General features: G+C 48.8%; 6 protein-coding genes and 1 non-coding gene across 10 annotated transcripts in view; 5 read left to right on the top strand and 2 right to left on the bottom strand.

Moving 5' to 3' along the window:
• Positions 1–6,813: 6,813 nt before the first annotated feature.
• LOC116858061 (CCAAT/enhancer-binding protein beta) lies at positions 6,814–8,177 on the bottom strand. The gene is given in 3 exon segments (XM_032842611.1): positions 6,814–7,050; positions 7,263–7,311; positions 7,314–8,177. Coding segments are annotated over 3 exon segments (747 nt in total). The 5' UTR covers positions 7,813–8,177; the 3' UTR covers positions 6,814–6,851.
• On the top strand, positions 7,510–39,838 carry SRCAP (Snf2 related CREBBP activator protein). The gene is given in 35 exon segments (XM_032842610.1): positions 7,510–7,590; positions 9,913–10,175; positions 11,336–11,587; positions 13,056–13,241; positions 13,491–13,631; positions 14,651–14,873; positions 14,989–15,266; positions 15,901–15,991; positions 16,132–16,221; positions 16,728–16,916; positions 17,002–17,348; positions 17,452–17,629; positions 18,170–18,306; positions 18,552–18,721; positions 18,837–19,029; positions 20,658–20,794; positions 20,884–21,070; positions 22,521–22,690; positions 23,078–23,343; positions 23,551–23,561; positions 23,563–23,839; positions 24,337–24,501; positions 24,779–24,964; positions 25,183–25,449; positions 25,795–26,018; positions 26,020–27,303; positions 30,802–31,067; positions 31,204–31,406; positions 33,896–34,065; positions 34,214–34,410; positions 34,506–34,620; positions 35,069–35,188; positions 36,289–36,483; positions 36,639–36,722; positions 36,835–39,838. Coding segments are annotated over 34 exon segments (9,744 nt in total). The 5' UTR covers positions 7,510–7,590; positions 9,913–10,121; the 3' UTR covers positions 39,526–39,838.
• LOC116858149 lies at positions 15,680–15,808 on the top strand. The gene has a single exon (XR_004380868.1). It is a non-coding gene; the product is annotated as a small nucleolar RNA SNORA30/SNORA37 family (small nucleolar RNA).
• Positions 39,839–39,957: 119 nt separating the features above from the next.
• TMEM265 (transmembrane protein 265) lies at positions 39,958–43,911 on the top strand. Of its 2 annotated transcripts, XM_032842612.1 has the most exons (3): positions 39,958–40,502; positions 41,567–41,737; positions 43,422–43,911. In XM_032842612.1, exons 2-3 carry the CDS (start codon positions 41,570–41,572, stop codon positions 43,581–43,583), a joined length of 330 nt encoding a protein of 109 aa, XP_032698503.1. In that variant the 5' UTR covers positions 39,958–40,502; positions 41,567–41,569; the 3' UTR covers positions 43,584–43,911. The 2 variants fall into 2 exon arrangements, with proteins under 2 accessions (XP_032698503.1, XP_032698504.1); XM_032842613.1 differs by lacking the exon at positions 39,958–40,502 and having other exon boundaries at positions 40,517–41,737.
• A 4,088-nt stretch (positions 43,912–47,999) lies between these two features.
• Positions 48,000–58,096, top strand: PHKG2 (phosphorylase kinase catalytic subunit gamma 2). 2 transcript variants are annotated; one of them, XM_032842566.1, is made up of 10 exons: positions 48,000–48,018; positions 48,421–48,533; positions 53,242–53,417; positions 53,693–53,747; positions 54,758–54,823; positions 54,910–55,073; positions 56,879–56,969; positions 57,068–57,221; positions 57,294–57,419; positions 57,527–58,096. In XM_032842566.1, the coding sequence occupies exons 2-10, from the start codon at positions 48,439–48,441 to the stop codon at positions 57,818–57,820; spliced, it is 1,221 nt and encodes a 406-aa protein (XP_032698457.1). In that variant the 5' UTR covers positions 48,000–48,018; positions 48,421–48,438; the 3' UTR covers positions 57,821–58,096. The 2 variants fall into 2 exon arrangements, with proteins under 2 accessions (XP_032698457.1, XP_032698456.1); XM_032842565.1 differs by lacking the exon at positions 48,000–48,018 and adding an exon at positions 48,039–48,091.
• Positions 58,097–58,179: 83 nt separating this feature from the next.
• Positions 58,180–61,525, bottom strand: CCDC189 (coiled-coil domain containing 189). Its single transcript, XM_032842567.1, is given in 10 exon segments — positions 58,180–58,390; positions 58,729–58,815; positions 58,889–58,919; positions 58,921–58,959; positions 59,039–59,155; positions 59,356–59,426; positions 60,031–60,200; positions 60,361–60,426; positions 60,942–60,973; positions 61,300–61,525. Coding segments are annotated over 10 exon segments (996 nt in total). The 5' UTR covers positions 61,504–61,525; the 3' UTR covers positions 58,180–58,211.
• Positions 61,526–61,974: 449 nt separating this feature from the next.
• The window catches only part of RNF40 (ring finger protein 40), an 11,841-nt gene continuing 7,443 nt past the window's right edge, over positions 61,975–66,372 (top strand). The window contains exons 1-10 of one of the 2 annotated variants that reach the window (XM_032842548.1): positions 61,975–62,076; positions 62,185–62,388; positions 62,808–62,975; positions 63,110–63,251; positions 63,928–64,134; positions 64,673–64,794; positions 64,896–65,042; positions 65,136–65,210; positions 66,131–66,250; positions 66,346–66,372. The exon at positions 66,346–66,372 is cut by the window's right edge and continues 153 nt beyond it. In XM_032842548.1, the coding sequence (XP_032698439.1) occupies positions 62,257–62,388; positions 62,808–62,975; positions 63,110–63,251; positions 63,928–64,134; positions 64,673–64,794; positions 64,896–65,042; positions 65,136–65,210; positions 66,131–66,250; positions 66,346–66,372 (1,140 nt within the window). In that variant the 5' untranslated portion in view covers positions 61,975–62,076; positions 62,185–62,256. The other variant, XM_032842549.1, reaches the window with a different exon arrangement.

The following is a 66,372-nucleotide window of genomic DNA, read 5'->3' as shown; positions in this document are numbered from 1 at the left end:
TGTCTTCGTTTCTAGTTTAAGCAACTGGGGGGATGGTGGTGCCATCTCCTCAGAGCAGATTCTGTGGTTCAGCTGGGAGGCCTGGAGGAATCCAGGAGTTATACAGATGGGAACACAAATTCTGAGCTGGGGGAAATGTCTGGCTTAAGAGATGGTAATTGGAATGCACAATGAAATCATGACAAAAATGCCTTTTTCTTCTGAGACCTCTTTAGGCTTACATGTAAATGTAAGTCACTACCAGAAAAGCTTACATGTAAATGTTTTCTGGTTGCAGACGGGCTTCTCCACTTCATCTAGACTTTCTATAGCCCCCAGATACTTCTAGCAATGGAGGGCCCCTGTAAAGAAGGGGTCCAGAAGCTTAAACTTCTTAGCTTCAGGGTATCTGCCTCTGCCCTTGTGGATGTATTGGATAAGAGAAAGCATTGGAGGGCAGAATCTTGAGGAACGCCTACAATTGATGGACGGGTCCAGAAGAAGCAGCCTTTGAGGGAGACTGAGAAGGGGCGTCCTGGGAGGTAGGAGGTAGGAGGTAGGAGGAGACTGGGAAGGGCTTCACAGAAGACAAGAAGAATGGCTGTTTAGAGGATCGTTATCACTAGCAATCAACCGTGTGCCAAGTTCTGCTAAGACAGCCTCTGCAATGTCTCACCCTCTAACTCCACTGCCACCTCCTGGTCAATAGCCCCCATTACAACTGGGTGACTGCTCTGGTATCTCTATTTCCAGCCTCTAGTGGAGCCTGGACCATGCCCATCCCACCTCCACGAATTTCACTAGCTCCCTGTCACCTCCAAACTAATCCCACTACCTAGCCTAGAATGCTGGACCTTTGGCCGCCTGGTTCCAGGTGACTTGTCTATCTCAATCTGCTCCCTCATAAAGAAGATAAGCTGATCTATTCGCCATCCCCACATCCCTCAGCCTTGTTGCAGCTGTGTCATCTTCTTGAATTGCCCACCCTTCGTGCCTAAATTTTTCAAGGTCAGTCTCCAATGACATCTTATCTAGAAAACCCTCCCTGATACCGACTTGATGTGATCTGACCCTTGACCACCTTCTCTTGTGACTGCAAAACACTGCCCTGATTTTCACCAAGCTCAAAGATCACCCCCAATGAGACTAAGTTCTTGGGAGTAGAGACTGTGTCATGATCTCTCCTGTCTCTCCCATTTAACCCAGTATAGGCCCTGACACTCAGTGGGCAGAGAAAATGCTGGTCAGGAGAGCACACCCACTACCACCCAACTGTAGAACAAGAAGTTGCAGATTCAACTACCCTCAGGAGCCAGACAGATAAGATAAGTGCATGAAGTTACCCAGAGCAAGACAATTAGGAATGGCGGGGTATGTGGCAAGTAGGAGCTTTCATTCTTCTGCCTAAAGTATTAATAACACTTGGAACATTAAAACACCTTGTAAATCATATCTTAAAGCTAACTTGACCTGAAGAGTCATGAGTTTGAGACTCTGAAATATGGATCCAAAGTATACCCCTCTCTTTGGAGCTTTCAAAGCAATTTTACATCAGTAACTCTATCTCCCTTACACGTGTGAGAGAAGTGAGGCTCAGAGACCTGAGATGCTTCTTAAGATGACATAGCAAGGAATTAGTAGCACAAGGCTAGGTCCAACCCTTTTGGACTCTGGCCTGGCTTCCTGTCTTCTGAAGGTGATGGGAAGTGGGCACCATTTCATTTTTTAAAATTAAGGCTATTTTAGGGGGCACCTGGGTGGCTCAGTCGTTAAGCATCTGCCTTTGGCTCAGGTCATGATCCCAGGGTCGTGGGATCAAGCCCCGCACTGGGCTCTCTGCTCAGCAAAGAGCCTGCTTCTCCCACTCGCACTCCCCTTGCTTGTATTCTCTCTCTTGCCTGTATTCTCTCTCTTGTCTTTCTCTGTCAAATAAATAAAATCTTTTAAAATAAAAAATAAATAAAAATTAAGGCTAACTTTTAGAACAATATTACATTGATAACATTGAGGGAAAGGCACAGAGACTTCTTAGATACACCCGGTCCCTACACATACAGAGTCTCTCTATTACCAACATCCTTCATGATAGTGGGACATTTGTTACAACTGATGAACCGACATTGACACAGTCTAATCACCCAAAGTCCATGATTTACCTTAGAGTTAACTGTTGGTGTTGTACATTTTATGAGTTTAAACAAATATATGACGGCATGTATCCACCATTACAGTATCATAGAGAGTATTTTCTTCCCTAAAAATCCTCTGTTCTTGCCTCCTATACATCCCTCCCCCACTGACCCCTGGCAATCACTGATTATTTTAGTCTCCATAGTTCTGGCTTTTCCAGAATGTCATACAGTTGGAATGATACAGTATGTAGCCTTTTCAGATTGGCTTCTTTCACTTGATAACATGCATTTAAGTTTCCTCCATGTTTCTCTTTCTCTCTCTCTTTCTTTAAATTTTAGAGAGGGAATTATGGGGGAGAAGGGGCAGAAGGAGAGGGGAAGAAAGAATCTTAGGCAGGCTCCATGCCCAGGGCAGAGCCCAATGCAGGGCTTGATCTCATAACCCTGAGATCATGACCTGAGCCAGCTCAAGAGTTGGATGCTTAACTGGCTGAGCCAACCAGGCACCCCTCTTCCATGTTTCTATGTGTCTCAATAGCTCACTTCCTTTTCGTGTTGAATAATATTCCACTGTCTGGATGTATCACGGTTTATCCATTCATCTACTGAAAGCCACTTTGGTTGCTCCCAAGTTCTGGCAATTATGAATAACACTATAAACATCCATTTGCAGTTTTTTGTGTGGATATAGGTTTTTAAAAAAATTCCTTTGGAAATTAAAAGGAGTTTGATTGCTGGATTGTATGGTTAGAGTATGTTTACTTTTGTAAGAAACCACCAAACCATCTTCCAAACTGGCTATACCATTCCCAAAAGCAATGAATGAGAGTTCCCATTGTTCCACATTCTTGTTGGCATTTGGTGTTGTCAATATTCCGGATTTGGGTCATTCTGATAGATGTGTAGTGGTATCTCACTGTTGTTTTAGTTGGCATTTCCCTGATGCCACATGATGTGGAACATCTTTTCATACATTCATTTGCTGTCTGTATGTCTTCTTTGCTAAGGTCTTTGGCCCATTTTTAATGTTTTCTTATTGAGTTTTAAGAGTTCTTTGAATATTTTGAGTAACAGTCCTTTATCAGATGTCTTTTGTAAATACTCTCTCCCAATCTGTGGCTTGTCTTCTCATTCTCTTCACATTGACTTTCACAGGGACATTTTTAGTATACGTGCTGCCGAAGCGAGCACTCACAGGGACATTTTTAATTTTAATGAAGTCCAGATTACCAATTATTTCTTATATGGATCATCCTTTTCTTATTGTTTCTAAAAGGCATCAATACCACAGTCAAGGTCATCTAGATTTTCTATGTTATCTTCTAGATGTTTCACAGTTTTGCTCTGTACATTTAAGTCTGCAATCCATTTTGAGTTCATCTTTGTGACGGGTGTAAGGTCTGTGTCTAGATTAATATTTTTGCTTATGCACGTTCAGCTGTTCTGGCTTCACTTGCTGAAAAGAGTATTTTGGCTCCATTGTATTACCTTTACTCCTTTATCAAGATCAGTTGCCCATATCAGTGTGGGTCTACTTCTGGGCTCTCTATTGATCTATTTGTTCTTTTGATCTATTTGTCTATACTTTTGCCAATATCATGCTTTCTTGATTACTGCAGCTTTACAGTAAGTCTTGAAGTCTTTCAACTTTGTTCTCCTTCAATAATATCTTGGCTATTCTGGCTCTTCTGCCTCTAAAGTTTAAGGTATAAACTTTTAAAATCAGTTTGTTGATATTCACAAAATAACTTGCTGGGATTTTTATAGGGATTGCCCCAAATCTATAGATCAAGTTGGGAAGAATGGACATCTTGACAATATTCGGTCTTCAACACGGACTTCCCATTCAACTGAAATTTCATTTGTCAAATGGAATAATCTCCTTTTTATAGGGTTGTCTGAAATGTTATCCAGAGTACTGTAATCCCTAGCACAATGTCCCTGCTCTCAGGAAGCTTCTCTTTTAGATGGGAGGGGGGGCAGACAATATACAAGCATCAGATAAATTAGTAATTTCCAAGTAAGTGTTGTGAAGAAAGCATGGAATAGGGAGTGACTGGCAGTGAAAGGGCTGTTCCAATGTCAGGGAACTTCTCTAAGGAGGCAACATTTAAATTGAGACTTTCATGAAAAGGGAGAGCTAGCCATGAAGAAAAACTTCCAGACAGAAGAAACAACAAAAATGAAGGCTCTGGAAGCAGAAATGAACTTGATGGTTTAGAGGAGGACATGGTGGCTTCAGTGTAGTGAACAAGGCATAAATGAAGTTTTAAAAAATAAGTAGACAGGGGTCATATCCTGTAGGATATTTATTCTTAAAATTAAAGTATAAAATACATGCTTTGAGGTACACAAAATATACAAATGTCAAGTACACAGTTCAATGAATGTTCGCATCTATCTCGATCTGGAAATGACCTCTTCCAGATCAAGATAGAGAACAGAGGTCAGCAGACATTTTTGGTAAAGCACCAGACAGAAAATTGCTTAGGCTTTGTGGGCCAAGGGCCTTTCTTGCAACTACTCAGCTATAGTACCGTAATAGGAAAGCAGATATAGATGCCATGTTAGTCAGTGGGTATGGTGGGATTCCAAGAAATCTTTAGTTACAGTGAAATTTGATTTACATTTGCTTTTCATGTGTCACAAGAGTTTTCTTCCTTTGACTGTTCCTCAACCATCTGTAAATGTAAGACTTGTCACTTAGACTTGTTAACACTCTTAGCTTGCAGGCCGTATGAAACCTGGGGCTGTACAAGACTTGCCCTCTGGGCCATTAATTTACCAGCTCCTAATACACATTTCTAGTATCCTCCTTGTGTCTCTTCCCAGGTAAAAGTTCTCTCTCTCAATGGGTATTATTTTTATCATCATCAGTTACTTTTTTTAAAGATTTTTATTTATTTATTTATTTGACAGAGAGAGACACAGTGAGAGGAGGGGCGGGGTGGGATAGGGAGAAGCAGGCCTCCCACCGAGTAGGGAGCCCAATGCAGAGCTCGATCCCAGGACCCCGGGAACATGACTCAAGCCATAGGTAGAAGCTTAACAACTGGGCTACCCAGGCGCCCCACCATCAGTTAGTTTTGTCTGCTCTTGAACTTTATATAAATGGGATCATATGTCAATTCTCTTGCGTCTGGCTTCTTCAACTCAACATAATGTCTGTCCTATGGAGATTTTAAGATACATAATTTAAGTGAATTAAGATGCCACTCGGGGGTCATAAGTATGAGAGTAAAGAGAAACAGGAGTGGATGTAGGAAAGCCAGTCAGGAGTAATCCAACCAAGAGATAATAGTGGCTGGCTCTAGGGTGATAGTCATAGAAACAGAAGAGAGATTATTTTCAGTTTGAGCTCATGAATCCAATACCAGTTATTTTTGTTTTTAACCAAGTATTATAATACAAGTAGTTCACACTAATAAGTTTCCTGAATAACCTTTCTGAGACTGGCTTCGCGGATTTTCATGTATAAACCATGTTCCTATCCTCAAGGGGTTAAAACTTTTTGGCGTGGGATGGACAGACACGAATCCAGATATAATGCAATCAGTGCTTTAAGAAACCCAGGAGGGGGGCTCCTGGGTGGCTCAGTGGGTTAAAGCCTCTGCCTTCGGCTCATGTCGTGGTCTCAGGGTCCTGGGATCGAGCCCCGCATCGGGCTCTCTGCTCAGCGGGGTGCCTGCTTCCCCCGCTCTCTGCCTGCCTCTCTGCCTGCTTGTGGTCTCTGTCAAATAAACAAATAAATAAAATCTTAAAAAAAAAAAAAAAAAAAGGAAAAGAAACCCAGGAGGCTATGGGAGCCAACAGTAAGGACAGCAGCCTAGGTGTGGTCAAATGGGATCAACTGGCGGTTGTCGCCCTTGAGCTGAATTTTGAAGGAAGAATAGCTGAAAAAGGATGAAATGGTTTATGAGAAGTCCAAGAAATGTGAGATCTCTTGGGAGCTCAGTGTGGTTCTATGATGGGGTCTCAGAAATATGTAAGCTTGGTATGGGAAAAAAAAAAAAACAAAACAAACACACCGACCTGGGACTAAATGGATGGACATTCATCCACTTTTTCAGTCAAATAATCTCTCCTGGGTCCTTCTGTATGCCTTGAGGCTCCAGCATAGGCCAGAGGTAGCAAATGGGCAACCTGTGGCTGAATTTGACCCTTAGATGTATTTTGGCCTGCTGGGTGACCACTGGAAAATAGTGGTTTGAATAGTGGCTATTCTTGTGAAACAGAGCATATAGTCTCCAGTCCCTCACATTCCTTACCTGACCCTCTTCACTTATATTACTTTCGTGGCTCTTTTAGGTATTTTAGCTTTCTTTCTTTTTTTCACATTTATTTTCTTATTGAAGTATAATTAGCATACAATGTTATGCTAGCTTCACGGGCATACGTTTTTCAGTTTTCAACCCCTGATCTTTCCTGTAAGAAAAACAGATCTTCAAGTAAGTGACACAGAGAGAGGATCAACTCTGAGTAAAATAGGTAAGAACTAAACTGAGTGAAGAGTTTTTGAACGAGAACTTCATCAGGGCTCCCTAATCTGGCTCCCAAGGTGGGCTTTAATAGGTAAATTTTGTATGTGGATCCTTGTGATTTAGACTGCTTGGCTATGAATCCTGGCTTTGGGCTCTGTCACTGGTTAATCTATGAGCTTCAGTTCATTTGTAAAATGGAGTTTGTTGGGATTAAGAGAGAATCAGTGCACAAAGTGGTCTCAGTAGAAGGTAACTGTTGTTATTCTATTCTGGGGTGAGGGCATCTCAAAGGAGTTCTTAACCTAGAAAGTTGGCCAACAAATGGCATGAAGGTGATTGGGAGCTACCGGGAATAATACCCTTGCGTAAAACGAAGCCGTTCTCTGTTAAAGTGGACTGCGGTGGGGAATCCAGAGGCCCAGGCTCTACTATTAACTTGCTGACAAACAGCTTCAGCTCTCTGGGTGATCTATTAAAAAACGGGGGACTGGTCCGAATTGGCAGCCGCAATGCAGCTTCACTGGCACTTTCTCTGGTGGAGGATAAAGACGCTTTGCCGCGGGGCAAGCGCGGAGTCTCCAGGACGACTACATCACCCAGCCTGCTTTGCGCTTCAGGCAGCGCCCTACGCTAGCACGCGAACCTCCCCGTTCCCCCAACCTCCAGTTACTGTCTCTCGCGAGAGGACGGGCCGCGCCGGCGGTAGCGATAGCGAGCTGTGGTGGTGGTGCTGGTGGTGGTGGTGGCGGCCGAGACGGCGGCGGCCATTTTGGTGGGGCCTCGGAAGCGGCGGCGGCGGTTCGCTGAGAGTAGCGTCTTCCATTTTTCCCACCCACCGCCCGCATCTCTGTGCCGCGAGAGGAGACAGTGGAAGCAAGGCGGTGAAAGTAGCCGCGGGCCCCAGGGGAATTTAAAGGCCGCGAAGGCGGCAGCCAAGAGGGGGCCCTCCCCCCTCCTCGGCGGGAGGGGGGGTGGAGCGCACGCCCCCGAGGACGCAGGTAAGGAGAGGGAGACAAGATGGCGGACGCTCCACAATTCTCCCTCCCCTGACGGGTGACTGCGCGCGCATCTTTCCGCCACCGCCTCTCCTCCCACCTTCCCGGGGTGCTGCGCGCGCACCTTCGGCCGGGGCCCCGGGGCCGGTGCGCGAGGCTGTCGGCGCGCGCCCATAGAGACAGGCTGAGGGGGGCCAGGCCGGCCAGCACAGGGCCCGGGCGCATCTCCTCTCCCCTCCCGCCCGTCTGCGCACGCGTGCCTGAGCGAGCGAGCGAGCCCTGAGAGGACGGACCCAGGTGCGCTCCTGCCCGCCCACCAACCCCAGCCCCCCCCCCAGGGGCGCGCGGGAAGAGGAAGGGGGGCGTGGGACGAGGAGTCGGGGCGCGCGCCCACCATATCCAGTCAGTAACCAGGACCTGGCGGCACGAACCCTCCCTTATGTCAGCCCTTCGCGGTCAGGTGGTGGGGGGCTCCCTGACGGGTAGGGATGAGAGACTTCCCAGCCTGCGACCCTTGTGTGCGTGGGTTTGGGCTCTGGCGGGAGCCCCCGGGCGGTGCGCGCAGCCGGCTCTCTCCACCTCCAGGCGCGCACGCGCGGGCCCCTCCCCCAGTCTGTCGCGCACGTTGGGTGGGGTGGGAGTCTAGGAGGGGGCGGGGCTAGCTTAGGGTTAGTGGCAACTGGGGGCAGAGGTCAGGGGTCACGCCGGGTCAGTCTGTTGGAAGGAGTTGGGAGAGAGCAGTGAAGCCGGGGGTCAAGAGTTCAGGCGTCTTGGATTCTGGTTAGCTCGGGTCCTGCGAATCTGTTGTGGAGGAAGGAGTGAATCAAAGGCTGCACCCTGGTGAAGGAATTTCCTTAAACACTGGGGAAACACTTCCGGGCCTTCGGTGGGTTTACCCCACCTGTTTCCGGGGCATGGTTCTTTGCCGAGCGGTCTTTCTCGCTTCTGACTTCTCCTGTTTCCTGCTGCAGTTCTTGTGTTTGGGGAAGTGTCTCATGCTGCAGGTAGAGGAGTTACAGGGCCCTGTCCCGAGGAACGGTGGCTTCTCCTGTGATTCTGTTCTACACTCACTGCAGAGGAGAGCCAACATCTTTTTGAGCTTCTGGATGTGACAGCTCTTTTTGCTTTGTTATATGCTCCCCATTCAGTGCTTGGAGCCTTTTGCACTTAAGCTTTTTAAACTTTTTTTTTTTTTTTTTTTTGCTTCACTTGAGGGCTTCTTCTCCAGCCAGAATCTTTGGTCTTTAGGGAATTACTTTTTCGCAAAACATGATTTGCTTTTATTTTTCTGAAATGTGAGCTTTTCTTACTATCATAACTCTCTTTTCAGCCTTTGATTTGGGTATATTTAAAAACCTCAAAAGTTGTTGGAAAAAAGGCTTTGATAGATGTTGGTAAATGTGGATTGGTTACTCACTGTTGTTTTCCATCCCTTCTGTTTGTTTCAGGCGTGATTCCCCTCAGTACGGCGGCACCGTGGAAGTACAGACTTTCACAGGGGGTGTGGTCTCAGCTCACACAGGTGAGGGTTCAGATACCGTTTTCTGTACTGATGCTAATGGGAGAGATGTTTGAGATAATTAATGAGAAAAATTATAAGTCAGTGTTTTCGGTTTGATGATAGTGGTACAAGAACAAACTGGACATGTGGTTAGAGAAAGGTTTGATCATCCTTGTTTTCCCAAGGCAAGTAGCACATTCTCCATGGTTTTGGCATGAAACTACCTCAGTTTCAGTCTTCCTGTCAATTCCATTTATGTCTCTGTGTGTGATGACTTTCTAACAAAATAGGGAAAGCATTAGAATGCATGCTTCATTTAGGTCAGGGATATTCTCTCTGTGTCTCTATCTTTAGTACATAGAAGGAACTAAACTTTTACTAAGGTGTGAAAGGTACCTGGCTTGCAAGGTAGGTGTGAGGATTATAGAACATATCAAGTTGGTGCTTAGTAAAGTATGACACATAGTGGAAGCTCGGAAAACATGGGCTATAATCATTGTTCACTATCTTTATTCTTCTTCTTTTTTTTCAAAAGATACTTATTTATTTATTTGACAGGGAGAGAGGTCACAAGTAAGCAGAGCAGCAGGCAGAAAGAGAGGGGGAAGCAGGCTCCCCGCTGAGCAGAGAGCCCAATGTGGGGCTCGAGTCCAGGACCCTGAGATCATGACCTGGCTTGAAGGCAGAGGCTTAACCCACTGAGCCACCCAGGCGCCCCCATTATCTTTATTCTTTAACGTTGTTCTTGGTTTTTGTTTGTGTTTGTTTTTTTAAGATTCATTAATGTTTTTAACCCCATTTTTACTCTTTTTACCCTATTTTAGGTGCTCCAGAGGCCGGTGGACCTGAGCGGAGGCTGGGACGCCCTAGTGGGCCCCGGGCCCTGGAAGGCGGGTCCCGGTGGCCGGTGGCCCAGAATGAGGCCAGCTCCCAGCATGCCCTGCAGCCGGACGCCAGCCCCTCGGCCAGCAGCAGTGGTGATAACGACCCAGTCATTCTTCAGGCGTCCAAAGAGGAGCCTGGGAGTGGGACCATGCAGAGCAGCCCCTCCCCTGCTCACCCTCAGCTCCCAATCCTGCAGACACAGGTTTGAATGTGGGGAGGGTTCCTTCTCTGGTTCTGCTTTGTGGGCTGTTGGATCTGAGGCAGAAAAAATGTAGCAAGTTTTAGCCACATTTCCATGATCCTAGCTATCTGTATTTGGAAAATTTTTGGTGCTCAGTTTGACCATCAATGTGATTAGATATTCACACACTTTTTGACAATAATATGATATTGATTGCTAAGAGTGTAGAAACTCATTGTTACCTGAAAAGGGTGGAATTAGGCCAGGTTTGAAATGGAGGTTGGGACAACATGCTTCCTAAGACAGAGCTTTGAGAATAGCTCAGTTTCCTTAGGAACTGGAAAAACACAAGTATTATGGATGGTGTGTAGTGTTTATACTTTTCTCATGCTAAGGAAATGTAAGAGTAGGAAAAATGTGGCTTTTGAGAGTAGACATACATAGGTTTGCATAGAGTAGGCTTTTGATGGGTATTGATTTGATACTTAAAATTTTCCTGAGCAGCTGGGGAATTTTGTGATACACAGTCTTTTGTCATTTAACTGAGGTAGGAATTTCAGTGGCACACTTGTTAAGCTGGTGTGTTGGAGTGATTTGTTTGCTCACATCCACATTTAAGTAAGACTTTGGTCTCTACTTACTATTTTTTGTGCACTACTTTATGAAGTAGTAGGTGAGTGTGTGAGAACAGTGACCAGCCCCCCTCGCCTTCCCTTCCACCTTCCTAGTAAAGGAAACTACCAGATTGATGAAGAACATAAAGAAGTTCAAGTAATCTGGGAGGTGGTCATTGTTGTTTTTTGAATTTGGTGGTAACTCAGATTTATTCTTATAGGTGAATCTGCCATTCTGTGTAAAGGAAGAAAAAATAGGGAGTTGTGTATGTAAATGAAATTCTTTAGGTTCTGAAAGGATCATTAGCATTTGAAATTATATGCTATGGTATTATTCTTGAATTTGGGAACTGTAAATGTCTGGCTATAACTCCTTTTGCATGCCAGGCATCTATAAACTTGGGTCTGCTATCTTGAACACCTTACCAAAACATTATCTTGTATATTTATGTTTATAAAAACGAGGTTGGTTATTTACTCAAGTTTTTTCTTGTAAGATAGAATGATGAGAACTTCCAACATCTTGCTAAGCATTCATTTTATCTATTATTTTCTGTTTATTTCTAGATGGTGTCGGACGGCATGACAGGCAGCAATCCTGTGTCCCCTGCCTCATCCAGTTCCCCAGCCTCTAGTGGGGCAGGCGGCATCTCCCCCCAGCATATAGCTCAAGATTCCTCTCTGGATGGACCTCCAGGGCCCCCAGATGGAGCCACAGTGCCCCTGGAGGGGCTTAACTTACCCCAGGCTGCTGACCTGGCTAACAAGGGCCCAAAGTGGGAGAAGAGCCATGCTGAGATTGCAGAGCAGGCCAAGCATGTACGTATTGGGAAGGCCCATGAGGATTCTTCTTTCCTCAACTTCTGTGTCCCATGAACATTTTACATTTCTTTCCTTATGGATTTAGAGTGTGGGCTCTGCCTTAAATTGCAAATCTTGAGCACGTTGCTTGGTCTCTGAACCTCCTTTTCTGTAAGTTAGAGGTGGTGTAGTAGTCTATAAACTGTTGTGAGTTCCAAGTTAAAGGAGGAAATAGATCTGGAATGCTTTTTAAACTGTGAGGTTCTTAAGATTTACTGGTTTCTACTGCTCATTTCTATCCTCTAGCCTCTGCTGCTTTACCCAGTGGTAAGTGTGGTCCCTGGACCAGCGGCATTGGCATCACCTGGCAGATTTGTTAGAAATTCAAGTTTGTTGGTACTCCTCTTACATCTATCCATTTAAAGCTCGAGGGTGGGGACCCAGCAGTCTGTCTTAAAAAGCACTCCACGTGATTCTGATGCATGCTTAAATACAAGAGCTATGGTCTAATAATGCCCTTGTCTTTCTTGATTTTTTTCTTCACCATCAGGCCATTTAGTTCCCTGTCCTCTCTGGCTTTTATTTCCTATGATTTAGTTTTTGTCAGGAGAAGACAAGAATAATGAAAGCAGTTGTCTTGAGTTTGTTTTTAAAGATTTATTTCTTTATTTTAGAGAGTAAGTTGTTCAGGGGGAGGCAGAAGGATAGGAACAGGGAGAGAAGCTGAGAGGGGAGTCTGACAGGGTTGCTGGATCCTACAAACCTGAGATCATGACCTGAGCTGAAATCAGTAGTCCAGTGCTCAGCTGACTGAGCCACTAGGGCTCCCAGTTGTCTTGAGTTTTTAAGTCACTTTTGTAGATTTCAAATGCTTTCACTTTTTTGGGTGTGAAATTTAACCATTGTAGAAACATGTTACCTTTTTATCATACTATTGTTTAATCTTTTACATATAATTTTTCAGTATTTTCACCAAAATGTATATTTTTACAAAAACAAATCAGATTGTGTATGTTAGGCTTTATATATTTAAGCATGAACATACTCTTAAGTGGAATTCGACAGCGATGAAGATTCTTTGTATCCAATCTGTAAGGGAGGGTACACCCTCTGCTTCCCTGGAGGCTTCCTTTGAAATCTGTTTTCTTCAGTCTTTCCTATGTTCGTGGGGCATGGAGATTGAGTGAAATAATGGAAAGAACATGAAATCTGTGTCTGGAGTCATTAGACCTATTTTTAATTCCCAGCTCTTACCACTTCCTGGTTGTGTGATCTCAAGTAAATCACTTAATCTCTCATTTTTCCCCCCCTCACTTGAAAAGGTTATAATACTTTATTACCTGCAGGATTGGTATGCGGACTTTAAGACACATAAAACATTCAGTCCAGACAGTGCCTATATTTAATCAGTGCCCAGGAATTCAGTTGTCTTCATGAGGTAGCATGTGTGTGCAGTAACTTGACTGACCTAGCTCTTCCTTGTTAGGAGGCTGAGATTGAGACTCGGATTGCTGAGCTGCGGAAGGAGGGTTTCTGGTCATTGAAGAGGCTGCCTAAGGTGCCTGAGCCTCCCCGCCCCAAAGGGCACTGGGACTATCTTTGTGAGGAGATGCAGTGGCTCTCTGCTGACTTTGCTCAGGAGCGTCGTTGGAAACGGGGTGTGGCCCGTAAGGTAGGTCATCAGCTGGGCGTACCTTCCATTATTTCTTTTCCAGATTTCCTTTTCCTTGATAAGTGGGTTGGTTTGAAGGGAACCAAACAGAATAAACAGTATAGGGTGCTTATTAATGCCCATAGTTTCAGGAGGCAGGCTCTGACTTCCCAGATTTCTTGGCCTTGATTATTCTCATTGCTGTTGGTTTGAGGAGGGAATAGGAGACTGGCCTTGGAGTGTTTTCACTCTGGTTCCTTATTCCCACAGGTTGTGCGCATGGTCATCCGGCACCACGAGGAGCAACGGCAGAAAGAGGAACGGGCTCGGAGAGAAGAGCAAGCCAAGCTACGCCGAATTGCCTCCACCATGGCTAAGGACGTCAGGCAGTTCTGGAGCAATGTGGAGAAGGTAGGCAATAGGGATTAGCAAAGGGAAATGCCGGAGGTTTGCTTAGTGGTAGCATGGTAGCAGGAATGATCAAAACTTCTTGAGAGAGGGGCGCCTGGGTGGCTCAGCGGGTTAAGCCTCTGCCTTCAGCTCGAGTCATGATCTCGGGATCCTGGGATCGAACCCCGCATTGGGCTCTCTGCACAGCGGGGAGCCTGCTTCCCCATCTCTCTCTCTGCCTGGCTCTCTGCCTACTTGTGATCTCTGTCTGTTAAATAAATAAAAATCTTTAAAAAAAAAAAAAACTTCTTGAGAGAGTGAATATTCTAACTTCAGGCAACTCTGGTGACGTTTCTGTTGTGCACTGGATCTCTCTAGCATTGAGTGCTGTGAGGAAGAAAGAAATAATGTGGAAAAATATGGTCCTGCCTTTGGGGATTGTTAATAAGATTCCTGGATCCCTCTAGGCCATCTGTCCATTGCAGGGCATTCAGCATGCTTTTCCTAAAACCTCTTAATGCCATTTACCTGTTTAAACATCATTGAAGTTCTCAGTAATCCAATTGTTCTCATATATGAAGTTTTGTTTTTCAAGTACTGCCTGGTTTCCGTCTGTATATTCAGTCTTGTCTCCTGCCAGTTCCTTTTCTTTTCTACTTCAAATATTCTTTTTTTGCACATCTCTGGTAACTTACCCATGTTCTTTTTGCTGCCAGGAATGCCTTTCTTCTCATGCCCACTTAGGGAACACCTACTTAGTCTTTAAGATTCAGCCCCAGATACATTTGTAAATCTTTCTCTGCTGCCTGAAGTTAAATTGGCTTTACTCTTTCCTGTGCTCCCTTTGTGCTTTTTTCAAAAGCACTTTTTTGTTTTGTTTTGTTTTGTTTTCATCAAAAGCACTTTTAAGGACATTTAGTTTTTCCCTCTTGAAAAGCAAGTCCAAAGACTAGCACAGAGGAAGTTTCCCTAAATGTTGGGTTAAAGATTACATGAATAAAAGATTATATTAGTGACCTGTCCATTTCATGCTGTGGCAGGTGGTACAATTCAAGCAACAGTCCCGGCTTGAGGAAAAACGTAAAAAAGCTCTGGATCTGCACCTGGACTTCATTGTGGGGCAAACTGAAAAATACTCAGACCTTTTATCTCAGAGCCTCAACCAGCCACTAGCATCCAGCAAAGCTGGCTCTTCCCCTTGCCTTGGCTCTTCCTCAGCTGCCTCTAGTCCTCCACCCCCGGTTTCCCGGCTGGATGATGAAGGTGTGTGTCCTCTTTGGCTCTGTTACTCTTCCTCATGTACCCTTTCCAGAGCTGAAAACCCACCCTGTGGCTTGCAGGGCCCCGTGGACTTTGTGACCTTGTTCTCCTGCTATAGATGGGGACTTCCAACCCCAAGAGGAGGAGGAAGAGGATGATGAGGAGACGATTGAGGTTGAAGAACAACAGGAAGGCAATGATGCAGAGACCCAGAGGCGTGAGATTGAGCTGCTTCGACGTGAGGGAGAATTGCCATTGGAAGAGCTGCTCCGTTCCCTCCCCCCTCAGCTGCTAGGAGGGCCTTCCAGCCCCTCAAGAACCCCCTCATCTCGTGACAGTGACACCCGCGATGGGCCTGAAGAAGGTGGTGAAGAAGAGCCCTCTCGGGTGTTACAGGTATGGGGAGAATGGGTAGAGGGAGGACTCAGTGGGAGCAGAGCTAGAGATTCAAGGACTAAGTTCTGGTTTATAAGGTCGTTGTGGTTTTCAGGAGTTCTCCCTGGTTAAGGGCATTTGGCTCTCATTGAGGGATGGATAGGGAAGAATCTGGGTTTGGGGCAAGTTGCATTCTGAGATGGGAAGTTTCCAATGCTGTAGTGGAAGAGTACTGTACTCTACAACTGTTATGTGACCTTGAAAAAAAATACTTAATCTAGTTCTTCCCACTTTTGTGAAATGGTCCTAATACTCCCTATTGGTTTGTAGGTTTGGAGCTAGGATGATAATCCTGAAGTCTTTCTGGACCTAAGCTATCTCTTTCTTATAAGCCTGAGCGTGTGGGGTTGGTGCTGGGGGCCTGTGTTTCTTATCTAGCACTTTCACAGATCCTCCTCTGGACAGTGGGGCCAGGATTTGGTAGCTGGTGCTGAAAGAAAACCCTTGATTGCATCCTTGCTCTGGGACTGTGCCAGTGGCAGCTGTCACTCAGTGGGACAGAGAGAGACTGTTCTGTGACATCATATTCAACATTGCACCTTTCTCCTGCTGTTCTAACCTTAGGTCTTGTCCCTTTTCATGCTTTGCCATTCAGGTGAAGCCCCCACCCTCTGTCACACAGCGCAACAAACAGCCTTGGCATCCAGATGAGGATGATGAAGAGTTTACTGCCAATGAGGATGAAGGTCAGGCATGTTCTCTTTATCTTATTGCCCCTTGCCCTTTGAATTATCTGGACCTAACATTTCATGCTTTCTCCTCTCTTCAACTTGGACTGGGTCCTGTGATTCTGTTCCCATTGATTTTGGTTCATTCTCTCTCTCAGCGGAGGATGAAGAGGATACCATAGCAGCTGAGGAGCAGTTGGAAGGGGATGTGGACCATGCCATGGAGCTGAGCGAGTTGGCTCGAGAAGGTGACATTCACCAGACATTTCATGAGCATCTGCTTGGTGTCTCTTCTGTGTAGAATGCGAGGGATAAAGAGATGAATAAGAAAGACGCTTTTTATCCCCCTTGGAGGAGCTACGGGTCTAATGACAAAGAGAGATGGAAACAAATAATTATAAATAGCGTACGACGACCGGTTATGATGGAAGTTTGAACAAAGTGACATGACCACTTAGTGGAGCTAATAATGTAAGAGCATGTTGGCCACATTTGACCTGAACCTTAAAGAGAGGTTTAGTTTGATGCTGTCCTTCCCAGTGGAAGGCAGCAGCATCTATAGTTCTAGCCCAGTTGTGGGGCTTGGCTTTGTAGCTGGTGCTGAAAGCACACTCTTCTGTCTCCCTTCAGACCTGAGCCCAGTAGTGTGTGTAGAAACCCAGATAAAATGAATGGGCACCACTCAGACCTCTCTTTTGTCTTTACCCCTTTTCCCTCAAAGCACCCGGAAGCTTAGCTGTTGTTTCTTTACCAGGTGAGCTCTCAATGGAGGAGCTATTGCAGCAGTACGCAGGAGCCTATGCTTCTGACGCCTCTGTCCCAGGCTCTGGGAGTAGTGAAGAGGAAGACGAAGATGAGGTTGAGGCTAACAGCTCTGACTGTGAACCAGAGGGGGCCACAGAAGCCGAAGAGGTTCCTCAAGAGGATAGTAGCAGTCAGTCAGGTGACTGTGTGGCCACTGGCACCCTGGAGGGGAGATACTAGAGGACTAGGTATGGTGAGCACTAAGCCTTGGTTTTGTGCTTTAGAATCCGCTGAGGAGCAGAGCGAGGAAGAGGAAGATGAGCATTCAGAGGAGGAAGAAACGAGCAGCAGTTCCGAATCAGAGGAATCTGAGTCTGAGGAGTCTGAGGAGTCTCCATCACAGAGCCAGGCAGATGAGGAGGAGGAGGAGGAGGAGGAGGAGGAGGAGGATGACGACTTTGGGGTGGAGTACTTGCTTGCCAGGGATGAGGAGCAGAGTGAGGCAGATGGGGGGAGCGGACCTCCCACCCCAGGACCTGCCACTACTCTAGGCCCTAAGAAGGAAATTACTGATATCGCTGCGGCAGCTGAAAGTCTTCAGCCCAAGGGTTATACCTTGGCCACCACGCAGGTAACCCCAAAGCCCAGCCTCTACTTTCTCATATCTTGACTTTTCTGTTTCCCAGTGACTCGTGCCTCATTTCTACTGTGCTACCTCTCTTTTTCCCTACCAGGTGAAGACGCCCATCCCCCTGCTCCTGCGGGGCCAGCTCCGGGAGTACCAACACATTGGGCTGGACTGGCTGGTTACTATGTATGAGAAGAAACTTAATGGTATTCTTGCTGATGAAATGGGGCTAGGCAAGACAATCCAGACCATCTCCCTGCTTGCTCACTTGGCCTGTGAAAAAGGTAATGAGGCAGGGCCCTCCCATTTGGGTCTCCTTGGCCAGTCCCCTGCAAAGACTGTTTAATGGGGACTAACCGCGGGATGGTGAACCACTCCCTGTTTTGTGCTGTCTTGGTAGCTTTATTGACTCTGGTCAGTAACTGGAGATGCCAGCGTAGGATTCTTAGGAAGGGCCATTAGGTAGAGTGATCAAGGTTATACCTGAGGAACCAGAACAGAGCCCTAAAGTTTGTATTTCCTTACTATCTCTTTTTTTAATTCTGCTTATAATCTTTCTATTTTGTTTTTTTAAGTTGAGATGTAGTTGGTATATAACATTATACGACTTTTAGGTGTCTAGTATAATGTTCTGATACTAGTATGTGTTGCGAAATGATTGGCACAGCAGGTTTAATTAACGTCCACTACCACACAGTTGCAAAAACTTTTTTTCTATTGTACTGAGAATTTTTAACATCTCTTTTAATGGCTTTTGAATATGCAGCCCAGTATTAATAACTATAGTCATCATGCTGTACACGTCTCATTCTTTTGCTAAACAGGTAACTGGGGTCCCCATTTGATCATTGTCCCCACCAGTGTGATGCTGAACTGGGAGATGGAGCTGAAGCGGTGGTGTCCCAGCTTTAAAATCCTCACTTACTATGGAGCCCAGAAAGAGAGGAAGCTCAAGCGGCAGGTTCGCTCTCTGTGTGATTGATCACTCCCGCGCCTCCTTTGCCCCACACTGATGCCTCTTTTACTCTTAGGCCCTTTTCTCAAAGAAGTTCCTTTTCCTCCCCTTTCTGTTGCTGCCTTCTTCTTCTGGGACTTGGCTGTTTTCTTCAGACCTGACTTATGTCCTTTGAGGACCTTAGCATACCTTTTCTTTATCCTTTCTTTTCTTTTCACCCCACCATCTGCTGCTTTCTCCTGATTCCTCAGGGCTGGACCAAGCCCAATGCCTTCCACGTGTGTATCACGTCTTACAAGCTGGTGCTGCAGGACCACCAGGCCTTCCGTCGCAAGAACTGGCGTTATCTCATTCTGGATGAGGCTCAGAACATCAAGAACTTCAAGTCCCAGCGCTGGCAGTCCCTGCTCAACTTCAACAGGTGGGGATGCAAATGGGCATTTGGAGGAGGGTTGACTTGACTTGAAGAGTGGGATGCTCAGAAGGTTGGGACCCTGCTGATCATCCTTCTTCCAATTCCCTCTGTTTCTTTGCAGCCAGAGACGCCTGCTCCTCACAGGAACTCCATTGCAGAACAGCCTCATGGAGCTGTGGTCCTTGATGCACTTTCTGATGCCCCATGTCTTCCAGTCTCATCGCGAGTTTAAAGAATGGTTCTCTAACCCCCTAACTGGCATGATTGAGGGCAGCCAAGAGTACAATGAAGGTCTGGTCAAACGCTTGCACAAGGTAGGGCCTGAAACAGTTTGGCAGGGTGTTGGGAGTGGCAAACTAAGGGTAGTACCTGGAAGAACTTTAGGGAGAGAGAAATCAATGCTGGGCTGAATTTGCTCAGTTGTCAGGTGGCAGTGTTCTGGTGACTGACCCATTGCCAAATTGAGTGACCTCATCTTAGTCATCATTTTACTTGTGTTCCCCCCTGCCCCGCCCCAAGTAGTGACACTTGTCTTTATTCTCTGAGTAGAATGGTACTGCTGATTGGTCCTTGCTTAGATTTCTTCTTACCGGGCTTTCCTCAACTTTTGGGTTCTTTCTCTTTTTCTATGGAGTTTTTTTTTTCCCCTTCTCTCTCTCTCTCTCTCTCTCTCTCTCTCACTTTTTTTTTTTTCCTTTTGTTTTCTCTGGCTCCTTTTGTCCAGCCTTTTTTTTTTTTTTTTTTTAATTTAAAGATTTTATTTATTTTAGAGAAGGGGAGGGGGAGGAGCAGAGGGAGAGGGACAAGCAGACTCCACAGTGAGTGCAGAGCATGATGTGGGGCTCCATCCCACGATGCTGAGATCATGACCCAAGCCAAAATCAAGAGTTGGATGCTCTACTGCTTTGTCCAGCTTCTTTTTTTTTTTTTTTTTTTTAAGATTTTATTTATTTATTTGACAGAGAGAGATCACAAGTAGACAGAGAGGCAGGCAGAGAGAGAGAGAGAGAGGGAAGCAGGCTCCTTGCTGAGCAGAGAGCCCGATGCAGGACTCAATCCCAGGGCCCTGAGATCATGACCTGAGCCGAAGGCAGCGGCCTAAACCACTGAGCCACCCAGGCACCCGCTTTGTCCAGCTTCTAAGTAACATCTCTCAGCATTCTGGTGAGACAACTCTTTTGTCTCAGTTTATATGTCTTAAGGCTTTAAAGACTTTCTGATTTGTACTTTTGCTCTCCCAACCAATCTGTATTTAAATTTCTGACTTGGTATCTTTAATTCAGAGTTACTGAATTCGAGTCTTGAATACACTGTATTTAAGCCAAACATCTCAAATTTTATAGCCTACTGTTTCTACTCCGTTTTGTTCACACTGTCACTTCGGTAAATCAAACTAGAAACCAGAATCTTTTTTAGCTCTGTCTCTTTTCTTCATTATATTTATATTTTTCATTTCTTCCATGTCTATTTAAAGACTATCCTATCAGATTTTACCTCTTTGGATTTCAGATTCGCCTTTTGTTTTCTCTGCTGTCACTGCCACAATTTTTGTTCTCAGCTTCTTTCCTGGATTTACTTTCATAATATTATAAATTTACAGTTCCTTCTTGAAATGTAATTTAAGTCATCCCTTCTGCATAGTTACTCTGCCCTCGGTGTCTTTCTCTCTCTCTCTCTTTTTTTTTTTAAGCATTTCTTAAGGAGTGGTATTATCATCTTTATATGGATCTCCTTCAACAGACCGTAAAGTCCTGAGAGGAGAGCTTACATTTGACTCCTCTTTGTGTGATTGATTCCTGGCATACTTCATGGCTTTACGAGTATTTACAGAAGGGCTAAGCTAGGGTTCTGCTGGTCATTAGGCCAAGACCCAGCTAGAGGGGCTAGGCTGGGGCTCAGTGCCCATCGTTCTCCTATTAGCCTCCTGCTTATTTGCTTTTAGGTTTTGCGGCCTTTTTTGCTGCGCCGGGTTAAGGTGGATGTTGAGAAGCAGATGCCTAAAAAATATGAGCATGTTATCCGCTGCCGGCTCTCCAAGCGTCAGCGCTGTCTCTATGATGACTTCATGGCACAGACCACGTAAGAGAGGACAGAGGGTAGGCCCTGGGGCCCTATATTGGAACATATGTGATTGTCAGGATGCCCCATTTATTTTTCCTCTCTCCCAGAACTAAGGAGACACTAGCCACAGGCCATTTCATGAGTGTCATCAACATTTTGATGCAGCTGCGAAAAGTCTGCAATCATCCAAACCTGTTTGACCCTCGACCTGTTACCTCCCCCTTCATCACCCCAGGAATCTGCTTCAGCACCGCCTCTCTGGTGCTAAGGGCCACTGATGTCCACCCCCTCCAGGTAAGTCGTTCCCAAAGTTGTTGGCCCTAGCCGAACCCTGTATCCTTTTTTTTAGGCTAGAGTCCAGTTATTGCATCCTTCCCTTATAAATTGAGCACTATTCCCCTAGTTTCATCATTTTCTATCTGTGTGACTTAGGGCAAGCTAATTTTTAATTGATCTCTAACACTAAGTTTGGTTGCCCTTGAAAGTAGGGATTATAAAGGCCTATTATCTGCAATATGTTTGTGAAAACTGTTAATATTTTTGAAAGTGCCTGGCATGTTAGTGATACTTAAATACTATTTTGTTTTTTCCTGTTCCTTCCCTCTTTTTGGACAACCCCCCACCCCAAACTTTTGATTTTGTTGTGGTAAAATATACAAAATTTACCACGTTAACCCTTTTTAAGTGTATATTTTAGTGGCATGAGTATATTCATGTTGTGCGACCACCACCACCACGCATCTCCAAAACTTTTTTCATCTTTCCAAATTGAAACTCCATGCACACAAAATAATAACTCCTCATGCTCCCCTTTCCCCCAGCCCTTGGCCGCCACCAAGTTTGACTTTTTCTAAGTTTGACTCTTCTGGGTCCTTATATAAATAGGATCATATGTATTTGTCCTTTGTGACTGGATTATTAGCAGATTGTCTTCCAGGCTCATCCATGTTGTAGCATGTGCCAGAATTTCCTTGCTAAGTGGGTGATGCCGTTTCATACATGTGTCTACATGTCTGTATACATCCACGCTTACACACGTATATGTCCTGCATTTTGTTCATCTGTTTACCCATCAGTGGACACTTTGGGTTATTTTCATTTTCTGGCTATTATAAATAATGCTACAGTGAACATGGGTGTACAAATACCAGTTTGAGTCCCTGCTCTCAATTCTTTTGGGGACATAGAATTGCTAGATCATATAGTAGTTTGATTTTTAATTTTTTGAGGTAAACTGCTGTAGTATTTTCCATAGTGGCTGCTGCATTTCACATTGCCACCAGCGGTGCACAAGGGTTCTGATTTCTCCACATCATTGCCAGCACTTGGTGTTTTTTTGTTTTATTATAATAGCCGTCTTAACAGGTGTGAGGTGGTAGTACCTCATTGTGATTTTGATTTGCATTTCCCTAATGCTTAGTGATGCAGAGCATCTTTTCCTGTGTATTTCCTTTGGAGAAATGTTTATTTGGCATATCTGCCTGATTTTTTTAATTCGGTGGCTTTGTTTTTGAGTTGTAGGAGGTCTTTATATGTTCTGGATATTATCCTCTTATCAGATACATGATTTGCAAATATTTTTGAACCATTCTATGGCTTACCTTTTCATTTTGTTGGTAGTATCCTTTGATGCAGTCCTATGATCAGTTTTTTTCTTTTGTTGCCTGTGCTGTTGGTGTCATATCCAGGAAATCATTGCCTTATTGGTCCATCTGACACCATGCTTTTGTGTTTCTTCTACCAGCGGATAGACATGGGTCGGTTCGATCTTATTGGCCTGGAGGGTCGTGTCTCTAGATATGAAGCTGACACATTTCTACCCCGGCACCGCCTCTCCCGCCGGGTACTGCTAGAGGTGGCCACTGCTCCTGATCCCCCACCCCGGCCCAAACCAGTCAAGATGAAGGTCAACAGGTACCAGGGCTGAGGGATAAAGGGATTGGTTCCTAGAAAAAGTGGCTACACTGGCTGGGGGCAGAAATTGGGGTGGAAAGGAGAGAGTTGGAGGCTAGGCTAAATGTTTGTATGGGACAGATGCAAAGTACTGGAGGAAGTTGGGGAGAGAAGAGAGTCCTAGGAGGCACCCTTGTGTTTGTCTCCGATCCGTTGCCCCCTTTTTCTGCTTGGTGCTTTTTGGTTATCTTGGATTTCTTTCCCTCTTTTCCTTTGTGTCCTTTGTCTTTATCTCCTTTGCTTTTGTAATGTTTGTCTTATGTTTTTGCTTCATCTTCCTTATTCCTTTCTTTTCCTGTTCCTATTCTCCTTCCCTCCCTACCCACCCTTTTGATTTTGTCTTTATAGGATGCTGCAGCCAGTGCCCAAGCAGGAAGGCCGTACAGTGGTGGTGGTGAACAGCCCACGGACCCCCATGGGCCCTGTGCCTGTCCGACCCCCTCCAGGCCCTGAGCTCTCCAGCCAGCCCACTCCTGGCCCAGCACCCCCAGTGCTGCCAGCACCGCTGATGGTGTCAGCCTCGCCTGTTGGGCCCCCGCTTATTCCGGCATCCCGGCCTCCTGGCCCTGTTCTGTTGCCTCCACTGCAGCCAAACAGTGGGCCTCTGCCCCAGGGTGAGTTACAGGGGGGGCCAACCTGCTGGGGGGTTACCTCAGGCAGATTGTTCAGGTCGGGGAAGGAGTAATGAAATTAGTGTTGAGGGAGCTAAGTTGGAGACAGAGTTGTGGTGGTTTTTGGCTTGGGAGTGTGTGTGGAGATTGCTGGGAGCAGGCTAAGGCTCCAGTCAGTATATCTGACAGATGTTTGCTTTGTGTCTGCAGTGTTGCCATCCCCCCCTGGGGGTCCTTAGTGGGACCTCACGGCCTCCTACGCCAACCCTGTCCCTGAAACCGGCCCCACCTGCTCCTGTTCGCCTAAGCCCTGCCCCGCCTCCAGGCTCCTCCAGCCTGTTGAAGCCCCTGACTGTGCCACCAGGCTACACTTTCCCTTCCGCTGCTGCCACCACCACCTCTACCACCACGGCTACTGCTCCCACCACGGCAGCACCAGCTTCTACTCCTGCACCGCAGCGCCTCATCTTGTCTCCTGATATGCAGGCTCGCCTGCCTTGTAAGTTCTCAGTGGTCTGTGAGTGAAGGCTTTGAGATGAGAAGAAGGTTTACATGCTACAGGGCTAGAGAAAAGCTCAGGAGTATAAAAGTGTAAAATTCTAGGTAGCTAATCTACGTGAAGTATCTTGCTGTATGCTGGAAATTCGTAATCAAGTAAGAGCTGTCAAGGAGTTCTCAGGCTAGTGTGGGAGATGACCCAGAGATGAGTGAATAATGGTAAACCGAGCAGTGGAAAGTTTATTTGGGGTTAAAGGGCAGCATGGAGTTGGGGGTGGTAATTAGCTCATATGATGGCAGCCCATTAGAAGATAGAAAGGAGATTGTTAGGCAAACAAGTGGGATTGAAAGTAGCAGCACATTGAAGGCTCAAAGGCTCAGTTTACTGGAATTTGGTAAATTGAGGGGGAGGGTTGGAGGAAGTGGAGACCTGTGCTTCGTGGGGCAAAGTGGTGTTCGAGTCATCCCAGGGTATATTCGGCCTTTCTTTGTTCCCAGCAGGTGAAGTGGTCAGCATCGGGCAGTTGGCCTCACTGGCACAACGTCCAGTGGCTAGCACAGGGGGGAGCAAGCCTCTCACCTTCCAGATCCAGGGCAACAAGCTGACTCTGACTGGTGCGCAGGTGCGCCAGCTTGCTGTGGGGCAGCCCCGCCCGCTGCAAAGTAGGTAAAACCCACCCCCTGTCCTGCCTTTTTTCTCCTCTTCTTTGTCTCTTTGTTTTTGTTGCTCTTTTCAGACGTCAGTCTTAATGTTTCTTTCCCTAGCTTTTGGTGGGTGGGGCCAAAGGGAACGTTTGGAGGGGGTCTTTGAAAAAGATAGGGTTGACATCATTCTAGAGAAGTTATCCCCTCTCTGTTCTTTCCATTTCCTCTTGCCCTTGCCTCTATCCTCCTCCGGCTGATAGCTGCTTCTCTTTCTCTCTCTCTTCCCTTAACCCAGGGAATGTGGTGCACCTGGTGTCAGCAGGGGGGCAGCACCACCTCATCAGCCAGCCTGCCCATGTGGCTCTCATCCAGGCCGTGGCCCCGACCCCTGGCCCCACCCCTGTCTCTGTGCTGCCTTCTTCGACCCCCAGCACCACCCTTGCCCCCACTGGCCTCAGCCTTCCGCTTGCTGCTAACCAGGGTGAGGCTCCTGGCCTTCCTACTTACTTAGCCCTTGCTGGCCTTGGTCCCTTCAGGCATGCCCTGGGTTACTGTCTGTCCAGCCTTCCCTCAGTATTGTTTTCCCTTGCCAGTATCTCCAGTATCTGTCTGCTACCCTCTCGTGCCCCTGGACTATTTCCATCCTTTGGGTCTCTTGTTTCTTTTCTACCTTCCCCTCAATGTAGCTTCCTCTTGCAGTGCCACCAACCATGGTGAATAATACAGGCGTGGTGAAGATTGTAGTGAGACAGGCCCCTCGGGATGGACTGACTCCTGTTCCTCCATTGGCCCCAGCACCCCGGCCTCCGAGTTCTGGGCTTCCAGCTGTGTTGACTCCACGCCCCACATTAGCCCCTGGCCGGCTACCCACGCCTACTCTGGGTACTGCCCGGGCCCCCATTCCCACGTCCACTCTGGTGAGGCCCCTTCTCAAGCTGGTCCACAGTGCTTCGCCCGAAGTCAGTGGTGAGTCCAGGTGGCTAAGAGCAGATGTTTTTTCCAGGAATAGACATAGGGTGGTCCAGAGGATTTCTTAGTCGCATAGGTTTCTTATTTATCAGCGTACTGACTTGCTTTGTAGTGGGCCCCAGAACTAGGCTGCTGAGGTCTTGCCTTATTTTAGAATATACTTAGAATCTTGGGAGGGAAAGGAAATGTTAAATTGTCAAAGTCCTTGAATCTTTCACGTCATGGGGTGGGAGTGAAGGTTTTCTGGGAAAGGGATGAAGTGTGGGGGGTAAGGGAAAGGGTGGGACAGGGTAATAGAGCAAGAAAAGAATTCTGGGGCTAACTCATCCTCTGTCTCCACAGCTTCAGCACCCGGAGCTGCTCCCTTGACCATCTCTTCTCCTCTCCCTGTGCAGTCCTCACTCCCTGGGCCAGCCTCTTCTCCAATGCCAATTCCCAACTCCTCCCCCCTTGCTAGTCCCGTGTCCTCTACAGTCTCCGTTCCAGTGTCATCTTCACTTCCCATCTCTGTCTCCACCACGCCTCCTGCCCCAGTGTCAGCTCCACTCACCATCCCTATCTCAGCCCCCCCTGCCTGTTTCGGCTTCTGGCCCAGCTCTGTTGACCAATGTGACTCCAACACTGGCACCTGTTGTCTCAGCGGCTCCTGGACCTCCCTCTTTGGCACCAGCTGGGGCTTCCCCATCAGCGTCAGCCTTGACTCTAGGTTTGGCCACAACTCCATCCCTGTCTTCATCTCAGGCACCTGGTCACCCTCTGTTGTTGGCTCCAGCCTCTTCACATGTTCCAGGCTTGAACTCAGCTGTGGCCCCAGCATGTTCACCTGTCCTGGTACCAGCTTCTGCTCTGGCCAATCCTTTTCCGGCAGCACCAAATCCAGCTCCAGCTCAGGCTTCCCTTCTGGCTCCAGCACCTTCTGCATCTCAGGCTCTAGCCACCTCTCTGGCTCCCATGGTGGCTCCACAGACAGCAATCCTGGCTCCTTCTCCAGCTCCTTCTCTGGCTCCTCTTCCAGTCCTGGCTCCATCGCCAGGTCCTGCTCCCCTCCTGGCTCCATCACAGACTCCGGTTCCAGTTCTGGCTTCATCATCTACTCCAGGAACCTCTTTAGCTTCAGCTTCTTCAATGGTGCCAGCCCCAGCTCCTGTCTTGGCTCCATCATCAACTCAGACCATGGTACCAGCCCCGGTTCCATCACCTCTTCCAAGTCCAGCTTCTACACAGACACTGGCCTTAGCCCCAGTTTTACCATCCACTCTTGGTGGCTCGTCTCCATCTCAAACCCTCTCTTTGGGAACGGGGAACCCTCAGGGGCCTTTTTCAGCTCAGACATTGTCATTGACTCCAGCGTCATCCCTGGTACCAGCTCCAGCCCAGACATTGTCTTTGGCGCCAGGACCACCACTGGGTCCATCGCAGACGCTGTCTCTGGCTCCAGCACCCCCTTTGACTCCAGCTTCTCCGATGGGCCCAGCCCCAGCTCACACGCTGACTTTGGCTCCAGTATCGTCATCTGCTTCACTCCTGACCCCAGCTTCAGTGCAAACATTGACCTTGAGCCCTGCCCCAGTTCCGGTGTCCACCTTGGGTCCAGCTGCAGCCCAGACTCTGGCACTGGCCCCAATCTCAACACAGGCCCCAGCTTCCCAGACATCCTCCCTTGTGGTTTCGGCATCTGGCGCTGCTCCCTTGCCCGTCACCATGGTATCCCGGCTGCCTGTTTCCAAGGATGAGCCTGAGACACTGACATTGCGCCCTGGTCCCCCCAGCCCTCCCTCCACTGCTACCTCGTTCAGTGGTCCCCGGCCTCGACGCCAGCCCCCACCACCACCTCGTTCCCCTTTCTATCTGGTAAGTCTTACTCCCTCAGAGAGAGGGAGCAGAAACTTGGGGTTTCTTTGGAGTTCTGGTAGAGTGAATGGAACAATGATGTTATTTTTTATCCTGGTAGATTACACAGCCTAGTTTTGTGGACCTGATACTTAGAGTGTGCAGTTGGCCAAGTCCCTTCTCTTTCCTGGCCCTTTCCTTTTTTCTGTGTAATGGGAATGATAATCTATATTCCGCTTTTCTCGGAGGAGAAATTGAGGACCTAATGTGCTTTTTAAAACTATGAGGAATTACTGATACATTCAAGGCTGCCTTGTTACTGTTGGTCTTTTTGGTACTTGCTTATTCTTGAGTCAGTGTTAGCATCTGATGGCCTCATTTTACAGATGGAAAAACTAGCCCACTAAGTGATGTTATAAATGTGGCACAACTTGTGAGAACTCAGATGTGTTGATTCCATTGCTTTCTCCTCTTCCACGCAAAAGGCATTCCTCAGAGATAGGAAAACTTTTTTCAGTTGCTAAAACCATCGCAGTTGTCAAGTATTTGAGCTTCTGGGGGAAGAGGGTGGCACCATGGAATACAGTTCCCTAAAGATCACAAGCCTCTGACTGATGGTTATCTCTTGTAGGTTTGTTGGTTTGTTTTTGTTTTTGTTTTTGTTTTTTACCTCCATGGTGTAAAAGGAGCTATGTTTCTTGTCCTTCCATGAATTTTGTGGTAACCATTTTTTTTTTTGTTACGTGTATGGTTCCATATATGTTTTTGGTTAAGTTAAACTTACAGCTCAAATTAGAGTAAATAATTCAAGAATTAATAGGAAGAAAGATCTAGTGAATTGTTCCAGGTCCTCTGTGTCTTTCTGTCCCTTTAAAATAAAGGAAGCTGCTGCTTATTCAGAGCTGCCTCTTATTTTTTTCCTCAGCCCCAGACCCCCACTCCATCAGTGCAGTTGACTCCGCCTTTCGGTCTTTTTCTAATGCAGCCAGGTTGGTCTGGCTTGCTGCAAGGAGAGAGAAGAGAGCTAGATCCTAGCCCAAGAGTGGCGGCTGCATGGTCTGTGCTAAATTTTGGTGGCTCTGCAAGTATGTGGAAGCTTTTTTTTTTGTAAGATTTTATTTGTTTATTTGACAGAGACACAGCAAGAGAGGGAACACAAGAAAGGGGAGTGGGAGACGAAGAAGCAGGCCTCCCACCAAGCAGGTCCTACCAGGACCCTGGGATCATGACCTGAGCTGAAGGCAGATGCTTAATGACCCCCTGTAGAAGCTTCTCAACACTGTTTTTTTAAACACTTTTTTTGTTTCAGCAGTTTATCATAAAGATCACATACTGCACAGTTTACCCATGTAAAGAGTGGCTTTTAGTATATTCACATAGGTTGCAACCATCACTGCCGTCGACTTGAAAACATTTTCATGGTCCTGAAAAGAAACCCCACACCCTTAGCCATCATCTTCCAACCCTTCCATCTCTTCTAACTTTAGACGAGCACTGATTTTTCTGTTTCTTTAGATTTTGCCATGGAGTCATGGCATATGGTCTTTTTTGTGACTGGCTTTGTTCATTTAGGGTAATGTCTTTGAGGTTCATCCACGTTGTAGCATATGTTGGCATTTTGTTTTTTTTATTGTTGAGTAACATTCCATTGTGTGGCAGTACATTTTATATATTTATTCAGCAGTAGATGGACACATTTGGAATATTTCTACTTTTTGGCTCTTAGGAATAATGCTGCCCTGAAGGTCACTTGTAAGTTTTTTTGTCTTCATATGTTTTCAGTTATATTGGATGTATGCCTAGGAGCAGAATTACTGAGTCGGATAGTAACTATATTTAACTGAGGAGTTACCAAACTTTTCCAAAGTGGCGATAACCACTGATACCACTTTACATTCCCCCAGGCAGCGCAGAAGGATTCCAGGTTCTCCACATCTTTGCCAACACTTGCTGTTATGTCTTTATGATTATAGCTATGCTAGTGGGTGTGAAGTGGTATCTTGTGGTTTTGATTTGTTTTCCTAATGGCCAGTCATGTTGAGCATCTTTTTGGTGGTTTGCCATTTGTGTATCTTCTTTGAAGAAATGTTAGGTACTCAGATCCTTTGTGTTTTTAATTTTTTTAAATTTATTTTTATTATTATTTTTTCTAAGTAAATTCCATGCCCAGTGTGGGGCTTGAATTCGAAACTCTGAGATCGAGATCAAAACCATGCTCTAGGGACACCTGGGTGGCTCAGTCAGTTAAGCCACTGTCTTCTGCTCAGGTCATGATCCCAGGGTCCTGGGATCAAGTCCTACATCGGGCTTCTTGCTCCCCAGGGAGCCTGCTTCTCTCTCTGCCTCTGCCTGTGTTTGCGTGCACGCGCATGCTCTCTCACTCTCTTTCTCTCTCTCAGAAATGAATAAATAAATAAAATCTCTTCAAAACTGTGCTCTACCAACTGAGCCAGCCAGGCACGCCTGCCCTTTTTAATTGGGCTATTTTACTGATTTGAAAGATACATTCTGGATACGAATACCTTTTCAGATACATGATATGCAGATATTTTCTCCTTTGCTACTACTTTTGAGAGTGACCTGCTCTGCTAGGATGCTTTCCTTTTTCACTTTGATCCCCAAGAGCCTCAAGTTTAAGAGAGCAGACAGGAAGGGAGATTTGGGACATTGCTTTTTTTCAGGATCATCTCCTAGGGTTCATCTTAATTTGTTCATTCTCATAGCAGCTGTTTATTGAGAGCCTGCTTGGTGCCAGATAACTGAGCTAGATAGTGGGTAATTATAGTGAGCAAGGTAAGATACAGTTTGTGTTATGGTTGCAGTTTTGTGGATGGAAGATATTAGTCAAAGACTCATACAGATGTAAAACTACCAATGTGGTGAGTGCCGCAAAAAAAGAGGTAGTTTTTTAGCCTGTGAAACTTGAAGTGCTAGTGATGGGAAAGGACTGGGTCAGAGTCCTACAAATTTCCTGTCTGCCGGGGCCCTCCCCTTTTCTCTCTTAGGGTGATGAAATCCACATGTCTGAATAGCTTTTCCCAATTCTACCCCATTCTAGTAAGGCCCTTGGCAGAAACCTCCCATGGATTTGATTAGCCACTCTGTCCTGGTCAGTGATTGGAGGAAGGCTTTCAATAATTGTTTCGGATCCACTTCTAAAAGCCAAATTAACTTGAATGGTGTGTAGTTTAAGTGTTATTTAAGAAAATTCCCAGAAATCATCCATTTTATAAGCTTATTAAATATACAGATCTTAGTTTTGAATATTCAGGCATTCTGTTTTGGTAGCGTATAAAGGAAGATCGGGGGTTTTTTGCAGAGAAGTTATTTCATATAACATTATGAAAAGAGTCATAATTGACAGCTTGGAAAAAACCGTTAAAAGCATAATGTAGTTTTGAATCCTGTGGTTTCCATAGGTTATGTTTAATTCTGGGGTGAATGGTCAGGTTTTCTATGAGGACACTGATCACTTTGTGTGTGTGTGTGTGTGTGTGTGTGTTTTCCTCTCATCCCCAGGACTCTCTGGAGGAAAAGCGGAAGCGGCAGCGGTCTGAACGCCTGGAACGGATTTTCCAACTTAGTGAGGCTCATGGGGCCCTGGCACCTGTGTATGGGACTGAAGTCCTGGATTTCTGTACCCTGCCCCAACCTGTTGCCAGCCCCATCGGCCCTCGTTCTCCTGGCCCCAGCCACCCCACCTTTTGGACTTATACCGAGGCTGCCCGCCAGGCTGTACTGTTTCCCCAGCAACGACTAGACCAGCTGTCAGAAATCATTGAGAGGTTGGCAGGGCTAAGTGCTAATGGGAACCGGGTCTTGGGGCCTCTGAGTGGATATAGTGGTTAGGGCTGGAGAAGGTGCACTTTTGGGGCCTTTCAGAGTTCCATCTTTTATACTGCTTGCCTTCTTCCTTCACAGGTTCATCTTTGTCATGCCTCCTGTGGAGGCACCTCCCCCTTCCCTGCATGCCTGCCACCCACCTCCTTGGCTGGCCCCACGTCAGGCAGCCTTCCAAGAGCAATTGGCCTGTGAGCTCTGGCCACGGGCTCGTCCTTTGCACCGTATTGTGTGTAACATGCGCACCCAGTTCCCTGACTTGAGGCTCATCCAGTATGACTGTGGTAAGTTCAATGGTCAGTAAGGATCCCTAGACCTTTTCCCCCGCTCTGTGAGTAGCAAAGACTATATCAAAGGGATGCTCTAGCTTGATTTTTGTGAATTTCATTAAACATCAGCCAGTTTTTCAGGCTATGCTTATAGGCAGGATGGAGAAATGTAGACCGTATGATGGATTCTTGGCATTCATGGATTTGACTTTATGAAAGTTGAAAATGTGTGTTAACTCGTGCATTTGGTAATTATTTTGTGAGTATCTGTTGTATTTTACACTTAGGATACGGTGGCAAATAAGATAGCACAGCAGAGAGTTTTCAGATTCATGGGGAAAGGTGCAAGGTGGTACAAGACTGCACAGTAAATAGTAAGTTGTGTTTTAGGAAAACACAAGGATCTTCCTGTCTTTGGTTAGAATCTTTTTGGTTAGAATGCATTTGGCTGCAAGTATTAAAAAACTGAATAGTGGCTTGAACCACAAGAGCATTTATTGTTTCCTTAATGAGAAATTCTGAGAATAGTGGTATATGACTGGTTCAGCTTACTGACGTTTTCGTGGACCCAGGACCTTCTGGTCTTTCTCCCATCCTTAGCTTTTATCTTCTTATTCTCGTGTTTATTTCTTGATGGTTCTACCATGGCTGCCACAACTCCAGGGAGCACAGCAGTGCTCTGAGCAGGAAACAGGGCTTGAGATAAAATATTCTCAGCAAGTTTCTCTTTTTGGGGGATGGGAAGAAAGTTCTCCTCATTGACGATGCTTCATAGCTCACTGCTTTAATTTGGGCCATATGCCCATCCCTAGAATAATCTCTGACAAAGGGAAATGGCAAAGAGGAACTATGGCTTTTTTATTTTTATTTTTGTTTTTTAAAGATTTTATTTATTTATTTGACAGAGAGAGATCACAAATAGGCAGAGAGGCAAGCGGGGGGCGGGGGTAGCAGGCTCCCCGCTGAACAAGGAGCTAGATGTGGGGCTCGATCCCGGGACCCTGGGATCATGAGCCAAAGGCAGAGGCTTAACCGACTGAGCCACCCAAGCGCCCCAACTATGGCTTTTTTAGACCAGTCATGATTTATCTTTTGGGGTTGGATTGGGGCTTATCATCCCTGGATCAAGGGATCTCTGCCAGGGTGTCTACAGTGTAAATCAGGTTCTATTATGCAAGAGTATCTATTGGACAGTAGTGAATTGTTTCTGCAGCAACCCAGCAGAGATGTTTCTTCAGTAACATGTTTGGAGATTTTGTAAATGGCCTTAGAATGTAAGACAGCAGAATTTTTATTAATGTATGTTCAAGAAATATTTTAGTAAAAAAACAATTTTGTAACATTTGAAGCCATTTAGAGTAAGTAGAGAAATTGAAGTCTTTGTTAAAAGCATTTAAACTGATTCATCAGAAACATTATAGAAGGTATTTCTGTGTTTGATGGGAGATTGAATTAGATAACCTCATAGGATCCTTTCTCCATGGTTATGATTTTAGGGATCTTCAATCCTTGTATGTAAGTCATAACATCCAGTGGATGTTGTTGATATCTATCCTGTGACTCTGTTGTGTGTTTTAGCTGGCATAACTCAGAGTAGCTCCTTAAGGATTTCCTTCCTGTTCATATACCACTGAGGGTTTCCTTTTTATCCCCGAGGGTCTATATGTTATCCCACCCCCAGTTAGACATAGAAGGTAGATCCTAGACAGGAGCAGACTGAAGAGGGGGATCCCATAAAAGAAGAAAATAAAGTTAAATATATTTTTAAAAAATATTTAATTAGGGATTCCTGGGTGGTTCAGTTGGTTAAGCTGCTGCCTTCAGCTCAGGTCATGATCCCAGGGTCCTGGGATCGAGTCCCACATCGGGCTTCTTGCTCAGTGGGGAGCCTGCTTCTCTCTCTGCCTCTGCCCGCCACTTTGCCTGCTTGTGCTCCCTTTCCCTGACAAATAAATAAATTAAATCTTTAAAAAAAAATAATTAACTTATTTTAGAGAGCATGTGTATGGGGATGGGATGGGAAGGGAGAGGAAGAGAGACTCTGAAGCTGACTCTGCACTGAGCGTAGAGCCCAACACGGGGCTCAGTCTCAGAACCCTGAGATCATAACCTGAGCCGAAACCAAGAGTCAGACACTGAGCCACCCAGGCGCTCCTAAAGTTAATTTTTTTTTTTTTTTAAGATATTTTTACTTATTTGACAGAGATCACAAGTAGACAGAGGCAGGCAGATAGAGAGGAGGAAGCAGGCTCCCTGCTGAATAGAGAGCTCGATGCGGGGCTTGATCCCAGGACCCTGAGATCATGACCTGAGCCGAAGGCAGAGGCTTTAACCCAGTGAGCCACCCAGGCACCCCTAAAGTTAAATATTGTTGATCTTTTAGGCTAATTGAAACCCTCAGCTAAAAAAAGCTTTTATTATTTTTCAACTAGAGTCTTTCAGTGCTAAGTGTTCTCCCTATTCCAGCTTATAACAAGCTCCCCATACCCTTCATTTTTCGTCAGGAAAGTTGCAAACATTGGCAGTGCTGTTGCGACAGCTCAAGGCGGAGGGCCACCGGGTGCTCATATTCACCCAGATGACCCGGATGCTGGATGTATTAGAACAGTTTCTCACCTACCATGGCCACCTCTACTTGCGTCTGGATGGGTCTACTAGAGTTGAACAGAGACAGGTAACCCGGACATCTGCAGCCCTTTGAGGCTCACCGCAGCTACTGTCTCCATTTTCTAGACCTCAGAGTCCAGAAGGGGCCCCACTAAGCCTTGGGTCTGTGTGGGTGGCCGTGTCCCCTGATAACAGTCCTTTTTCTTTCTCTCTAGGCTTTGATGGAACGATTCAATGCAGACAAACGCATATTCTGCTTCATCCTTTCAACTCGGAGTGGGGGTGTGGGTGTGAACCTGACAGGAGCAGATACTGTTGTTTTTTATGACAGCGACTGGAATCCCACCATGGATGCTCAGGCCCAGGATCGCTGTCACCGAATTGGCCAGACCCGAGATGTCCACATCTACAGGTATTGCCTACTCTCCCCTCATTTTGCGTCCTCTTTACTGGTAGGGTTTTATTAATCTGTTTGGCTGTTTACACATCGCCTTCATCACTCCCTAGACTTATCAGTGAACGGACAGTGGAGGAGAACATCCTAAAAAAGGCAAATCAGAAGAGAATGTTGGGAGACATGGCCATTGAGGGAGGCAACTTCACCACAGCCTATTTTAAACAGGTACTAAGATTTCTAGTCTACGCAGGAGACAACCGCTGTGCCCGTAGGGGTTGCTCCTGCTCATTAAAGACGATTCTGGGGCACCTGGGTGGCTCAGGCTGTTAAGCGTCCACTCTTGGTTTCAGCTCAGGCTGTGATCTCATGGGATTGAGTTGTGCGCTGGGCTCCGCAGTCAGCAGGGAGTCTGCTTGAAAGATTGTCTCCTTGTGCCCCTCCCCTCAAGTGCCTTTGCTCTCTCTCTTTTTCTTTTTCTCTGAGATAAATGCTGGATGTATTAGAACAGTTAAACAGTAAATCTTTAACAAAAATAAGTAAATAAGATGCTTTGGTCTCCACAGATCTGCCTCTTCTAGTGGCATTCCTGATTATTTCTAAGAGCTTTTATTTCATAGTAGACTTGGGTCCAGCATTCCGTTGGCTCTGACACTTCCCTGTCTTCTCTCCAAAGCAGACCATCCGAGAGCTGTTTGATATGCCCCTGGAAGAGCCGTGTGGCTCATCTGTACCCTCTGCCCCTGAAGAGGAGGAAGAGACTGTAGCCAGCAAGCAGACCCATATTCTGGAGCAGGTGAGGAAAGAGCAGGCACTCTCTAGAGTAGAGCTAATAGTTAAGGTGTGGGCTGTCTGGGGCGAAAGAACATTTCTGCTGCTTCCCAAGTGACTGTTGGCCTTTAGGAGTTGTGAGTAGATTGCTAATTGGCTCATAAGATTTCATAGAAGAAAGGATTTGGAATCCTCAGTTACTTGTTTGAATTCTAATAGTACCTCTTACTAGCTGTGTTTGTTAAGTCAAGTCTGCTTCATCTTCTGAGCCTGGAATCTTGCTTTTCACCTTTCTAAACTGCTAATGGGAAGGAAGTAACTGAGGATGAAATGGAATAGTGGAAGTAAGAAGTGCTTTGTGTGTGGGGTGACCTCTTGTTTTCCAGATACTGATTAATACATAATAGAATCATTTGGGGGAAGCTTTTGGCTTTTTATTTTAATTTGTTTTAAGTAGGCTGCATGCCCAACGTGGGGCTCGATGAACACACGACCTTGAGATTAAGAGTCGTGTGCTCTACTGACTGAGCCAGCCAGGTGACCCTAAAGAGCTTTTTAAAGGCTTGATTCCTGGGAGCCCATCTGAGAATCTACTAAGTTGTGATTGGCGGGGCCAAAGGCTGGGCATTTGTATTTTTTCAGAGGTAGATGTTGGGAACTATAAGGTACAGTACGAAGGTGCTTTTCCCTGCGCACACTCTAGGTTGTGTCCCTCGGTGACTTCAGTGTGTGCTTTCTGGCTATTCATCACAGGGGGGAAAACCAGAGGTGGTTAGTCTGTTGTCAAGAGGTATCTCAGTGCAAAAAGGAGTTAGGGATTTTTTGTAATTACAGCTTTCTGGGACTGCTCTCTTAAGGAGACAGAAGGCAGACTTGAATGGAAAAGGAAGTGGAGCTAGAGGTTTTTAAAACAGATGCTTTCTCACTAGTGGGCTTCCAAGTGAGATCTAGTTTATCCTATGTGGAATACTGCACTGCTTTGATAACTTCGAGGGCTCAGAAGAGAGTTGAGTTCAGTTATATACCTGGTTTGGTATAAATGTGGCCTCAGATTTTTGTCTGAATCAAACCACAGGATGTAGAATTCTTTAATTCTCCTGGTTTTTCTTCCCCACACCTTTGCAGGCACTGTGTCGGGCAGAGGATGAAGAGGATATCCGTGCAGCCACCCAGGCCAAGGCCGAACAGGTGGCTGAGCTTGCAGAATTCAATGAGAATGATGGGTTTCCTGCTGGTGAGGGAGAGGAGGCCAGCCGGCCTGGGGCTGAGGATGAAGAGATGTCCCGAGCTGAGCAAGAAATCGCTGCCCTTGTAGAACAGGTCAGTGTTGGACCCACTAGTTCTCAACCTCACCCTTCACAGCTTCTTCCTCTGGGCCTTATGATCTTCCTCCTGTCTTCTCTGGTGAAAATAAGGATATTGGGCCCTGGTTACCAAGTCCCTATGTTGTTGATTACCACTGTTCCTTCCCACAGCTGACCCCCATTGAGCGCTACGCCATGAAATTCCTGGAAGCTTCACTGGAGGAGGTGAGCCGAGAGGAGCTCAAGCAAGCAGAAGTGAGTAGTTCTAGGAGGTGGGGATGGAAGTGAGAAGTGGCTGCTTTCTACCCACTCCCGACCCTGCTTGCCTCCCTCTGACCGCCCACCATTTGGGCTCTCTTGTTGGTAGGAACAAGTGGAAGCTGCCCGCAAGGATCTGGACCAAGCCAAGGAGGAGGTGTTCCGCCTACCCCAAGAGGAGGAGGAGGGGCCAGGGGCTGGGGATGAGGTTTCCTGTGGGACTGGTGGAGGCAGTCACCGGCGCAGTAAGAAGGCCAAGGCCCCTGAAAGGCCAGGGACTCGCGTCAGTGAGCGTCTTCGTGGAGCCCGGGCTGAGACTCAAGGGGCAAACCACACTCCTGTCACATCCACCCATCATACCCGCAGCACTTCCACAACCCCACGCTGCAGCCCTGCCAGGGAGAGAGTTCCCCGGCCAGCACCTAGGCCTCGACCCACTCCAGCTTCAGCTCCTGCTGTAATTCCTGCCCCAATCCCTGTTCCAATTCCTGCCCCGATCCCCATTTCAGCCCCAAATCCAATAACCATGCTTCCTGTTCATATCTTACCTTCTCCCCCACTGCCTCCTTCACAGATTCCTCCCTCTTGTTCTTCTGCCTGTACCCCTCCTCCTGCCTGTACCCCTCCACCAGCTCATACGCCACCTCCCACCCAAACTTCTCTCTCAACTCCTTCCTCCCCTCTCCTGCTTGGTCTACCTTCTGTGCCCGTCTCCCCCCCAGTCACCAACCTCTCCTTGGGCTTGGGGCCTGAGACAGAGCTGTGTGCACAGGCATTGGCATCTACCGAGTCCCCGGAGCTGGCTGATTTGGCCAGTTCCGAGACGTCCCCGCTTACTCTTGTGCCCCCTAAGGATCTGTTGCCAGTTGCTGTTGAGATCCTGCCTATATCAGAGAAGAACCTTTCTCTCGCCTCTTCTGCACCTAGCCCAACCCTGGAGGCTGACAGCGTCCCCAACGGTCAAGAGCAGGAAGTGCCAGAGCCTGCTGAGGGGACCGTCCTCACAGTGCTGCCTGACGGTGAGGAGGTGCCCTCGTGTCTGAGTGAGAGCAATGGGCTGGATCTCCCACCTTCAGGAGCATCTGATGAGCTACTTCCGGAGCCAGTGGAGGCTGACAAGAGCTCAGAAGAGCTGATGGAGGCCCAGACCCCAACCTCCAGCCCAGAGAAGCCACAGGAACTTGTTTCACCAGAGGTCGCAGCCCCATCAACCTCATCCTCTGCCACCTCCTCACCTGAGAGTCCTTCACCTGCCCGGCCCCCTCGGCGGCGAACCAGTGCCGATGTAGAAATTAGGGGTCAGGGGGCTGGTCGGCCAGGGCAGCCTCCAGGCCCCAAAGTGCTCCGCAAGCTGCCGGGACGGCTGGTGACCGTGGTTGAGGAGAAGGAATTGGTGAGGCGACGGCGACAGCAGCGGGGAACTGCCAGCACCCTAGTGCCTGGGGTGTCTGAGACTGGTGCCAGCCCGGGAAGCCCATCTGCCCGCAGCATGTCGGGGCCAGAATCCTCACCTCCCGCCGGTGGGCCCTGTGAAGCTGCTCCCCCATCCACACTGCCCACCCCAACCCAGCAGCCCTTCGTAGCTCGCCGTCGCGTTGAGCTGGGGGTGACTGGTGGGGGCAGCCCAGAGAATGGAGACGGGGCACTGCTTGCCATCACCCCTCCAGCTGTGAAACGTCGGAGGGGGAGGCCCCCCAAGAAGAACAGGTCTCCAGCAGATGTTGGGCGAGGGGTGGATGAGGTACCTTCATCCCCCTCTAAGGGAAAAACCAACGGGGCTGACCCAGTCCCTGGGGCTGAGACCCTTCTTGTGGCGGAGCCTGTCCTGGGACCCCAGCTTAGTCCTGGGCCCCAGCCTCTTGGAGCCCAGCCAGCTCACAGACCAGAACCCATCATCCTGTCACCTGTGGAGAAAAGAAGGCGTGGGCGGCCCCCTAAGGCACGAGATTTGCCCATTCCTGGGACCATTTCCTCTCCAGGGGATGGCAGCTTAGAGAGCCGGACACAGCCACTCCCGCTACCACCTCCCCTGCCACCACTCCCACCACTCCTAGCCTGTCCCACTGCTACTGTCGCCAACACTGTCACCAATCTCACCATTTCAACATCCCCACCCAAGCGGAAGCGGGGCCGACCTCCCAAGAATCCACCATCACCTCGGCCCAGCCAGCTCCCTGTCTTGGACCGTGACAGCTCTTCCGTCCTTGAGAGCTGTGGATTGGGGAGGCGGCGGCAACCCCAGGGCCAGGGGGAGAGTGAGGGCAGTTCCTCTGACGAGGACGGAAGCCGCCCCCTCACCCGCCTGGCCCGCTTGCGGCTTGAAGCGGAGGGAATGCGGGGACGAAAGAGCGAAGGGTCCATGGTGGTGGCTGTAATTCAGGATGACCTGGATTTAGCAGATAGTGGGCCAGGCGGGTTAGAATTGACACCTCCCGTGGTCTCGCTAGCTCCAAAACTGCGCTCCACCCGCCTGCGTCCAGGGTCTCTAGTCCCCCCACTAGAGACTGAGAAGGTGCCTCGCAAACGGGCAGGGGCCCCAGTTGGCGGGGCTCCTGGGCTGGCAAAGCGAGGCCGCCTACAGCCTCCAAGTCCCCTGGGACCTGAGGGTTCAGTAGAGGAGTCTGAGGCTGAAGCCTCAGGTGAGGAGGAGGAAGGGGATGGGACCCCACGACGCCGGCCTGGCCCCCGCCGACTTGGTGGGGCCACCAACCAAGGGGACCAGCGCATTCTGCGTAGCAGTGCCCCTCCCCATCTGGCTGGCCCTACCATTAGTCACAGAGGCCGCAAGGCCAAGACGTGAGTGGGCTGCCCCTCCACCTAGGCTTTCCGCCATGGCCCCTCTCCCTCCACAACCAGGCCTGACTCTGTTAACCACTACTTGAAGTCTTGAGGGGGAAAGCCTCCTGGGAGTCATAGGGGCCCTCTCCCTTCTTTCCACCAAAGTAGGGGGTAGGCAACTGGTTGTCATGGAAATGGGGCTCTTCACATACCCCCTTCCCTTCCACCCCACATGGCTGGGCAGTGTTAAGGGTGGCAAGATAGTCTCTGTCCCCACCCCCTTGTACTTGATTCCCCAGCTATCTTTCACAGCCCCCCACCCTTAGGGGAAGGGGGAGGGGCTTCTCTCTACCATGAGTTTTTTTTTTTTTTTCTTTTTTTTTTAAGAAGAAAAAATAATAAACTTAGTTTCTGTATGAGCATCCGCGTAAGGAGGCTTCTGATTTTCTGGTCTGGTGGAGGGTTGGGTGGGAACTTGGGCATCGTTTTCTTTCTCTCGTTCTTGCCAAAACCCTAGTACCTGATATCTAACCCAGAATTATGTGTCTTTGAGGCAGAAATCCCGCAAGAGGAGGAAAGATTGGCAAATCTGATCTGGTAGGGTGCCTTTCCCTAAATTTTCAGTTTTGAGTCACTCCAACTCATACTTTTTCTCTCCTATTCCCTTAGTTCCTGGACTTTCACTCAGAGCTCTCTGATGCCTCAGACTTTTCCCTGCTTTCACCCCTCTTGTTCAGGTGCTTTCACTCCTTTTCCAGAAGGCAGGCATCCTACCTTCAGTCGCTCCATTCCCCTCTCTTTGCTTTCCTCCATCTAGCCAAACTAGTTTGAGTCAGCCACACCCCTTTCTGAGCTCCTGGGGCCTTTTGGGTGGTGGCTGGCCACCCAACCCCACCCCCGGGCTTGGCTTGGAGACCTGAGTCAGCTCCATCTCCACCCAAGCCAAATCAAACCAGAGGCAGGAGCCGAAACTCGCAGTCCCTCGAGGCCCATAGCCAGGTAAGAGCCCCCGTTCGTTTTTTATATTTTCTTTGGTCTCAACTCCCTAAACCCTCTCCTTGCATTCTCCCCCTAATGACTGTGTCTATGTTCACCACATCATCAGTTCTTTCCTCATATCCCCTGTCCTGCAGCTTTGTGGCAGAGAGTCTTTGTGCTCTGCTTATCTTGCCTCCTGTCACTCTAACCGTTGTTGCTTGTGTTCAGAGAACTGCAAATGGCTCCATTTTGTATAGCATGTAGGGGGATGGTTGGAGATGAGGGTGGAAAGGTGGTTTGATGCCACAGCTCAGAGGAGCTGAGAAGTTAGGGAGATGGGAGATGATTAAGCAGGGCATCATTATGCAGGTTTCTGTGTGGGTTATGAGGTCATCATGTTACTCTGAATATATTGGGTGGCCTGGGTTAAAATGGAGAAAAGAGGTAGCAGGGAGTCAGCATAGCAAAGGAGGCCCAATTTGGGGAGGTATGGTTTTACTGATGTTCAGCTTCCTCAGCTAAGAAGAGAGCTTAGATGGGTCCTTTCCCTCTGCTTTCTCCCATCTCTGTGTTCTCATCCACTCTGTTTTCACATGAGACAGCTGCTGTGCTTGAAGTGGGGTAGCAGGGCTCAGGGTGCCATTTCCTGAGCCCTCCTTAATATTCACGAGCAGCTTTTGAGGGACTTCAGAGAATGTTAAGACCCTTTGAAATACAGTTTAAAATCACTGATTCGTGGAGTCTGATTCCTGCCAGCTTTTGAGATTCTGTGTTTCTCCTGCTTGTCAGTGTGCACCTGTCATTGTGTTTTTCCCTACTTGTCAAAACAGTTAAGTAATACAGATAATGCTACGTTTGTGCTGGCTTGCCTTCAAACACTCAGAATCTTAGGCTGAGAATAAAGGATTCCGGCCGAACATTTCCTCTCTCGGTCTGTGAGTCACGAGAGGAATTCCCCAGTAAGGCAGCATTCCTGAGAGTTGGGCTAGGTCACAAGGACACATCAGAGAGAGGGGCGGAGTCTGACTGACCCAGGCCAATGGCTCCGTTGTTGGGCTTACAAGTACCTTGACTGTCGCCCACAGGTGATGGAGGACGAGGAGAAGGCAGTGGACACCTTGGTGAGCAACACGGAAGCTGCTCACCCTGCATCCCCAGTCCGCTGCTGCCGGCTCCGCCTCCGCTGCTTGGCGGCTGCTAGCATTATCTGTGGCTGCTCTTGCCTGGGAGTCGTGGCCCTGGTGTTTGCCATCAAGGTGAGGAACGCGATTCCCGTGGGAGCAAAGGGGTGGCTGTAGTTAGGTGATGATTTAGTGTATTTGATCTATGTACACTGATCACACAGCTGCTAAGTACTTGTCACAGCTTGGCTCTGGGCCTGGTGTCAGAAATAAGACATGCTTCTGGCCCTCAGAGTGCCCACAGTCTAATGAAAGAGAGCACTGTGAACATGGGTAATTAATGCAATGTGGCTCATCAGTATTGTGATGGAGGAAACACAAGGTATTCTGGAAGCAAGGGAGGATATATATGTGTGATTACATACCTGTGTATGTAGAGTAGGTGACAGGAAAGTAACCTTAAAGGATGAGTGACTAAGGGTTGAAAGGGCATCCCAGGTAAAGGGAGCAGTGTGTACAAAGGCCTGGGCTCTTCGTTCCCCATGACTGGACCAGTGAGGAATGGTGACAGATGAAGCCAGAGGGCCCAGATTCCCAAGGGTCTCCCAATGCTGTGCTTCGAGTTTAAACTTTATCTTGAAAGTACTGGGCGGGGCCAGGGGGGGTGCACCTGGGTGGCTCAGTGGGTTAAGCCTCTGCCTTCGGCTCAGGTCATGATCTCAGGGTCCTGGGATCAAGCCCTGAATTGGGCTCTCTGCTCAGCGGGGAGCCTGTTTCCTCCTGCCTCTCTGCCTGCCTCTCTGCCTACTTATGATCTCTGTCAAATAAATAAATAAAATATTTTTAAAAAGAAAGTACTGGGGAGTACTTTAAAGAGTTTTTGCAGAGGAGAGTGACATGGTCAGGTTTGTGTTCTAAGGCCTACTTGGAGATTGGATTGGAAGGGGCAGGACTGGAGGCAGTTGAGCAGTGATTAGAGCAATCTATAGCAGTTGGGAAGAAGCTGTGGGGTTTTTGAGAGGGCTCCACCATTTCCAAACACCTGACTGAAACTGCATGTTTACCTTTTTTTTTTTTTTAAGATTTTATTTATTTATTTGACAGAGACAGCAAGAGAGGGAACACAAGCAGGGGGAGTGGGAGAGGGAGAAGCAGGCTTCCCACTGAGCAGGGAGCCCGAGGTGGGGCTGGATCCCAGGACTCTGGGATCATGACCTGAGCCAAAGGCAGGCGCTTAACGACTGAGCCATCCAGGCGCCCCCACATGCACCTTTTGAAAGGCCACACAGGCTAACTTAAATGTCACATGGGAATTTTCTCAATCCTGGTTTTATTTTAATAATCAGAAACTGTATTCTTAGGATCTTGAGACTTTCTGGCTTCATCAGATCAAAATCATAAAGAGAATTCTTAATAAAACGATGAGGCCCATTGGGCTAATGAGAAGGGGGTGGTGTTTGGCTGGATGGGAGGGAAAGACTCCAAGATATCTCTCGGTTTCTTGCCAAGGATTCCAAATTCTGAATGAATGTGGGATGAGTAGAAAAGGATTGGGGATAAAAGGTTTGAAAAGTACTTTCCCATGTGTGATCTTGTGAGCTAACAATGGCTACTTGGAAAAGTACACAGAGCTGAGTAGAAACCTTATTTTGTAGATGACGCATGAGAAATAGACATTGGAAAGGGAAAAGACATTTTATTTCAGGGGGTTTGGGTGTCAGGTTTTGAGCCATTACAAGGATGGAGGATTGGTGTGGGGCAGTGGGGCACTTTGGGGAAGAAGCAGGGGAAGAACCTAACCAAAAACCTGCCCCCGCAGGCGGAAGAGCGGCATAAGGCAGGCCGGTTCGAGGAGGCAGTGCACTGGGGGGCCCGGGCCCGGAACTTCATCCTGGCCAGCTTTGCCGTCTGGTTTGCTGTCCTCATTCTGGGCCCCCTGCTTCTGTGGCTGCTCTCCTATGCCATCGCCCAGGCTGAGTGACCCTGGGTGGCCTCTGCTGAGAGTCAGCAAGACCTCCTGGATCCTGCAGTGCGGCATTGCTAGATGAGGCCAGCAGTGGTCCTTCCTCGCTGGAAGGATGATGCCTCTCTCAAAAGGCTTTGGAAGAGCTCTTCTAGACCTTTCTAAAAGGGGCAGCAGCTAAAACTGTTGAGGGGAGGCCAGCCTGCTCTGTTCTTTCAGTGCCCACCATCCCCTATTTCCCCCAGCCTGCTACATCCTAGGTGCCTCGACCCAGAGGTGGGGTTGAAGACCAGGCCTGATTTTATTAGAGTTTGTTTTGTAATAAAAATCTTTTTTAGTGGTGAAATGCTCCTGTCTAATTGTTGTTCCCCTACTTCCCCTGGCCCTTGGCGAGAGCCAGACCGACATCTGACTGATGGCAAAAGTCTGCATTTTCCTTTACTTAGGAGCTGCAAGAGGGTTTTTCTTCTTTTTTCCTTCTTCTGGAAGTTTCCCTTCTTGGAAAGACCCCAGCTTCTCCCTTGCACATCAACAGAGAGCTCCTGTGGCCAGATAAGTTGAGGAGCAGCTGCTCCTGTATTTATGGAGTGCTTCCTATATGCCAAGCTGTGTTCTTAAGCACTTTCTGTTACTTAACTCCTTCACCCCTCACAGCCACTCAGTAAGAGTGTTTTCACTCTTTTCATTTTATAGTTGAGGAAGCTGGCACCCAAGGTCATACAGCTAGTGAGATTCTGAGCTGGCATTGAACTCAGAGGCTTTGGTTCTAGAGTTGAGAGAGGAATGAAAGGGATGGCGGCAGCAGGTGAATTTCTGCCCTGGATCTGAAACTCTGTAGGATTATCATGAATTTTTATATCCTTTATCTTGGGCCCTCCCGGTAATATTTTAAACACATTTTACACCTGATCTTAGCCAAAAGGCCGAGAAGCGATTAAACATATTTCAAATTGTGAAGCATATCATATATGTAGGAAAATATGCAAAAGGAATACATAGCTTTTAAGTTACACAAAGCCAACATCTGAAAACCATCATTCAGTCAAGAAATTGAACATTGAGAGCACTCCAAAGCCTCCTTTAGACCCTCCCAATCACTACTCCTTCCTTTCTTCCCACAGATACCTAGCATTCTGACTTCTAACAGTGGAGTTTAGTTTTGCCTGCATTTGAACACTATATAAATGGAGTCCTATGTATTCTTTTTAAGTTTGACTTCTATGACTTAATATTGTTGGTGAGATTCATCAATATTTGGTGTAGCTATAGTTGTCATCATACTGTAGAGTATTCCATTATATGACTTTGTTAACGGCTTAGCCATTATCTGTTGGTGAACTTTGGAGATGATTCCATTTGGGGGATATTATGAATCTTGGTACTATGGACATTCTTACACATGTCTCTTGGAGTACATGTGCCCTGGGAACTGAATTTTTGGGCTATTTCACCATAATTCAGAGACCAGCAGAGCACCTAAAGGAATTAAAGATATTTTTTGCACACTGAAGAGAGAGGTTTAAAGGGGAAGATGGTTGTCTTCAATGTTCCAAAGTGCTCCAGGAAAGAAAAGTGAAGAGTATCCATTGCTGGTCCCAGAGGTTAGAGTTACAACACTGGGTAGAAGCCATACCTAGGGCAGTGGCTCTCAATCAGCTTCATAGTAGAACCACTTGGGGAGCTTTAAAAAGTACTTATGCCTGGACTTCAGCCCTACAGATGTCGATGGAATCGGTGTAAAATGCTGCCTGCCTGGGCACATTTTAGAGAGATTTATTTATTTATTTATTTTTGGGTCTTGCTATTTTTAAACTCAATTTTGAAAAAATTTCAAACCTACTGAACAATAAAAGAATAGTACAATGAACTCATGTGTGCTCTTCACCTAGGTTTAAAATTTTTCACGTTTGTTTTACCATGTTTCACATTTACCACGTGTTTCACCACATTTGTTTTAAGGTTTTTCTAAATACACATATTGTTGGGGCGCCTGGGTGGCTCAGTGGGTTAAAGCCTCTGCCTTCGGCTCAGGTCATGATTCCAGGGTTCTGGGATCGAGCCCCGAATCGGGCTCTCTGCTCAGCAGGGAGCCTGCTCCCCACTCTCTCAGCCTGTCTCCTCTGCCTACTTGTGATCTCTGTCTGTCGAATAAATAAATAAAATATTTTAAAAAAATAAAAAAATAAATACACACGTTGTTATTGTGGAGCCATTTGAGAATAAGCGGAAGGCCCTTCATTCCTAAATTCTTTTTTTTTTTTAATTTTACTTATTTGACAGATCACAAGCAGGCAGAGAGAGAGGAAGGGAAGCAGGGTCCCTGCCAAGCAGAGAGCCCGACGCGGGGCTCGATCCCAGGACCCTGAGATCATGACCCGAGCCGAAGGCAGAGGCCTTAACCCACTGAGCCACCCAGGCGCCCCATTCCTAAATTCTTATTTACAGTTTTTAGTGTCAGTATGGTCTCAGATTGTTTTTTAGTTCAATTTGTTTTATCCATTACTGTCATCCTTCTTAAAATACTTGGTTGGGGTATAATTTACATGAAGTAAAGTGCACAGATCTTAAGTGTGTTGCTTGGTGAATGTTTCATATAAACCCATCTGTATAATCACCACCTAGATGAATAGAACATTTCTAGCACATTAGAAGGCTCCCTCGTGGCCCTCTCCGTCTCATTATTCTTTTTGTTTCTGATTTTGACCAGTGGAAATTGCATCAGCCTGGTTCTTTTGTCCTGATAAGTCCCCACATTTCTTCACTTGCTTTCTGGCACAAATTATTCCAGGCTTATCTTACATTTTCTCTGCTCCAGCCTGAGAATTGGTCATTTCTCCCAAGGAATCCTGGTTCCTTGAACTGGGGCCTGTCACGTTGAAATCAGTATCTAGACTAGTGGTGCTCATTCTCCTGAGATGTGACTGCTTCTAGGCCCTTTCAGAGGTTAAAGCTAGAAAATATCTATTTTTAAATCTATGTTTAAAATTATACCTCCAGGGGCGCCTGGGTGGCTCAGTGGGTTAAGCCTATGCCTTCAGCTCAGGTCATGATCCCAGGGTCCTGGGATCCAGCGGAGCATTGGGCTCTCCGCTCGGCAGGGAGCCTGCTTCCTCCTCGCTCTCTGCCTGCCTCTCTGCCTACTTGTGATCTCTGTCTGTCAAATAAATAAAATCTTTAAAAATAAATAAAATTATACCTCCAATTTCAATCAGTCATAAGATTCTTTCTCTCCTTTTCCCATCTCAAATTCCATAGTCCCGTATTAACCTTGGCTGCCAAATACATCAATATGTTTATTCATTTGCAAATATATATAAATATAAAAATATATTCACTTGCTCAATTTCTGAATAACCCTATTATAATAACAAACAATAAGCCTATTAAGTAAAGCTCAAGTTTTCTTTGCAATTATTTTGTCTTTAGATTGGTGGTATAAAGTCAAAGTACTCTGTTCAAAAGTTACTTGGATTCGTATATGGTTGTGATCCCAAAGTGACATTTCTAAGATAGTTGTTAGAAGTAAATGAATTCATTCTGTGCCTCTTTTGCTGGAACAGGATCTCCACAAGGGTAAGGACTCCCTCCGCCCCCCCCCTCCCCCCTCCCCCCCCCCCCCCCCCCCCCCCCTGATAGTTTAGCGTTTAGACGCTCGGCAAATATTTATTGAATGAGTAGGTGAATGCCAGGGTTGAGCTGTGCACTGAAAAGTCTTAAGAAGTAACTCGCTCCTGGCAATATCTCAACTCGCCAGGCTTAGAACAGAGTGTGATACTCCCCAAGGCTTATGGGAGGCGGTGGTAGAAGACTGGGAAAATGTACAACCCCAGACGGTGAGCATGAGAGCTTTGGAGGTATTCAAGAATCCGAGCGGCCGGAGGACTAAGAAGCCACTTCTGGTTGACGTGCCGTGGTTCGTCCAAGTCCACACCAGGTGGCAAGTTGGGGATCCAAGCTGCGAGCTCCGAGAGTTTTAAGAGCCGGAGGCGGCCCCTGAAAGCATACACTTTGGACCAGGCGGCCAATTTTAAAAAAAGCGGACTTGGACAGTGATGCTAGGAAGGGGATGAGGGAGCCATGCCCAAGTCAGCGAACGTGAGGCGCAGCAACTCCCGCGTCCGACACACCCAGAAGCCACGCCTTCCGGGTAAACCTAATTTCCGGGTCCCGTTCCGGGCCTCCAACCCCACTAGACAACAAGCACTCCGCCCCCGTCGTCCCTTGCAGATGCTGTGCGCTAATTGGCTGCATCTGAAGCTCCGCCCCAACATCTTTGCCTTTGGTAACTCCGAGCTCTAACGCCCGCGCCAACCTCGAGACTCTCCGCTTCCTATTGGACTGCAAATTTCCAATCGGAATTGTTTTTGAACCACAGTTTTCAAGCTCCGCTGGCCATTGGCGGACAGGATGGGGGCGTGGCTTGGGGTCGTTGCCGGCGCCGCCCGGGTGTAAGGTAAGGGGCGAGAAGCGAACCCCGCGATAGAGCGGCTTCGCGTCGACCCTGGCTTCTCTCTCCTTCCCCGCGGGTGAGCCTGCGCGAGACCCTGCGCCCCCTCCCAGTGCCCGCCCAAGTGCGCCTGCGCAGCAACAGCCACCTTCCAGTGTGCCCCTTCCCTTTTTCCTCCGCACCTTTTCCCTTCCCCTCCCCCGCCCCCCTCCCTGCCCTGACACCCCTCCCGCACCCTAGGCCCTTTCGTGGGGTCTCCCCAGCCCTGATCCTTCCCCCACCCCGTCCCCATCCCCGAAGATCCTGGCGCCCCAGCCGCAAGGGCTGCGCCTCCGCGAGCCGCGATGTGCGTCCTCCCAGAGCCTGTGGGCCTCACTGCCCTCACTGCCTTCCGTTTCCCCCACACAGGCCCCCACCACCTTCAGAATGACACTGGACGTGGGGCCGGAGGATGAGCTGCCCGACTGGGCCGCGGCCAAGGAGTTTTACCAGAAGTACGACCCTAAGGACGTCATTGGCAGGTGAGGTTTAAGCCAGGGAAACAGAGGTCCGGAGAGGTCGGGCCCTGGCCAGAGCACACGGTTCCATCTGAGGGCTGGATAAATTTTTTTTGTTGTTAGATTATTTATTTATTTATTTGACAGAGAGAGAGAGAGATCACAAGTAGGCGGGGGTGGGGGTGGGGGGAAGCAGGCTCCCCGCCAAGCGGAGAGCCCGATGCGGGACTCCATCTTCGGACCCTGAGTTCATGACCTGAGCCTAAGGCAGAGGCTTAACCCACTGAGCTACCCAGGCGCCCCTGGATAGTTCTAAATGGGAACGAACAGTGGTTAGTGGAGGACCATTTGGGGACTTAAGTCTTTGTCTGGGTCAATCCCCATTTCTTTCACATTCACTCATTTATGTGTTCAACAGACGTAGATAAAGCAACGGAGGTCTGCCAGACACAAAGCTAAACACAGGGAGCATAGAAGAGATTTATGCCTTGGAGAAGAAGTAACTGAAAGAGACACATGAGCATTCAAGTGGTATCAGGTTGTGGGATGGGGCTCAAAACCACAGCTTTCCACAAGGGGTGATCTTTGGGTCTTGAAGGATGAGTAGTGGTGAGCGTGCAGAAAATAGAAGGAAGGCCTCACCTGTAGAGACAGTGGCAGGTACACTTACTCATCCAAGGTTTCCTAAGCACGTACAGTGTGCTAGGCACACTGTGTGAGGCACTGGGGATACAAGTATCACATGTTTTCTGTTCTCCTGGAGTTTGTATTCCAGTGGTAGGGAGAGACAGTAAACACAAAAACAAGACAATAGTCATCATCTGCTCAGGTGAGGGGATGAGAGTAATTAACGACGCTGATGCTTGAAGGATGGGCATGAACAGGAGGATATATTTGGGGCAGAGGGAACAGCACATACAAAGGCACAGGCAAGAAAAGGCCTATTCTAAAGCAATAGGCAGACGATCATGGTGACTGGGATGTAGTAAGTGGGACAAGGTGGAGGAGATGAAGTTGGAGAGGTAAAGAGAGGCCTTATGCCATGATAAAGAATTTCGATTTTATTCTAGTGAAACTGATGGTTTCAAACAGGGTAGTTAAATTAACATGGTCTCATTTATATTTCTGTGATCTGGGGGCTAGGAACTCAGCCTTTCTGTGCCTCAGTTTTGCCATTTAGATTGGGAATAAAAATAGACCCTACCTTGTAGGTTGCTGTGAGGATGGGAAGAATTAATATGATAGTCTTAGAACACTTCTGGCACATAGTAAGTGCTCAACATGAGTATGTTACTACATTTAAAAAAGATCATTCTGACTCTTGTGTATAAAATGGATAGGAGGGGGACAAGAATGGATGTATGGAGACCAGTTAGGAAGCTGTTGATTGATTCAGGCAAGAGATGGTGGTGGTTTAGATTTGAATGGTGGTGGTAGAGATGGGGAGAAGTGTGTCGCGGCCGGCGCGACAAATTGACCAGGGTCAGAGGGTAAGAGGATGCTGAAAAGAAATTAAGAGACAAAGATGGGGGCAGGAGGAGCACCAAGGAGGATGTCCAATAGTGCCAAGTTTATTCAAGGCAGCAAGGCATTATATAGCTAACAGAAACAATCATAAGAAAATATCTATTTTTAGTTTATTACTAAAGAGTTTGCAACATGCACAGAAAATCCCTTCAAGCTTTCCCATTATCTGTTTCCCAAGCACCAGTAGCAGACCCTCTAGCGCCAGATACTAACTTCAAGGCTACTCAAGACATAGTTTATGTAAGCACAGCACAGTCTTACAATGGTGTAGTTTATAGCCCATGCAAGGACAGCAAGGACCAGCCAAGAATTTCTGACCCCGACCAAATCGTCTCTGACTAGCAAACATGTGGGAAGTCACGTAGGCGAGCGCACAACACATAGCACAGACCCTTTCTCAGGGCTACTCGACTTTATCGACCTAAGCCTTTTGCTCGGCTATTCAGCCTTTAAAGGAGGCACAAGTCAGGGCCTGGTTTGGTTCTCGTCTCAAGCCTTATCGTGGCCTCCCACAGAAGTGGGTAGATTGAGGTGATGATTTGAAGAGAGACTGATACAGTTTCCTGAGAGACCAGATATGGGCCATAAGAAGAAGAAAAGGAAATAGGAATAATGTCTAAGGTTTGGGTTTGAGTGCCTGAGTACCATTTTCTGAAATGAGGAAGGCCAAGAAGGATCGGATTGCCGGGAGGGCCGAGCAAGTCAAGAGTTCAGCTTTGGAAATGTGAAGTTTGAGATATCCAGCTGGAGCTGTCAAGTGGGTACATGTCCCTGCAGCTCGAGACAGAGCTGTGATAGAGCAATCAGTTGGGGAGGCAGTAGCATATGCATAGTAGCTGGCGAGAAAATATATGGAAAGAAGTGAAAGGGGCCAAGCTCAGGCCCTGGGGCATGTCACTTAAGGAGTTAGAAAAGGAGGAGTCAGCAAGGGAGACTAAGGAGATAGCATCTTTGAGTTAGAAATAAAAACAGGAAAATAATGTGCTTCTAGAAAGCTGGCATGGTCTGCCGTGATCAGTGCTTCTGAAGCCAGGAAAGCAGAAAGGGCTATTAGATTTGTTCAGACTCCTTTCAGATATCACATGCAGATGTTAAAGAGGCCTTTGGGATCAGGAATTCTGGAAAGGAATCAAAACTTGAGGCAGTGCAGTGGGAGCCATTTGCACAACTGGTACTTAAATCGCCCAGGACAGGATGGTCATCAGGGGGAAAGGGTATCTGGAAAAGAAGAGAGCTGACATCCAAGTCCTAAACTGGTGCGGGGTTTCAGGACCAGGTAAAGGAGGATTCACTGAGGCTAGGAGAGCCCTTAGGGAAGAACAATGGTTCCACTGCTATGGGGTGCAGAGAGATCAGTTTCGGAGAAAGCAGGTCAGGGAATAGGGTTCGTTAGCCTCTCATTCCAGCATTACTGTAGCAGCAGCATCCCTGGTCTCTGTCTTTTCCCTGTGTTTCTCCTGCACAGTAAATTACCTGTACACTCTCACTAAATGAGTTCCCAGAGTGCCAGTTTCTTCATGTATGAAATCTTCATGTCTGAAGTCTTCATGTCTGAAGCTTTAAAAGAGCTTGATGCATTCTAGAAATTGGTGATAAGTTCTAAGTCACTGAAGCAAAGATTGAATAGCAGGGACATAGCCAAAAATGAGGCTGCAAAGAAACTGAGACCATTTGGTGAAGGCCTTGAATGACAGGCGAAGGAACTGGGATTTTACTTCTATCTTGCAGGTAATAGGGAGGCAGTATGGAGAGAATACAGTGTTGAGTGTCCTCCATAGTTAACTGTATAAGGTTGAAATTATTAGGGCTCACTTAAAAAGAGCACAGTTGCTCTAGGGGTCCCGCTGAGGAATGAGGGTATGCTTAGAGCTTAGTTGAGAATTTAAGCTGGAAAGGTTTTAAGCAGGAATGACATAACTGGGGCGGTCATTCTGGAAGCAGTGTGGTGGATGGGTTGCGTGGCCGAGGTTGGCAGCGGGGAGATTAGTGAGGAGGCCGTTATGGCTATGGGGGTGGAGTACTAGGAAGCAGATTTGAGAAACACACCAGAGGGAGTGGACTGGTTGGATGTGGTAGATTGTGAAAGAAAGGGGAATACCAAGAACTCTACTAAGATTTCTAGTTCGGGAGTCTGATTGAATGGCATTACTGTTAATGGGGGAATTAAAACTGTCAAGTGGCAAAGAATAAGATAGTAAGAAGTGGTGAGCACTGTAGCAGCTAGAAGGTTCTTGTCCCACTTAAGACGGGAATTCAGATTTGAAAAGAACAGCTCACTGACCAAACATAACACATCTGTGGGCTGTGTTTGGCTGGAGGGTCAGTGGTTTAGATCTCTTGATGGAAATAGAGATGTGGGTGACAGGCATTCTAAGCAAAAGGAATTATGTAAGAACAAAGGAAGCCGTGAAGGGCAGCCAGGGCACGAGCACAGGAAATGTGGTGTGAGGTCCGATCTTAGAGAGATTCATACTTAGCCTGAGGTACTTGTAGGATCGTAAGGAATTGGCGACAGATTCCAAGCCAGGAAATACATGTCTAGGACTTTCTCTTCACCATGCCAAATGGATTTTTCTTCTTCTACCTCATGGCATTTGACACCTCTTCAAGTTGACGTTGTCCACACTTCAGAGCCCGCAAAGTGGAAGTCCAGAGACCTGATGTCACTGGGTCACTTGGAGGTTAGTTAGTGGCACATTTGGGACCTACACCAAGGTCTCCTGATTCACAACTTTGTTCTCCAGTCAATGGTCTGCTGTTTATTTGGAACCTCTTAAACTTGAGGTATTGTAGGAGAACTTTGGGATTTGGAAGGGGTAATCAAGGGAAGTGTGAGTAAAATTTGGAGGGAGCCTTAGATCATTTCTTCTTGCTTTCTCCTTGTGGGGTTCCAGGAGAAGCGGCAGGTTCTGGGGCGCAGTGTGGAAAGGACCTCCCTAAGCTTCTCCATGCAGGGAGTGGCTGAGGCTGGATTCGAACCCAGTACCCCACCTGCCTTCCCTGTGAGCATCTTGCTGGGTACTCACATGGCTTGCTGAGGCTACTGTGAAGCTGCCGTAGGCCAGGGTGAGCTGCGGCAGGCTGCCTTATTGTCCAGATGGGGCTTCAGAATACGGTGCAGTGGGTACAAGGATGGCGAGGCTCCACTCTGTGTGGAAATGAGAGAGCAGGAGGCCCTGACGCGTGTGCGGTCTGACTCTGGCAGAGGAGTGAGCTCCGTGGTGCGCCGTTGTGTTCATCGAGCCACTGGCCACGAGTTTGCGGTGAAGATCATGGAGGTGACAGCTGAGCGGCTGAGTCCTGAACAGCTAGAGGAGGTGCGAGAAGCCACGCGGCGAGAGACGCAGATCCTTCGCCAGGTCGCCGGCCACCCCCACATCAGTGAGGCTGCGTTCCCCGCTCCCATTAGCCGACAGCCACCTCCTGCCGGCCCTGCCCACAGCCCATTCCCCCCAGCACTGCCTCCACACCTCTGCTCCCTTCATCATGGCTCTGCTCCACCTCACAGTGTGGCCAGCCTTTGGGTCCCTACTGCCTCCTTTTGGTTCTCCTTCCTTCCCAATAACAGCCCACTGCCACCTCGGGGTGGAACGCCCCTTTAACTTGCACCTGCTCCTTTCCATCTCCGTATCTCTGCCTTTCTGCCTCTTTCCCAGTCACTCTCATCGATTCCTACGAGTCTTCTAGCTTCATGTTCCTGGTGTTTGACCTGTGAGTATCTCCCTGCCCTGATCTAAGAAGCATCCTCCTCCCCTCCATGCATGGCCCCAGCCTGACAACACAGTGGGCTGAGATTACCCTGCTCACACCTTCCCATGGGCCCGTGGCCCGGGCCCCTCTCCCTGGGTGCCCTGAGGAGGCGAGTTCTTCCAGAGTGCTCATGACCAGCCAGTTAAAAAGGGTTTCCGTGACCCCCGGGCGCATTGTCCCAGTCCCCCATGGTTATAAGATCAGCAGGGAAGACTGAAGAGCTGAACGCTTCTTGACAGATTCTTGCTCCCCTGTCCCTTGCTGTGAACACCCTACTTGGTGTTTGTCTCTGCCCATTGGTTCATTTCCTGGGCAGTCTGAATCCACGTGTGAGATGTTCTACAATATAGTGTAAACCAGTGCAAAGGCATTTCAGAAGAGTGGTTTGAATAGCAAGTAATTAAGAGAGACCCCTGGAAAAACTTCACGAAGTCTTCCTACAGAAATGACCCTCTGCAAAAGGGGCGGGGGAGGTAGGAAGCGTCTGTCCCCTCACCATGCAGCCTTGCAGAACAGGTGCATGCCCCCAGGCAACCCCTGACTTCGAGGGTCGATGCAGAGTTGCAGTTAGAAACTTGGTTTTTGAAAGACAAGATAAAAATAAGATCCTGCCCATCTTTTTTGCCATTATTACCTGTGAAGTTTTGGTCCATGATCTAAATAGATTCATTTTAGAGGGTCCTCTTTGAATATAATGAGGACCTCCCGGAAATTGCGGCTGCAAGAAGGTTCTTACTCTTGCTAGCACAGCAGCCATGGCATGGCGCATGTATTTTGACTGGCAACCCCTGGGCCAAACTGCCACTGGCATCCAGTTCACTCTTGGGGCACTCTGATCGCTCAAAAAAAAAAAAACCAAAGAGGACTATCTCTCCCCTGGCCTCTCCCATGGTATTTTCTATGAGCACTGGCTTATTTTTCCCAGTCCCCATGTAAGGTACACCTACCTCCCAACCCCTCCTGTCCCTTAGGATGCGGAAGGGAGAGCTGTTTGACTATCTCACAGAGAAGGTGGCCCTCTCCGAAAAGGAAACCAGGTAATGACTGAGCCTTTGGCCCATGGGGTGACCAGGGGGCAGGGCGGGGTAGGGAGAAGCAGATGAGGAGACTGTGCCTTCCCCAGGTCCATCATGAGATCTCTGCTGGAAGCAGTGAGCTTTCTCCACGCCAACAACATTGTGCACCGAGACCTGAAGCCCGAGAATATTCTCCTAGATGACAATATGCAGATCCGACTTTCAGATTTTGGGTTCTCCTGCCACTTGGAACCTGGCGAGAAGCTCCGAGGTGAGGGGGCCTGGTGCCCTAAGAGGCTTGGGAGGGAAGGGGACCCAGGCCTGAGGCTGGTTAGCTGGGTCTGACAACCGAGTACCCAGGTATCAAGAAAAAGGGAGAAGTCAGTGAGCACTTGCCAAGTACCTTCTGTGTGCAAAGCCTCGTGTGCATCTGAGTGGGCTTCCCGGTCTGCGTGGGGGAGGGGACAGACAGGTGTGCCAGGCAAGGGACCATGCAGGGGAAGCCAGGATGGAGGAGCACCTGATTCAGCTGGAGGGACCTACGGAAGGAGGGGTCTCCAGAGCTGGGCCTGTCCCGAGGAAGAAGGCGGTGGAGGGGTGGGGGTGGATAACAGGCCTCAGCTGCATGTTTGGGTTTTGGTACAGATAGGATGGCAGTGTGCTGCTTAGGTGCTAGGAAGAGCCCCATGTGGCCAGACTGTGCTGCTCCGCTGGTGTACTGGGACTCACCCTGTGTGACACCATTGTGTCACCATTGTGACAGAGATATTTTTAGTGCAAATGGAAGACTTCACAAAGTCTGACTGTGGACTCCTTAGAGCTATTAACATTGTACTTTCTGTCCCTCATTGGCTTGGTGCTGTGCTATTAACAGCTGACATTCATTGGCACTGCACTAAGTCTTTATATGGCTGGGTTCTCTAGATCCTCTTGACCCCTCTTTGAGATAGTGTCTGGATCACCATTTGATAAATGGGCTTAAAGAGGTGAGGGGACTTGCCCACAGTCAGGTAGCTGGGACTTGAACTTGAACAGTCTGACTCCAGAGCTCATGTTCATAACCTATGGACTTAACATGTTTGTCTTGCGGATGCTGTGCTTTGTTTCCCTTTGGGCTTCCCCATACACTTTTTCCCATTCTGGAACCATCTTTGCTCCTCCCCCACACCACTCTTGCCCTTGGCTTTAGGAACTCAGGTTTCCCTTTAAAGCTCCAGGTTTAGATCCCCTGCTTTATCTTCTACTTCTCCCTTCAGGACACACCTCTTACTCTATTATTTCTTGTTTGCTTTCGGATAGACAGCTTGGTAAGGGCACATCTAATTTCACCAGTGTCTAGTATGGTGCCTGGTACATGGTGGGCATTCTTCAATACTTTTGGTGGGAATGAATTGCCCAGAAGAGTCAGGTCTATTAAGCTCTCCTGGAAGTATGGCACAGAACACAGTTGGGCAGTTGCCAAGATGGAAGATTTGGTGCCTGAAGCAGAAGCAGCTACATATAACAGGCTTGGATCAAGTCGTGGAGGGCTCTGTGTTGGAGGAGTCTAGACTTGAGCCCAAGGCCATATGGGATGGGGAGGGGAGACAGCCAGGGAAGGATTTTAAATGAGAGACTTACCTAGTGTGTGCCTTAAGAAATCCCATAGGCCCACTTGTTCTCCTTGGGTTTGAGTGCTGATTCCACTATACAGAATAGCGATCATAGGTGGAGGAATCAATTTGGGCAGAAAGGAACATAGAAAAGAGTGAAGATTTGTTTTCCGTGTGTATTATGTATGTAAAAACGTGATAAAAGGCTGTGTAAGGGGTGGGTGGGTGGGATGGAGGTGCCAAAAGATACGGTGACTGCAGTCAGTCCAAAAATCAGATTTTCCCAGGAATACCACAAGGAACCTTGGTGGTTACTTGAGCTGTTCAGCAGGGATGGGGCCGGGTGAGCCCTCAGCGGAGGGTGGGCAGGAGCAGAATGGGAACCCTTTCAGCCCTGGCAGTGTGGGGGCTCAAGCAGAGGTCTGGAGTTAGGGACCCTTGAAGGAGCTGGTGGCATCCGTCAATCTCAGCCTTCTCTCCCCAGAGTTGTGTGGGACCCCAGGGTACCTAGCACCAGAGATCCTTAAATGCTCCATGGATGAGACCCACCCTGGCTACGGCAAGGAGGTCGACCTGTGAGTTTCCGGTCTCCCCGCCTCCCCGCTCCTCTGTGTCCCATCGTTCACACGCCTGCCTGGCGCCTCGTTCTGCCTGACTCCGCTCTCTCCCCCAGCTGGGCCTGCGGCGTGATCTTGTTCACACTCCTGGCTGGCTCACCACCATTCTGGCACCGCCGCCAGATCCTGATGTTACGCATGATCATGGAAGGCCGGTACCAGTTCAGCTCGCCCGAGTGGGATGACCGTTCCAACACGGTCAAAGACCTGGTGAGCCAAGGCTGTGAGTGGGCTGGGGAGGAGGCCCAAGCACTGCCTCTCACGCTCTGGGGTTCCCCCTAGATCTCCAGGCTGCTCCAGGTGGACCCTGAGGAGCGCCTGACAGCGGACCAGGCCCTGCAGCACCCGTTCTTTGAGCGCTGTGAAGGCAGCCAGCCCTGGAACCTCACGCCCCGCCAGCGGTTCCGGGTAAGCCTGCGAGCTGCGGGGTTGTGCCTGCTCCTCTGTGCCGTGATCTTTCTCCTATGGTGGCTACTGCACTGGAGCTCACACGGCCCCCCCCGCCTCCCCACCAGGTGGCAGTGTGGACTGTGCTTGCTGCGGGACGCGTGGCCTTAAGCACCCAGCGTGTCCGGCCATTGACCAAGAGCGCACTGCTGAGGGACCCTTACGCCCTGCGGCCCGTGCGGCGCCTCATCGACAGCTGTGCCTTCCGGCTCTATGGGCACTGGGTGAAGAAGGGAGAGCAACAGAATCGTGCCGCCCTCTTCCAGCACCAGCCCCCCGGGCCTTTTCCCATCACGGGCCCTGAAGAGGAGGGGGACTCCGCTGCTATCCCCGAGGAGGACGCTGTGCTGGCGCTGGGCTAGCACTTTGGCCCCGGGGACCCCAGAGTGTAGGACTCTCCAGGAGGAGGATTTTTATCATTCCAGCCCTTCTGGGCTTTGGCCTCGGGCCTTGCCCCTCAGGCTGGCCAGGCCCACCACTGCTTATACTACCATGAAGAACAGCCATGTACCCCTGCCCCCACCAGCCAGGGCTTTGGGGTCGGAGCAGAGGGGGAAGGCAGCCACTCGCAACACCACGCCTGGCCTCATCTGTGCTGCTTCTGCCGCATTTGCAATAAAATCTGCACGCCAGAGGGAGCCGGTGCCCAGTGTCTGGTGTCCGGCTTTGGCACGGGAGCCCAGAAGGTGCTCGGGAGCAGGGCGGGGATGGGGCTGCCGTGCCCTGGGCCTTTATTGGGGAAAATGCTGGGGGTCACTTGGTCTTGTTCTTGCCTTTGCCAGAAGGTGGCTGGAAGGGCCGCTCTAGGGTGGTCAGCTTGCTGCTAAGCCGTTCCTCGCTGGCCTGGAGCTGCTCCTCCATCAGCTGTTGGAGCTGCCTCAGCTCCTTGTTCATCTGGGTCCTGATGTAGGCTTGCAGGCTGGCGACCTGGCCTGCCGGGACAGGGAAGAAGGGGCAGGTCAGCAGAGATGCTGTGCCGCTGCACCAGTGGCAGTGTAGCTTTATTTGAGGGAAAGCCAGCTATAACCCTTCCGCGGAGAGAGGTGGGGGAGCTGGCCACCTGGATCCTCTGGATTGCTGATCAGCAGATAGCTCCTGCCTCAACCCCAGCAGCTGCACTCTTATTACCTGTTTGTCACCTTGGACTTCTGCATAAGGAACCATTTGGAGAAAGGACACTGTGCCTAAAACAGACCTGAAGTCCTGATGTGATCTAAACCCTTCATTTTATACCTGCCCAAAGTCACGGGGGACCCTAACCCATCCTCACTTGGCTCTGGCTCCGGCTCTGGCTGGACCCCTGTTTCTGGTTCCTCTTGTGGGCTGATGCCCTGCTCCACCTCCTCGCCGCCTTTCTCTGCAGGCCAGAAGCAGGAAGAGCCTTCAGCCCCAGCCCCAGCCCCAACCCCAGCCCCAGCATTCTTCCTTACCTGTTTCCTCCTCTGGCAAGAGCTTGGGGGGGCTGTAGCCCCATGTAAGTCAAAGACAGATCCAGTCGCACCTGGGAAGGAGGAGGAGAGAGGCTGAGAGGAGGACATCTGCACTGAGTGAAAGGGGGAGGCGAAGGGCGGCCTCCGTACCTGGGGCGTGAAGACATATTTGTAGAGCTTAAAGTGGCGAAAGTAGGTGTTGACCACATAATCTGCCAGGGCCAGCAGCTGTTCCTCCCTAAAGAGGTTGATACTGAAGGGGGGCCGCTGTGGGGATGATTGGGAGTGAGAGGACTGACCACCTCCAGGAACCCTGACATTTTCTCCAGGTGCCCAGCCCTGGAGGAGCAGGGAGAGCCCCCTGCAGCCTTCAGAGGAAGATGAGGGTGATGAGTGTGCGAGAGGACAGGAGACTGGGCTAGACCTTATCTGTGGGAGACCGAAGATCTCGTTTCAGGGGAACTGACCCTGACTCCATGGCAAAAAAGGACACTGATGAAGTAGCGGTAACATTCCTCCACGTTACCCAAGGGGGTTGCTGGGAGAGAAAACAAGATGTAACAAGTGAGTCCCCTCCCAGATAGTCATTCATTTCACTCACTCACCAGCTACCTTACTGAGCATGAGCTTTGGAAGTGAACAGCTCTAAGGTTAAGTCCTTGTTTCATTAACTCACTCAACAGCACCCACAATGCACTGTTCCAGGCACTGAACAAGACAGACGAAATCCTGCCCTTAAGTAACATACAATAAAACAAAAACTATGGCATTTCAGCTCTTGTTAAACATCCCACAGGATATCAGTTCCCGGAATAAAGTGGGAGGTGAGGGAGGAGCTATTTACTAAGCATTGTCTCTATATTTGTGTATACACAATACAAATATATTGTGTATACCTATAATACACAAATTATAGGTAATACTACCTACAGTATTCCTCAGAACAGTCTCATAAAGTTGGTGCTATCTATAAGGAAATGGATGGTTTCAAAGCTGAAATAACTTGTGCGTGATAATGCTGCTTGTAATGACAGAACAAAGATTCCAGGTGGTAATCCACTGCTGCTTCCCGTGGTCCCTTGTGCCATCCCCGCCTCCACTGTCCCCTGGGCTCAAACCCTTTGGTAGCTGCCTCCTCTCACCAACACAGGCCTTATGAAGATCTTGGAGCAGGGCACAAGCTGTCGATGTCTGTTCCAGTGAGAAGCCCTGCTGACGGCAGAAGATGAGTGCGTGGGAGAAGAGGTCTAGGGTGATGGCCTCCTTCAGGCTTTGCTCAGGACAGCTTAGCCCCAAGAGCTCAGCTAGCACCCTTGGGAGGGAGACAGGAAGGAAGAACTGAGCAGCCCCTTCACCACCCCACACTGGTGCACCATGTATTCTGGAGCTGAGCACCCATGCCTTCCCAGCACAGCCCTCTTAGCCTTCCCCAGGAGCCAGCTCTTCTGCTCTTCCCTGTCCCATCCCCATACTCCCTCATCTCCTCAGTGTTGGCTGTCTTCTCCAGCCTGTGCATGGAATGGATATCCAGGTACTTCCTGTCGTAAGACAAGAGGAGAATAGGTGTTGGTGGCCATCAGGCATTAGTCTCATGACAGGGCTGCGATGGCTAGAGCATTGGACTGGGAACCAGGAGACCTCAGCTTGAGGGTTTGCCCTTCTACTACCCTCAATGGGCAAGTCACTTCCTCTCTGGTTGTAACTTTCTCCATCTGTAAATGAGGGATATGGTGTAAAGGAACTCTTAGGATTCTCTTCATTTATAAAGCTGAGGATTAGGTAACGAGTTCTTGTCTCTGCCACTCCCTACGGCGTCAGTGTCTCTGTTTATACAATGCTCCGTAGCAGTCGGTATTGCATTTACATCTGTAGTCTTCTTCCCACCCTCCCTCTTTGGACTGAGGAGGCAGGAAGGCTGGAGATCTAGTCATCTTGGATAATTGTAGTTTCCTCATCTATCAAACGGGGAATGCCCCAGCTGTCTGACAGGACTGTTGGGGAGGAATAATGCAAGCGTAAAGTGTAGCTTTTCCCCAAGATTCTTCACACTCACCACATGCAGATCCGGGGTTGGGGCAACGGGGGCTGCGGAGAGAAAACGGATTGGGCAGGCGGAGCTTTGCCGTCCCTGGCCCCAGTCCCTGACCCATCTGGAATCTCCAGCGGGCCTAAGAACCTGCTAACTTGCCTTCTCATTTTAAGGATTGTGTACGAGCAACGCTGGCAGGCCAGGCTTCGGTAGGCCCTAAGTACTATTCATGAACATTAAACAATCGGAGTCACGCACCCCTGCCTCTTCACCAAGGCACCCAAAAAACGTCTGGAACGTTATAAACATAACGACGGGTGACGCCCTGCCCGGGAGCCCTTTTACAAGCATTCGTGAGCGGACCACTCTGTCCCGCCCTCACCGGGAACAAGTTGGCTGCAGGATCCTCATCCGCTTCTACCGAGGCCGTGGTTCTGGACTCGGTCCGCACACCTGTTACCATCCGCGTGACGGACCCATCCACTGAGCTGAGGTCTTTCTGGGGTTCCCGCTGCAGCTCTGAGGGCTGTTCACGCTCCGGCTGTATCTTCAGGACCGTGAATTGGCTGGACTTCTGGCGGATCATCCCGTCGCTCTTCCTAGGCGCGGGTCACCACAGGCTGTGTCCCGCCCAGGTCCTGGGAACGCCGGTTCTCGGGCAGTGATTGTCAAGTCCTCCCTCCAGCGACGCCTCAGCCAATCTACGCCGCAGAGAGGCCGGGTGCGGCCAATCCGCAGGGAGCGTCTCCCTCCGTCTCAACGGCGACCGTTGCTAAGGGATTTCGTGGAGGGGAAGCGAGTGTAGGACGCTCACCAATCAGTGAGAAGAGAAGGCGCATGCGCAATAAGTTTCAAGCTCCGCCCCCGTGCCCTCGCTTCAAAGTGGCTAACAGGAGGTAGGCGATACCCTTAGGGCTGGAGGATGTGAGTGTGGTGTCAGTTGCCACGGGAACTGTCTGCTGGCCAATCACCGGTAGAAAGAGGAGTTGTTCAGGAAGAGACCAAACCGGACCCGAGAGGCGGGACAAAGCGCGACCAATAGAAACAGGAAATGAAGTTTCGCCACATCCGGCATTGCCTGCGGCGCTTGCGCTGTGGGCTGAGGAGGCCGGTGACGTCCGGTGAAGTCCAAGATGGCGCTAGGCTGAGTCCGCCGCGGGTGAGGGTCCCGGGCAGGTGGGGGCGGGATCCAGCAGGTGTGTGCGGGGAAGGCTTGGGGCTGCGGAGCACTGGCCGCCTCTCCACCTCTGCACTCTGTCTTCTACAGGTGACGGAAGTGCCGCCTACGCCCTCCTGACGTCCCTCGGGAGACCCTGCGCCGCTCCTCGCAGCCGCGGCCATGTCTGGACCCGGCAACAAACGCGCCGCCGGCGACGGCGGCTCGGGGCCCCCAGAGAAGAAGCTGAGCCGCGAGGAGAAGACCACCACCACGCTTATAGAGCCCATTCGTCTTGGGGGCATCTCTTCCACGGTTCGTGGGCCTCTACCCCAGTACTCACAACTTGCCAGACTCCCATCTCTTCGCCGGAATCATCCAGAGCCTTTACTGCCTGTTCCCCCAAGCTTAGCGGGATCCACTTTACAGAACACTCTGTTGAAAGAAACCGAGGACATGACGTCTGCCTTCTTTTTACAGATAGGAAAACAGGTTCCCAGAAGGCGTGTGACTTGTCAAAGACCTGAGAATTAGAGGCAGAAAAGCAGAACTTGACCCTCCGCACAATTAAGATGCTCTCTCTGTGGGTGCCTAAATGTCTTTAAATCCTGCTAGTGGTTAGTGTGGGGATAACTGTCTTCTCCGTTCCAGTTGCTCTCTTTTGTCTCTCTCTGTGATTGGTTTCTTGGGCCCTGCTTGACCCTCTCCTCATCCCTTTTGTTTTCCTTTGGTAGGAGGAGATGGACCTGAAGGTTCTGCAGTTCAAGAACAAGAAACTAGCAGAGCGGTTGGAACAGCGACAAGCTTGTGAAGATGAACTCCGAGAACGAATTGAGAAGCTGGAGAAGCGGCAGGCCACAGATGATGCCACACTCCTCATTGTCAATCGCTACTGGGCCCAGGTGGATGCCCCTCTGCTTTCCAAGACCTGGCCTTGATCCAGCTGCCAGTCCTCAGACTACTCTGCTGGGAAAGGAGTATCATGCTGGGAAGCACCTGAGGGATTCATAACATTTTTGGTGCTTTCTCCCTTCAGCTGGATGAAACTGTGGAAGCCCTTCTCCGACACCATGAGAGCCAGGGGGAGCTGTCTGGAGGGACAGAGTCGCCTGGAACCCAGGAGGGGCCGACACGTGATGAGACCCCTCTCACAGAGCCAGGGACATCGGACCTGAGGGGTAGGGCCAGAGCCCTAGGATCTGGGGAGCTTAATTAAGTCCTGGGAATGGTCCTGGTGAAGAGGGAACTTTTATATTAGTCTCCTGAGTTCCCCACCACCCTTCACACAGATACACACTTTGACTTCATGTTTGAATAGCAAAAAGTAGTGGTTAAGGACTCAGGCCCCAGGCTTTGGAATCTGAGTGACTTGGTTCATAGTGCATGTCAGGTTTGACACTCATTTAATTCAGAAAATATTAATACCGAGTGATAATTGTGAATTCATACTGTAACAGCCTTAGATGAGACAAAGATAAGCCAAAAAAGAAATATTGCCTTTGCCATCGGGGAGGAAGTGATTGTAAACCACAAGTAAAAAGAATAGGAGCCCATGAAAGGGAATTAGTGTATGTGCACTTGTGTGTGGGTCTCGTTGAGATTGCGAAGGCAGAGGCGGCTTCCCTGAGGAATGATTTGGAAGCTCCGTGACCTTGAAATTACTTTAGTTTCCTGAGCCTCTGTAGTTTCACTTTGATGATGGGGACACCAGTGTATTAACGGGCACGGCGTGTGTTGAATCAGTGAGCCACAGGGTGTCAGAGGGCTCAGTCTGGAACTTGGTATGGAGTGGCGGTAACTGCTGCTCTTAACCTCATGAGATCCTCATGAGGGTCTGTCCACCCCCCCCCACAGAGCCCCTGCCCGTGCAGCTGCGGCCCCCGCTCAGTGAGCCAGCTTTGGCTTTTGTGGTAGCGTTGGGCGCCAGCAGTAGTGAGGAGGTGGAGTTGCAGCTGCAGGGCCGGATGGAGTTCTCCAAGGCAGCCGTGTCCCGCGTCGTAGAGGCCTCAGACCGCCTGCAGCGCCGGGTGGAGGAACTCTGTCAGCGAGTATACAGCCGAGGTTAGTTCTCTGTGTCCCACCGCAGAGGTATCTGTCCCCGTTTCTGTCCTGGTTGTGTCCCCTCAATGCCCGAGTCCAGGGGCAGCCAAATTCTCTAGGGAATAAATTAGCCGCGTTCTTGGGAAAGTGGTAGTTAGTAGATGGGGCTCTGCCTTTGGTTCATGGGGTTGAGCTCTAGAGAGCCAGGGGGGAGGAGTTGTTGCTTCTGGGGCCACTGCCTTCCAGCTGGAGACCTCTTTGGAACGCTTTGCACAGATTTTAGTTGCAGTTGCTGACCCACAAGGCGTAGTAGCAAGTGTCCAGGCTTTGCAGGCTGACAGGCTCTCCCAGCCCTAGTCCTGTCATTCTGGGCAGATGGTTCTCCTCTCTGAGCTGGTTTCCTCCTTTGTGCAGTGGAGATAAAAGACTCCGGGCTTTGTCATGAGAAATTGGCAAGACAGCTGGTGGATCACACTGGGCACATAGCAGACTCCAGAATGAGTTAGTACTTTGCCCCATGGCCCTGGATTTGGCTCTTACCTGAGCCCTGCCTTCTCAGGGGACAGTGAGCCCCCCGGTGAGGTGGCTCGGGCACGCACCCGGGAGCTGGGTCGTGAGAACCGGCGGCTGCAGGACTTGGCCACCCAGCTACAAGAGAAGCACCACCGCATCTCGTTGGAGGTGGGATTAAAACCAGGGCAGGGTTTGGATTAGACGCATACGAAGGCTCTCAGGGACCCAAGTTCCCTGCTCTAAGCATCTGACCCTGTTATTGTCTCCAGTACTCTGAGCTCCAGGATAAAGTGACATCAGCAGAGACCAAGGTGCTGGAGATGGAGACGACAGTGGAGGACCTGCAGTGGGACATTGAGAAGCTGCGCAAGCGTGAGCAGAAGCTCAATAAGCACCTGGCGGAAGCCTTAGAGCAGGTGGGGCTTGGGTGCTGGGTCAGACGGAGCCACGGCTAGGCACTTGGAGCCCTTGCTTCTTTCCTCCACCCCCATGGGTCTGTCTCTCCACAGCTCAACTCTGGCTACTATGTGTCTGGGAGCAGCTCCGGCTTCCAGGGGGGCCAGATCACACTCAGCATGCAGAAGGTGAGTAGGCACCATTCTTCCAGTCCCTCCCGCAACCTTTTCTCTGCCCCACCCATGAAAGTCCCCTCCAAATTTAGGACAGATACCTGCATGCTCTGAGTCCCTTCCCTGTCATTCATGCTGCTCTGTTTTATTCATTGATTTGTGTATTTAGTAAGTGATTGTTAACATTAAATCCTAGGCATGGTGCTTAGAAGCAGGCACATGCGAGGACAAAAGAGACAAAAAGCAAAGCTTTCATGGAACTTGGGTTCTAGTTGGGGGAATAAACAAGAAGTAAGATAGTTCATCAGGTGGTTAAAGGTGCCCCAAAGGAAAAGCATAGGAAAGAGACAAACGAGGGCACTTGGGTGCCTTATTAGGTTAAGTGCGTGCCTTCGGCTCGAGTCATGATCACCAGGTCCTGGGATCGAGTCCCATATCAGGCTCCCTGCTCAGCGGAGAGTCTGCTTCTCGCTCTGTCCCTACCCTGCTCATGCACGTGCACACTGTCTCTCTCACACATGAAAGTAAAGAAATCTTCAGAAAAAGGGGAGAGGGAAATGGAAGTATGTTGGAGTTGACTGGCATTCTTAGCTGGCAGGCTGAAAGAGGTGTCTCACTGAGAGGGCTGTCTCACTTGTTCATTGAACATATTTTTTGGTCCTGTGAGGATCATTGTTTCCTGTTAAGCCTTAATTCAGGTTCCTTTTCAGGTCTTTCAAGAAGGTTTCTCTGATTCCTTGTCAGTTATGAGCCTTGGTTCCCAGCACTGATCATGTAGTGTTTTCTCCCACTTATCTGGAAGCCCTTAGGAAAATGCTTGGGTTTGGCTTCTCCCTGGGGCTTCAGAATCCATTACTGCCCACCTTGGGTGGGGATGTGAGGGAAGCATGCATCCTGGCCCGGCCCTGCCTCCCACAGCTTCTCCCATTCCACAGTTTGAGATGCTGAATGCAGAGTTGGAGGAGAACCAGGAATTGGCCAATAGCCGGATGGCAGAGCTGGAGAAGCTGCAGGCCGAACTTCAGGGGGCAGTGCGGACCAACGAGCGCCTCAAGGTGGGCTCTGTTTGGGACTGGGAGGCCTAAACCTACAAGGTAGTGGCCAGGTCCAGAATCCTGTTGCTGATCGCTCGCGGGCACCCTGGCCCTAGGTGGCCCTGCGGAGCCTTCCCGAGGAG

Source organism: Lontra canadensis, unplaced genomic scaffold, assembly GCF_010015895.1.
Source record: "Lontra canadensis isolate GAN:19392208 unplaced genomic scaffold, GSC_riverotter_1.0 scaffold132, whole genome shotgun sequence".
NCBI lineage: Eukaryota > Metazoa > Chordata > Mammalia > Carnivora > Mustelidae > Lontra > Lontra canadensis.
Note: the sequence above shows the minus strand (reverse complement) of the source record. Positions and strands in the feature narration are given on the sequence as shown.

What these genes read in the sequence shown, in the direction of transcription:
- TMEM265 (XM_032842612.1), top strand. Translation starts at nt 41,570, where the DNA reads ATGGAGGACGAGGAGAAGGCAGTGGACACCTTGGTGAGCAACACGGAA. An exon ending in CCCTGGTGTTTGCCATCAAG is followed by an intron (nt 41,738 to 43,421) that starts GTGAGGAACGCG and finishes CTGCCCCCGCAG; the next exon opens with GCGGAAGAGCGGCATAAGGC.
- PHKG2 (XM_032842566.1), top strand. Translation starts at nt 48,439, where the DNA reads ATGACACTGGACGTGGGGCCGGAGGATGAGCTGCCCGACTGGGCCGCG. An exon ending in ATGTTCCTGGTGTTTGACCT is followed by an intron (nt 53,748 to 54,757) that starts GTGAGTATCTCC and finishes CCTGTCCCTTAG; the next exon opens with GATGCGGAAGGGAGAGCTGT. An exon ending in CTCTCCGAAAAGGAAACCAG is followed by an intron (nt 54,824 to 54,909) that starts GTAATGACTGAG and finishes TGCCTTCCCCAG; the next exon opens with GTCCATCATGAGATCTCTGC.